This window comes from Oncorhynchus kisutch, linkage group LG2 (assembly GCF_002021735.2).
Source record: "Oncorhynchus kisutch isolate 150728-3 linkage group LG2, Okis_V2, whole genome shotgun sequence".
NCBI classification, from domain to species: Eukaryota; Metazoa; Chordata; class Actinopteri; order Salmoniformes; family Salmonidae; genus Oncorhynchus; species Oncorhynchus kisutch.
The window spans coordinates 53,644,982-53,717,070 of record NC_034175.2 but is presented as its reverse complement, the minus strand read 5'-3'; the positions used below and the strand labels follow the sequence as shown (position 1 = coordinate 53,717,070).

Here is a 72,089-nt window from a genome sequence, read left to right as displayed (position 1 = left end):
AGACTGGCCATGTTGTGAGCATGTACCAGGGTAAATAATGAATAAAAACAAGATTTAGATTTAAGATTTAAGATTCAAAGAGAGGAGAGTGGAACTACTGAGACCATAGACAGAGCATTATGACAAAGAACAGGAGAGAGAGAGAGAGAGATAAACAGAGACAAAAAGACTGCAAAAGAGGGGAACTCACAAGGCCTAATCAGAAGCACAGTAGTCTATTTGTCTCATGTAGCAGATTAAGCCGAAATCTCACATACATGATTTGCAATCTCATGTGCAGCAGTAGGCCTAAAGGCCACATGTGATGAAGTACCAACATGTGATGAATTACCAACATGTGATGAATTACCAACATGTGATGAATTACCAACATGTGATGAATTACCAACATGTGATGAATTATCAACATGTGATGAATTACCAACATGTGATGAATTACCAACATGTGATGAATTATCAACATGTGATGAATTACCAACATGTGATGAATTACCAACATGTTATGAATTACCAACATGTGATGAATTATCAACATGTGATGAATTACCAACATGTGATGAATTACCGTCCAAACAAAGAGCTGTGGACCTCGGGCTTGGATGGTGCTCATAATTCTACGAAGAAATTATCATCCTCTGCCCCTCCTTGTGCGTCTAGCGACTGCACACGCAGTATATGAGTGTATATGGGGATCCAAATATCAGCTAGGCTACTGTATGTATGTCCTCTCTCTCTCTCTTGTCAACACTTACTGTATCTAATACTGGGAAAACAACCAACAAACATTATATCTATGCCCTATCACCCCCCCCCCCCCCCCCCCCTTTATAAGCCACTTTACTCACACACACACACACACGCACACGCACATGCTTTCACTGAGGAGCCCGCTAGTCTGCTTTCACTGAGGAGCCTGCTAGACTGCTTTCACTGAGCAGCCTGCTAGTCTGCTTTCACTGAGGAGCCTGCTAGTCTGCTTTCACTGAGCAGCCTGCTAGTCTGCTTTCACTGTGGAGCCTGCTAGTCTGCTTTCACTGAGCAGCCTGCTCGTCTGCTTTCACTGAGGAGCCTGCTAGTCTGCTTTCACTGAGCAGCCTGCTAGTCTGCTTTCACTGAGGAGCCTGCTAGTCTGCTTTCACTGAGCAGCCTGCTAGTCTGCTTTCACTGAAGAGCCTGCTAGTCTGCTTTCACTGAGGAGCCCGCTAGTCTGCTTTCACTGAGCAGCCTGCTCGTCTGCTTTCACTGAGGAGCCTGCTAGTCTGCTTTCACTGAGCTATGGAGGGGATCGCCTGGGAATCAAAGCTCACTATTCTTCCAGCTGAGTGCCAGAGACACAGAGGTCACATCATCTTTATAGCCAAAGATTTTAGAGGAATGAATAAGAGGGTCTTTGTGTGACGGTGGTGTATTGCCGTGTGGGCAGAAAATGACACCATTATTTTTTGCTTTGATAGAAAGAAATGGAGGGGAACACATGTAATACAAGTGACGTAGTTGAGAGACTGTGAAAGCCACAAGCCAAATATATTCCCATTCTCTGCTGTCCAGACTCCCTGCTTGAGTCAGTCAGACCATGTAAACATTTAGATGTACTGTGAACTCAAGATTGGCGTAATAAGAAAAAACAACCAAATGTCAACCAAACAACTTGTCCTTGTCATTTCATCTACTGTCGTCTCTGTTTTTGGGGATATTCAGCGTAAAAAGGACTGCTCATATGGTTTATCAACATTGCTACTTGGTTGTAAATTGGTGATATGGTCACTATGACCCAATGTCAGAATATTGACACTATATGAACCAAAGACATCTTAATGCCAGACATTAAAACATGAAAACTTGAAATTACCTTCATGTTGTGTCCTTAATGTACATTAATTACAATGATATAGCTTTTCAAACATAGTACAACCAAAATTACCGGGGTATATAGGCCTAGGCAAACATAAAATACGAATCATGAAAAATTATCAAAACATCCAAGCATCCACTGCATTCCATTTCCCTTGATAAGGCTCCAAATTAAATGTGAGTTTTTTTGTAATTCAATAAATATTAATAGGACTCAGACTCCATACATTTTTACCTACTTTAATGGAAATGTCCCTTCTTTTAAAGCAAGCAAAAACAAACAGCATCTGAAGGGAGAAAAAAGGGCAAACACAACGTGTCTGAAATGGAAACCTAATCTATTCACTTGTCACGGAGCTGATCTCTTACAAGTAGGCCTACTATGTTGACAATAAGTCAAATATTAAAACAACTTCATGGAAATATGATTGCAACTATTTAGGCTACCTTTTCACTCATTCATTTGTTTTAAAAAAATGTATAGGCCTTTCGGTCCCCAGGACCAGGATGGAAAACCACTGGTCAATGGTATGAAGGCAAGAGCCTCCTCATAGCCTTGCAGCCTGTGATTGGTCTGTGTCAGCATGTGGTCCTGTTTGAAGACAAATGTAGTAGTTATAATGGATCACTTCAATAGCCTATCTCGATTTGTAGCAAAATAAATGATTGAAAATAATTCACCATGAGGATCGAACTTGATCATAATAAACATTTTAGAGCCCAAAACGTCCGTCTACAAGATATTTGGGCCGTTCTGGCGATCGTAATTTATATAGGCTTTTTAGGGCAGACCAGGGCTTTTGGCACTACTAGGTTGCTATGCAGTAGAGACCGTCAGAGCTTGTGACTTCACGCTCCAAACCGGATACTGCGGAAATGATTGTGACAGAAAAATGGAGGTGAGTCCCATGTTTAACTGTGTTGTGGCGCATTCCCACCTGTTTATTGGTTGATTTCCATGATGAAACGCATCATGGATAAAGGTATTTCAATCCTAACTTTTTGACACGGTCATTTGGCCTGACAGAGGACAGTCATGTTATGAGGCCTGGTCAAGTCTGTGCTTGTCAGTAACGTTGCTCTTCGTCCTGTTTGCTGTTGTGTAAATACTGTGATGAGGTTAGACCTACGTTTGGCACCTTGAAATTCCCACCTTGCAAATAAAAGCCTTCACGATGGACTACCTGCCTACCTTACATCACCATATAGCCTAAATGGGATACTTTTGACAAGAGCCCTACCTCTATAGAGTACCGTTTCGGACGCAGCCAAGCAAATCTGGAGAGTGTAACCACCCTCTGTAAAGTGTGTCATGCCAGAGGTGCAGCTGTGGGACATCGGGACACCCAGAGGCACACATGGCAAAGGTGAAGTCAAGTGCTGAGGTAAGCCTCTCCCTCTAGCCCTGTCCCTTTTGTCTGTCCCTTTTGCCTGTCGCTCTCACTTGTCCTTCCTGCCTGTCCCTCTCACCTGTCTTTCCTGACTGTCCCTCTGGCCTCTCCATCTTGCCTGTCCCTCTGGCCTCGCCATCTCGCCTGTCCCTCTGGCCTGTCCCTCTGGCCTGTCCCTCTTGCCTGTCCCTCTGGCCTCGCCATCTCGCCTGTCCCTCTGGCCTGTCCCTCTCACCTGTCTTTCCTGACTGTCCCTCTGGCCTCTCCATCTCGCCTGTCCCTCTGGCCTGTCCCTCTGGCCTCTCCCTCTGGCCTCACCATCTCACCTGTCCCTCTGGCCTGTCCCTATGGCCTGTCCCTCTGGCCTGTCCCTTTTGCCTGTCCCTCTGGCCTCGCCATCTCGCCTGTCCCTCTGGCCTGTCCCTCTGGCCTGTCCCTCTTGCCTGTCCCTTTTGCCTGTCCCTCTTGCCTGTCCCTCGCCTGTCCCTCTTGCCTGTCCCTCGCCTGTCCCTTTGCCTGTCCCTCTGGCCTGTCCCTCTGGCCTGTCCCTCTGGCCTCTCCATCTCGCCTGTCCCTCTGGCCTGTCTCTCTGGCCTCTCCATCTCGCCTGTCCCTCTGGCTTGCCCCCCCGGCCTCTCCATCCCACCTGTCCCTCTGGCCTGTCCCTCTGGCCTGTCCCTCTGGCCTCTCCATCTCACCTGTCCCTCTGGCCACTCCATCTCGCCTGTCCCTCTGGCCTGTCCCTCTGGCCTCTCCATCTCGCCTGTCTCTCTGGGCCTATCCCTCTTGCCTGTCCCTGTCCCTCTCACCTTACCTGTCCTTCCTGCCTGTCCCTCTCACCTATCTTTCCTGCCTGTCCCTCCCTCCTGTCTTTCCTGCCTGTCCCTCTGGCCTCTCCATCTCGCCTGTCCCTCGGGCCTGTCCCTCTGGCATGTCCCTCTTGCCTGTCCAACATCATACACAGGCAAGGCCTACTCCTACTGCACACACACACGCTGGACACATACGCATGCAAACTGAATAGACAATGACTCACACATAGTGAAAGTATTTTTTTAAATACACGGCCTCCAGCCTTGAGAGACAATATTTGGGTTTCATTTCTGGGATGATGATCCTGATGTTTCTCCTTCTCTGTGTCCCATCTTCTCTTTGAGGGGATTTAATCCAAAGTAAGCCGATTAACACTGATATTTGTATTCTTCCACCACCATGCAACCATTTTATGTTAACTTCTAAATGTCACAATACTGCTTGATTTAAATGCACAGCCCACTGCAACTTGACAGGATAGACATATCTTCTTTATGTCAAGCAGGATGTTGGATTTACTTGACTGAGACTGAACTGCATAAGAATAAGGCATTATGGATAACAATGCTCTCAGCAAACTGCAGCCGCTGAACCATCACATATATAGAAGCGCAATTGCCATAGGCCTACAACCTCTTTCCAATACAGAAAATATATGAATCAATCCCGAGGGCTCCCGAGTGGCGCAGCGGTCTAAGGCACTGCATCTCAGTGCTAGAGGTGTCACTACAGACATCCTGGTTTGATTCCAGGCTGTATCACAACAGGCCATGATTGGGAGTCCCATAGGGCGGTGCAGAATTGGCCCAGCGTCGATCAGGTTTGCCAGTGTAAGACTTCATTGTAAATAAGAATTTGCCTGGTAAAATAAATAGATAAAACATTATAATATATATGTATGTAATTGCCTGGCAGGCTGGAGTGGAGGCTCGCTAGACAAAATTACTACACATGTTGATTACAACATTTGATTGTTATAATAGGTCTAATGTTCTAATAATTACTAATGTGAAAGATAACATTTTAAAAGAACTAGGGCTAACCAATTAAACGGGTCTTATCAGGAATACAGCCGACGGTTTATTTCTTCCCTTCCCTGCTCCCTTCTCTTTGTTTAGTAGACAATTCAATCAACGTCTTGTCGCCCTGGGGCAGTGCGGGTGCGCTGTATTACGCCTTTAGCTCTGAACACACCGCATGCAGGTTGTGTAGAATGTGAGGCGCGCGGAACAGTGTGGTGCTGTGGTGGATTGGTTACTTAGAATATGTGATTCGATATTAAACGAGAGTTGAAAAGACCAGCTGCGGTGTATATGCTACCTACTGGACAGAGACAGAAACCCTACACCCAGTGCACATACAGAAGGGGATAAACACCTGCCAAATACTAAAAATCGTTCATAGTAGATATTGAACGGAAAAACCACTCTGAAATATCGGGGTGTGTTTGTGTTTGTGCGTGCGTCTGTGTATGCGTGTGTGTGGCGTTTGTGTGTATCAGCGCGCGCTCTCAGTCCCTTCCCTGGCGCGGAGCGGAGAGTGTTTCTCTCTGGTTCATACTATAGACTACCATCATGTGAAAAGCTGCACTGCTCCAAGCACGGCGCACCATGCGAGCGATGTGTTAAAAATCTGATTATAGTCAAATGTATACAGTATTGTACGTTTGAGACGAGTCATACCCTCGTTAGCACACCACTCAACTAGCCTACTTGCTTTACTATAGGCTTGGCTATTTTATACTATTATGCCTAAAACTAGTCTACTACTAACTGATAATAATACTAGGCTAATAATAATAATAATAAAGACTAGGCTAATATTAGTATAATAATAATAATAATAATAATAATAATAGCCGGCTATTGTTATTACCTATGAGTACAAAGTTAATAGATAGGTGAATTCAGAGAACAAATGTGCCTTTTCAAAGTGACAAAAGTACCTGCGACTTGTAAACCAAAGCCAACATAACACGATTTTTATTTACCGGAATCGAATGTTGTCTGAGAAAACAAAAACACACACACACAGACGGACGGACCAATGCCCACTATAAATGCCCACCACCCACTCTCACAGTGCGACGGACGACGCGAGACGAGAATAAAGCAGGAGCCAGGACTCTATGGTGGACTTGGTCTCAGTCTCAGTGATGTCCGCTCTTTTTCAAGCCAACGGACACGTGTGTCGGTGATTTAATGCTCCTTATTCACAAAATAATGAACAGTGCCGCTCTCTGTCTGTGCTTGTGCTCGAGGCTGAAAGCAGAAACATGTTGTCCGTTGAGATTCCTCGAATTTCGTTAGAGAGAAATACATAAGGAATTCAGAAATTTTACCAGCCAAACACAAGTCACTCTTTCATTTCGGATGGTCTGTCATTGTGACAATAGAATAACCTAGCTAATATATACTGATATTTCTCAATATGATCTCTTTAACTTAGAGGAGAAGTGTATGGGCTACTTTAGGCTACTCTTCAATGTTCTTAGATAGAGTCAGGGTGATTTTAAAGTGGATATGAACGAAAATCAACATAGTGGGTATAGATCATTTGAAGGGTAACCCAGAGAGTTTGTAAACAAAACGGCCAAATTGTGTGGGGACTGTTGGAAGAGGCATACAACACACTACTTGTTCAGTGCGCAGCGCGCAGACAGTTGTGACAAGAGTAGCCACAAACCTCTTGCGCTGTGCACCAGCCAGCCAGACACCGAACTGTCACTCACCTGCTTGTGAAGAGATCCCCCGAAACAGCGCAGAAGTGAGCAGAAAGCCCAAGCAACACAGAACCGATGCTAGTAGCTTCATTTTCAGGGGTTCGCAGTAACTCCTTTGATTCACATGTCCAGAAGCAAGATCCCTTTCGGATTGACAAATATGAAAATGTAGAAGCTTGTGTCAGTTTGCAGTTAGGTTATTGATTCGAGTTAGTAGTAGACTAATTAGTCCAACTCGGTCTTCTTCTTCTCCTTGTCTGGTTTATGCCTAGTGAATAAATGTGAATAAAAGTTCAAACCGATATTAGGTAGCGTATGTTCCAAGGTAGCGCATTGATATGGCTTGTCAAAAATAGTAAAGCAATGCTCATGCCATTCATTACTCTCGGAGTTGGATACCGTACTAAGCGACTGCGTACTGTCTAGAGACACACCCCCTTGCAATTTTGTCTCCTCCCACAGTCAACAGGATTGGTTGAAGGTTGCGCTGATTGATTTAAGCCCTCCTCCTAGAACCAGGGATTTTTAATGTTGCCAAAATCCTTGAATTTGTTGCGTAGGTCCCTTGCAACAGTCTAAATCTACAAAACAGTATTGCTTGTCAAAATGATGCGTTATATGCCTACCTGTTTTGGGAGACCTACATTTAAGCATAATAGGCTACTCTAGCATTTATTCTTACCACTTAAAATGTATTTAAATTGTGGACTATCGTTACATTTCTGGAGACATGTCTAAATGGGTCTGGAACCAACAGGACCACGAACAGTTTCTACCCCTAAGCCATATAAGACTGCTAAATAGCTAGTTAAAGATGCACTATGCAGAAATTGCTCCGCAATTTCAAGGTGGTTTAAATGATAAAAAAAATAGCCTAATTTCAGTTTATGTGACACAACAAGCAACTATAAGGGTAGAGAATCATTGTACCATTTAAACAGCTGTGAAATATATTTTACATGACCATGCTAGGTTGTTGTCTTAGGTCTCTCTTTATGTCGTTTTGCGGTGTCTCTCTTGTCATGATGTGTGTTTTGTCATATATTTCATTTTTGAATCCCAACCCCTGTCCCGGCAGGAGGTCTTTTCATTTTGGTAGGCTCATTGTAAACAAGAAGTTGTTCTTAACTGACTTGTCTAGTTAAATGAAGGTCAAATAAAACAAAATAAAGCATTTAAATATTGTATTTTCTGCTGTTTGAAGCTGGTGTATAAACCCAAAAGTAAAAGAGTCAAAAACGAAACTTAAGACCAGGAAGCATAGAAACAGCACACATATAAACTATCTACTAGACTAGCTTTCAATGAGAATGACAGATCTATAACTAACATTTCTATGTGAATTTGGTGGGGTTGCCCAAAAAGTGACATATTGCAGCTTTAAATAGCTAGCTGGACTATCTGCAATGTCCCTTTTTACACAAACTTTGTTTGACTCATCACAGACTGTACACTGCTGCTACTGTTTACCATCTGTCATCTTATTCCTAGTTATATGTACAGTATACTGTATATCTACCTCAATTACCTCTTTCCCCTGCACATGGACTCAGTAATGGTACCTGTTGTATATAGCCAGGTTATCGTTTCTCATTGTGTATCTACTTTGACTTTAATTATTACGTATGTTAATTTTCTATTATTTATCTATTTTCTTTTTCTCTGCAATTTTGGGAAGGGACGTAACTAAGCTTTTCACTGTTAGTCCACACCTGTTGTTTATGAAGCATGTGACTAATACAATATGATTTCAGTCAACAGACATTCCTGTTTTTAATGGCCTGCCCATAATTTTTATACATGACCCTGAGAATAATGGGATGGTAATTGATTAACTCAGAAACCACACCTGTGAAGCACCTGCTTTCAATATACTTCGTATCCCTCATTTAGTCAAGTGTTTCCATTATTTCGGCAGTTACCTGTATTTCCATGTTGAAGCCAATAAAAACAACTAGATCGGCTAGGCTACATGTTTGTTATAACTAGGCCTATTGTCATAGCTACTGTATACTATTCAATAAACTATCTTCAATGGATAGGACAAACATCCATGGCTCCTGCAGAAGAGCCATTAGGCCTACATTGCTTTATGCTCATGGAACGAGAGATTTATGATATCCTGCTTCTGACACTATCCTATTTAGAAATATTGTTGTTGTTAAAAAAAAACGGATTGATTGTTAGTCCACACCTGATGTTTACGAAGCATGTGATGAATACAATTTGATTTGACACATATTAACATAATGAGGGTAGGTTATAGGGCAGGTTATTATCTTAGAGTAGGTCTATGTGTTGTCTAGAATTAAACAGAATACATTATTATTAAACTTTGACTTTTGAACTTAAAAACAAACTAATTGCATCTTAAGTTGAAGTGACTGGATAAAATATAAATGTTTTCTGTCCACATCAGAACATGAGAATGACCTACCTCTCAATAACACTCCTCTCTCTCTCTCTCTCTCTCTCTCTCTCTCTCTCTCTCTCTCTCTCTCACACACCACAAGAGAGGGGAGAACACCCTCTGAGTTGCAATATGCCAAAACATCTGGTCTGAAAAGCAAATGTTCTTATGTTTGGCATACATAGGGCGTGCATGGACACACTCACACACACACACACAAGCACACACACACACTCGCAGGCACACGCACGTACATATACACATACGCTCACTTTTAAGAAGTGTTGTAGGTCTACTGTAGCCTAAAAGCTTTATGAACATTTTGTATGTTGTTTGCCCTTAATACAACTGTATTAAACATATTAATGTTAAAGCGAACTGTAGAATCAAGGTAAACAAAAAGGTAGACTGAATTTAAACTTATTTATACAAATAACATGGTGAAGAACCACGGAGAAGGAGATGAAGGACTGTGGCCTGTCATGGAAAGCCATCCTGAAAAAAAGCAGAAGATCGACAGCTAGGTCACGCTCTCATGGAAGCCTTATGATCCAAATAGGAACAAGAGGATTAAGTAATGTGTTATTGCATGATTTGTTATTGCATGAAATGTTATGTCAACTAACACTATATTATTGCTTATATTATCATGTTATAGAGAAGCATTACATTTGATGGCATATCTTTTTTAGCATTTGCCTATAATGATGAATGTCATATATACACTATAGTTCAAAAACTTGGCGTCATTTAGAAATGTCCTTATTTATGAGAGAAAAGCACATTTTTTGTCCATTAAAATAACATCAAATTGATCAGAAATACAGTGTCGACATTGTTAATGTTGTAAATAACTACTGTAGCTGGAAACGGCTGATTTTTAATGGAATATCTACATTGGCATACAGAGGCCCATTATCAGCAACCATCACTCCTGTGTTCCAATGGCATGTTGTGTTAGCTAATCCAAGTTTATAATATGAAAAGGATTATTGATCATTAGAAAACCCTTTTGCAATTATGTTGGCACAGTAGAAAACTTTTGTTCTGATAAAAGAAGCAATAAAACTGTCCTTCTTTAGACTAGTTGAGTATCTGGAGCATCAGCACTTGTGGGTTCGATTACAGGCTCAAAATGGCCAGAAACAAATAACTTTCTTCTGAAACTTGTCAGTCTATTCTTGTTCTGAGAAATGAAGGCTATTCCAGGTTAGAAATAGCCAAGAAACGGAAGATCTGGTACAACACTGGTCCTACTCCCTTCACAGAACAGCGCAAACTGACTCTAACCAGAATAGAAACAGGAGTGGGAGGCCCCGGTGCACAACTGAGCAAGAGGACAAGTACATTAGAGTGTCTAGTTTGAGAAAGAGACGCCTCACAAGTCCTCAACTGGCAGCTTCATTAAATAGTACCCACAAAACACCAGACTCGACGTCAACAGTGAAGAGGTGACTCTGGGATGGTGGCCTAGGAAAAGTTCCTCTGTCCAGTGTCTGTGTTCTTTTGCCTATCTTTTATTTTTATTGGCCAGTTATTGGCTAGTCTGAGATACGGCTTTTTCTTTGCAACTCTGCCTAGAAGGCCAGCATCCCGGAGTTGCCTCTTCACTGTGGTTCCCAATGTAGAATAATAGTGAAGGCATGAAAACTATAAACCATATGGAGTCATGTAGTAACCAATTCAAACAAATCAAAATATATTATATAATTGAGATTCTTCAAATTAGCCACTCTTTGCCTTGTTTACAGTTTTGCACACTCACTCTCAACCAGCTTTATGAGGTAGTCACATGGAATGTTAAAAGTTAATTTGTGTAATTTCTTTCCTTCACAATGCGTTTGAGCCAATCAGTTGTGCTGTGACAAGGTAGGGGTTGTATACAGAAGATAACCCTATTTGGTAAAATACCAAGTCCATATTATGGCAAGAACAGCTCAAAAAAGCAAAGAGAAACGACATTCCATCCATATTTTAAGACATGAAGATCAGTCAATCTGGATAATTTCAAGAACTTTGAAAGTTTCCTCAAGTAGAGTCGCAAAAACAGTCAAGAGCTATGATGAAACTGACTCTCATGAGGATCGCCATAGGAAAGGAAGACCCAGAGTTACCTCTGTTGCAGAGGATAAATTCAGCCTCAGAAACTAACAATTAACTTCACCTCAGATTCCAGCCCAAATAAATGCTTCACAGAGTACAAGTAACAGATACATCTCAACATCAACTGTTCAGAGGAGACTGCATGAATCCGTCCTTCATGGTCGAATTTCTACAAAGAAACCACTACTAAAGGACACCGATCATAAGAAGAGACTTCCTTGGGCCAAGACATAAGCAATGGACATTAGACCGGTGGAAATCTATCCTTCGGTCTGATGAGTCCAAATTTGAGATTTTTGGTTCCAACCACCGTGTCTTTGTGAAAGGCAGAGTAGGTGAACAGATGATCTCCGCATGTGTGGTTCCCAATTTGAAGCATGGAGGAGGAGGTGTGACGGTGTGTTTTTTTTTGCTGGTGACATTATCTGTTATTTGTTTTTAAATTCAAGGCACACTTAACCAGCATGGCTACCACAGCATTCTGCAGCGATACGCAATCCCATCTGGTTTGCTCTTAGTGGGACTATCGTTTTTTCAACAGGTCAATGACCCAAAACACACCTCCAGGCTGTGTAAGTGCTGTTTGACCAAGAAGTAGAGTGATGAAGTGCACATCAGATGACCTGGCCTCCACAAGACTGTTAGAAAAGCATTACAGGTGTCTACCTCATGAAGCTGGTTGAGGGAATGCCAATAGTGTGCAAAGCTATCATCAAGGCAAAGGGTCGCTACTTTGAAGAATATAACATATAAAATATATTTGTATGTGTTTAATTTGTTTACTAGATGATTCCATATGTGTTATTTTATAGTATTGATGCCTTCCTATTATTCTACAATATAGAAAATAGTACAATTAAAGAAAAACCCTTGAATGAGTAGGTGTGTCCAACCTTATGAGTGGTACTGTATAAATATTGGTTAATTTTAGAACAACTACGGCTGAACACATAGTCCAAATAACATTCCGAGATTCAGAGAAAACACAATGAACTCATAATTCTAGAATGATAATGCTATGAAAATATGAAACCCAGGAGAGACTTGTGCCACCTGGCATAAGTGTTACACCTTGAGCCTCAGTTTAAATCCCCTACGCTTCATCTTAAATGTTAAAGCAAATAGCCCCTTTTTACTATATATCCTTCCTCTGTCCTTTTTCAAATGTTCCTTGATTTCTTCCCCAAAATGTAGAAAATGGGAAGTCTGCCATTTTTGCTTTTCAGGGTCACAATGGACAGTTTTTTTGCTTGAGTGCAGAGTAAATAACAATGCATTGAACTGTACGACACTAACTTTTTCACCGAAACTGTAGTTCTGAACTTTCACCACAGGGGGGAGTTAGACTATAACCTAAGAGGTTACCACATCACGACACATTTAGCATAAAGCTAGCAGTGGGATGACTCAATCTGTGCTTTCCAAAGGGTAGCCTATTCACTTTATAGTGCACACATTTTTACCACAACCCCTTGGGACCTGGTGAAAAGTCATCCACTACATAGGGAATAAGGTGTCATTTGGGAGAGTACCATTTGGGACACATCAATGACTCAAGCTGGTACCAACAAGTTTACTGGCTCAGTGCCTCTTAATTTGACACATTGGAGCATCTTATCATTTAGACACATTGTTATTAAAACACGACTTAGTGTGACGAGCATTTAATATTTCTGACAACAACCTAAGTGATTAAGAAATATAATTCTTATTCCTCACTCGAAACCATTTCCAATGGCTGCCTTTTATCATTGTAATAACACCTCAAATGCAATTCAGACCGCTCTATTATGTTTGTTTGTGTGTAATGTCATTATTTTAAAGATCGCTCCTCTGACAGTATCTCCTTAATACTGTCAATTACATCATTCCTGCCATGGATTTTTATGAAACAGAAACAGAAAATTATGACGTTCTGTGTGAGACTGTGTGTGTGTGTGTGTGTGTGTGTGTGTGTGTGTGTGTGTATGTGTGTGTGTGTGTGTGTGTGTGTGTGTGTGTGTGTGTGTGTGTGTGTGTGTGTGTGTGTGTGTGTGTGTATGTGCTCTTGCCCGGGCTCCCCTGGTTCCAGTGGTGTAGCTAATCTAATACATAAGTCCCTGATTTGTTTAATGGATGAGACTTTGCTGCATGAGGCGAGCCAATAAATCCATAGCAGCCTCCAGAGGGCTAATGCCTCATAATGATTCCACACACACAATGTTCTGCAACTTATGAAGCAACTTTATCATACTCCTCCTCACACAGACACAGTGCTTATTTGTTTCACTGCTACCCTGCAACCAAGGCAATTTCTCCCCCTGCAGCAAGGTTATTCAAAAAGGACCTGCATCCAAAATATCATCATATTCCCTACATAGTGTACTACTTCAAAAGTAGTGCATTGTATAGGGAATAGAGTGCCATTTAGAACGCAAACACTGAGCCTGTGAAAAAGTTGCAGTACAGACATTTGTTATTGTCAGAGCTAAACTTTTCTTTCAATATACAGTACCAGTCAAAAGTTTGGACACACATACTCATTCAATAGTTTTTCTTTATTTTTACTATTTTCTACATGGTGGAATAATAGTGAAGACATCACAACTATGAAATAACACATATGGAATCATGTAGTATCCAAAAAAGTGTTAAACAAATCAAAATATATTCTTCAAAGTAGCCACCCTTTGCCTTGATGACAGCTTTGCACACTCTTGGCATTCTCTCAACCAGCTTCATGAGGTAGTCACCTGGAATGCATTTCAATTAACAGGTGTGCCTTGTTAAAAGTTAATTTGTGGAATTTCTTTCCTTCTCAATGCGTTTGAGCCAATCAGTTGTGTTGTGACAAGGTAGGGGTGGTAATCAGAAGATAGCCCTATTTGGTAAAACACCAAGTCCATATTATGGCAAGAACAGCTCATTACTTTAAGACATGGAGGTCAGTCAATCTGGAAAATTTAAAGAACCTTTAAAGTTTTGTCAAGTGCATTCGCAAAAACCATGAAGCGCTACGATGAAACTGGCTTTCATGAGGGCCGACAAAGGAAAGGAAGACACAGAGTACCTCTGCTGCCCTGGATAAGTTCATTAGAGTTTACCAGCCTCAGAAATTGCAGCCCAAATAAATGCTCCACATAGTTCAAGTAACAGACACATCTCAACATCAACTGTTCAGAGGAGACTGTGTGAATCAGGCCGAATATCTGCAAAGAAACCACTACTAAAGGACACCAAAAAGAATAAGAGACTTGTTTGGACCAAGAAACACCAGAAATGGACATTAGACTGGCGGAAATCTGTCCTTCGACGTGATGAGTCCAAATTTGAGATGTTTGGTCCCAACCGCCATGTCTTTGTGAGACACAGAGTAAGTGAACGAATGATCTCCGCATGTGTGTTTCCCACCATGAAGCATGGAGGAGGAGGTTTGATTATGTGGGGGTGCTTTGCTGGTGACACATTGTCTGTGATTTATTTAGAATTCAAGGCACACTTAACCAGCTTGGCTACCACAGCATTCTGCAGTGATACACCATCCCACTCTGGTTTGTGCTAAGTTGGACTGTCATTTGTTTTTCAACAGGAAAATGACCCAACACATCTCCAAGCTGTGTAAGGGCTATTTGACCAAGAAGGAGAGTGATGGAGTGCTGCATCAGATGACCTGGCCTCCACAATCCCCCGATCTCAACCCAATTGAGATGGTTTTGGATGAGTTGGACCTCAGAGTGAAGGAAAAGCAGCTATCAATTGCTCAGCATATGTGGGAACTTCAAGACTGTTGAAAAATAATTCCAGGTGAAGCTGGTTGAGAGAATGCCAAGAGTGTGCAATGCTGTCATCAAGGCAAACGTTGGCTACTTTGAAGATTCTAAAATATATCTGGATGGTTTTTGATGTTTTTTGGGGGGGTTACTACATGATTCCACATGATTTCATAGTTTTGATGTCTTCACTATTATTTGACAATGTATAAAATAGTAAAAATAAAGAGAAACCCTTGAATGAGTGTGTGTGTCCAAACTTTTGACTGGTACTGTATGAATAATGAATTCAAGGTATTACACGTCCTCTCGTAAGTGGATTTTATTTTCCCAGAAAAGCGTACACTTTCAATGACAATCTGTACTGTACAGTAGTGTACACTGGCTACATTAGAGTGTGCAGTAGATCAAGCGAACCAATGATGTAGGAGTGTTGCTGTTCACAGTATAAGCCTCAGCATTCTTTATCTAAAATTAAAAATAAATACAAATGTATGTGTGTGACTATAAGGTGCAGGAAAATGACCCCACACACACACTATAAGGTGCAGGAAAATGACAATGAAACACATAGGCATTTCATTGTACGGTACACATCCCATTGTATTCTGTGCATATGACAAATAAACATTGCTTAGAATTTTTAGGATATCCCCAGAAGCTGTAGGGTTGGAGGTGTTAAATATTCAGGTTAGGAGGAGTTAAAAACTAGTGAAGATTCCTAAATGACAGGGGTTAATAGTTCCCTCAGAGTCTGTCTCTGTCTCTATTTGCCTCAACTCTATGGCACGGCTCAGTGCTACAGCGATTCACTGAGCAATAAGCTGCATTACCACATTACACACACAGGATTACGTGGCCACTTCCTCAGCCAATGACTCTCATCAGAAGTCACTGAAGAACCCACTGACTGTGTAATTGTTTCCCATTAGGGGAAATGTTCACTCCCATCCCATCCCGTCTCACCCTAGCTGTGTGTGCTGACAGATGCAGAATGCTCAGCGGCCTGGCAGTGAGTCAAGATGATTCTGTATAAGGAAGGGGTAGCGGGTTGTGGGGTTGTGGACTCTGTGTACAATCAGTGGGTTGTGGGGTTGTGGACTCTGTGTACAATCAGTGGGTTGTGGGGTTGTGGACTCTGTGTACAATCAGTGGGTTGTGGGGTTGTGGACTCTGTGTACAATCAGTGGGTTGTGGGGTTGGGGACTCTGTGTACAATCAGTGGGTTGTGGGGTTGTGGACTCTGTGTACAATCAGTGGGTTGTGGGTTTGTGGACTCTGTGTACAATCAGTGGGTTGTGGGGTTGGGGACTCTGTGTACAATCAGTGGGTTGTGGGGTTGTGGACTCTGTGTACAATCAGTGGGTTGTGGGGTTGTGGACTCTGTGTACAATCAGTGGGTTGTGGGGTTGTGGACTCTGTGTACAATCAGTGGGTTGTGGGGTTGGGGACTCTGTGTACAATCAGTGGGTTGTGGGGTTGTGGACTCTGTGTACAATCAGTGGGTTGTGGGGTTGTGGACTCTGTGTACAATCAGTGGGTTGTGGGGTTGGGGACTCTGTGTACAATCAGTGGGTTGTGGGGTTGTGGACTCTGTGTACAATCAGTGGGTTGTGGGGTTGTGGACTCTGTGTACAATCAGTGGGTTGTGGGGTTGTGGACTCTGTGTACAATCAGTGGGTTGTGGGGTTGGGGACTCTGTGTACAATCAGTGGGTTGTGGGGTTGTGGACTCTGTGTACAATCAGTGGGTTGTGGGGTTGTGGACTCTGTGTACAATCAGTGGGTTGTGGGGTTGTGGACTCTGTGTACAATCAGTGGGTTGTGGGGTTGTGGACTCTGTGTACAATCAGTGGGTTGTGGGGTTGTGGACTCTGTGTACAATCAGTGGGTTGTGGGGTTGGGGACTCTGTGTACAATCAGTGGGTTGTGGGGTTGTGGACTCTGTGTACAATCAGTGGGTTGTGGGGTTGTGGACTCTGTGTACAATCAGTGGGTTGTGGGGTTGTGGACTCTGTGTACAATCAGTGGGTTGTGGGGTTGGGGACTCTGTGTACAATCAGTGGGTTGTGGGGTTGTGGACTCTGTGTACAATCAGTGGGTTGTGGGGTTGTGGACTCTGTGTACAATCAGTGGGTTGTAGACACTCAGTATCCAGTCAGAGGCAGGATTATTGTTTACAATATAGGGGCAGTGAGGTTGTGGGCTCCTTCTGTTTGAGGGGAAGTGGGGTTGTGAACATCATAGTTCCCAATCAGTCCAACTCCTTGGACGCCTCCTCCTTGAAGTTTGCAGTTCTATTTAAAAAACACTATTTTGCTCAAAACATATTTTTTACCCTTTAGTGTGTGTACTTTACAGTTTTTATACTTGCAATAATGCTTTTCAATACTAAATGTACAAAAAATCACTACCGGATGTATTTAATGTGAATGATATTATTGATAATTGTGAAATACGAGTTAGAGTTTGTACGATGTACACTGCTGCCATCTACTGAATAAAATAAATAATTGTATCTCTGCTGTGTTGCTGTGTTACTTCTGAAAAATACTGCCATCTATTGGTACCTATATGAACTGCATTCACAGTACAAGTATGGCAAAATATCTCATTATTATCCCAACGAGTTTCCAAAAGAGCCTAATCATTCCTATCATTACACTGCTGTAGAGTAATTCAATGACTTTATTCAGATGTTATCTTAATCACCTATCTTCTCTCTTTTTTGTGAAGCCTTTTTTCTCAATGTACTGCCACTGGAGGGCAGCACAAGCGTGAGAATAAGGTAATGGAATAATTCCCTTATTACAGGATTACTGTGGTCTTTACATGATTGTAAAAGTGCGTGTGTGTGGCAGGACTTGCCCACAGCTTGTATTGATGTCTGCCCTCAAAATTAACCATCAGTGTGGAAACAAGATTGAATTACTGGTTTTATCTGAGCAATACTGAGAGTACAATCTTAATACCACTCTGCCCTTGATGTCAGCGTGTGGGGGTAGGGACCGGAGGACTTTTACAAAGTAGGGTTAGATAATATCACATTGGTTACATTGACTCATCAATACTATCTGTCACCTGATGTGACTAAAGGAAACTTGATGATGTGAGATCATCTCAGGCAAACCACAGGCTTCCAATACTATAAACAATGACGTCCAGGAATTTAACATGATTAGTGTACACATTTTCTTTGAATACGGTTATAGAAGACATGACCAAAACTAGAGGCCTTATAAGCCTACAGATGGATCATCTTTGAGATTGTAACCCACCAATCCAGGTAAGTTTTACCAGGATCCCATCACTTATACTAGTAGCAACAGCCCCACTACACCACAAGACACCGCACTACACCAGAGAAGATCCGTGAGTGGCTAACAACTTCTCTGTCAGTTTCTAGAAGTAAATCCTTGTCCTTGCATCTCTGCCCTGTACAATGCAGTAGATCTGCTTTGTGCATGCATTGAATTGGTATACCTATAAAAAGTTCAGAGGGCTTTATGGAACATCATTTTTTACATCTTTCTCTGAGTGTTGTGTTATATTTAAGCCTTATTCACTCCTCTCTTGACCCCAGGCCCAGCAACCGCAAAACTTACAAAAGCGTTGACATTTAAAAGGGGAGAAAATCTTGCCTAAGTGCTTAGTTGCAGAAATGGCACGTTTTCTATTTTTTCTCTCTCTTTTTTTTCCAGGGGGGTGTCTCCTTTTAGCAGCCTCAAAGAGAGACGGGTAGCTAGGTACAGTGAAGTCACAGACAGTCTATCTATTGTGGTATTTACATATATTTCCTGTTTTCACTTCAACTCTTGGCAGCTGTGCATCCATTTCTGTCAGACAACGGCCATCTGTATCCCTGCATCCCCAAACCTACCTCCCAGCTTAAACCCACAGCTCTCTCCAACATCACAGCCTCTCTCTCTATCAATTCATTTCAATTCAATTCAATGGGCTTTATTGGCATGGGAAACATGGGAAACATATGTTAACATTGCCAAAGAAAGCATCTCTCTCTCTCTCTCTCTCTCTCTCTCTCTCTCTCTCTCTCTCTCTCTCTCTCTCACTTCCCAATAATACAGTAACAAACCTAGCAACCCTGCAGCTGTACTTTGCTCCGCCATTTTCTCCTCTTATCAGGTGCACTAATTGATCTCCTTTCTCATATCTCTCCTTTATCTCTGTCTGTCTGTCTGTCACTCACTCACTCACTCACTCACTCACTCACTCACTCACTCACTCACTCACTCACTCACTCACTCACTCACTCACTCACTCACTCACTCACTCACTCACTCACTCACTCACTCACTCACTCACACACACACACACACACACACACACACACACACACACACACACACACACACACACACACACACACACACACACACACACACACACACACACACACACACACACACACACACACACACACACACACTCCCTCTCTCTGCAAGTTGTTGGGCCCAAAGCAGAGGAAGGAAGGTGGAAGTTCCCCCACAGTCCAACATCCTCCCCACATGTAGCTCTCCACCCGCTCTTTGAGCTGCCTGACCACAAACCAGCCCAACATTACACAGAGGCCTTTGCACTGACACCAGGTCTTTGCATTGTTGCTTTATCATATCCCTAACCCTAGACACACAAACTCTCCCACGAAGAGGTTGGAGCACAGGGTGAGTCGCAGACTAGTGCAGCGCCCCTGGAGCAGTTTAGGGTTCGGGTTTAGCCCTTTGCTAAAGGGCACAATGGCAGGAGCTGGTGGCTTGGACACTATGAGTAGTTCAATACCCAGGTTAAATGTAAACATTCCACTGTCACTCTGTGATGGGTTCATTTTTAAACAATGACAGTCCTGTGAGAACAGACAACTGTTTCCTGTTTAATCCAGTGTAGCGCCAGATGAATTCCTACACCTGTGGATTCCCCTAACAACGCTCCAACACTCCCCAGTCCTTACAACTCCTGTCTGGAGGCCCCTCCCCGAACTAATCCTATCCTTACTGACATGGCTCTAACACTGTGATGTGCTGTGACATCACCTCAGTTTGTGCCCAGTGGGTTGTCTTATGAGTTTGATGTTACAGTAGGAGGTTCCAGATATCTTAAGCCCAGATATACTCAGTGGTTGTGCAATTTCTACCTGGTGACTCCTATTCCTGTTTTTCCTGCCTGGCTGTGGGGATGTTAGGGCTGGTCTGCTACACCATCTCACTTCTCTCTCTCTCTCTCTCTCTCTCTCTCTCTCTCTCTCTCTCTCTCTCTCTCGCTCCAAGACACACCCAGCACACATTACAAGACAATGTAGCAACAGGCTGTACACTACTAGAGAAATGGTGCGAGAACCAAAAATGGTTCTACGGCTAACCCAGGTTACTGTACCTCTCTCTCTGTGAGTGTGAGTGTGTGTGTTTGTGTGTGTGCGTGTGTGTGTGTGTGTGGTGATTGACTGATGTGATGTCACAGCACATCACAATGTCAGAGCCATGTCAGTAAGGATAGGGAGTAGTTCGGGGAGGGGCCTCCAGACAGGAGCTGTAAGGACTGGGGAGTGTTGGAGCGTTGTTAGGGGAATCCACAGGTGTAGGAATTCATCTGGCGCGACACTGGATTAAACAGGAAACAGTTGTCTGTTCTCACAGGACTGTCATTGTTTAAAAATGAACCCATCACAGAGTGACAGTGGAATGTTTACATTTAACCTGGGTATTGAACTACTCATAGTGTCCAAGCCACAAGCTCCTGCCATTGTGCCCTTTAGCAAGGGGCTAAACCCGAACCCTAAACTGCTCCAGGGGCGCTGCACTAGTCTGCGACTCACCCTGTGCTCCAACCTCTTTGTGGGAGAGTTTGTGTGTCTAGGGTTAGGGATATGATAAAGCAACCATGCAAAGACCTGGTGTTTAATCAACGTTGTTTCAACGTAATTTGTCAACGTATTGTGAAATGGAATTTCCACTATCAGAAAAAAAAGAATAGTCATGCAGCACCTCCAACTGGAAGTTGATCTATCTACAGCTACCTTTTGGTCTCCCATCCAGGGTTTTAACTAAGCCCGGCTTAGCTATGATATTTGTCGCTGACTATAACCAATGAGCTATCGTGAGTATTATTGTTGACTTCCACTTAAAAACAAAATCATTCCAAAGGATAGGTTTAAAACAGAGAAAATGAAATGTGACCATACTTTAACACTCCTACCATCAATAATGCATGTTATTTATGCCTATATACCATTTGCAAAGTCATCAACAGCTATTGTTTAAATTCAACCTAGGATTCAACTAAACAAAGACAATAGTTTCAAATTCTGGTTGATTTCAAATGTAATGACATTTGGTGATATCGAATTGTGTTTGGTTGTCAACGCAACCAAATATCAACATTTGAAGGAGATGTATTGTCTGCTCGGATAGTTCCATCTCTGCCACTAAGTCTGACTTTAATTCGAGCTGGTCTACAAATTGGATGTACTGCAAAATTATAAAAAAATACATTGTATGTGGCTAATGGTAGAGAAATTAACATTCAATTCGCTGGCAACAGCTCTGGTGGACATTCCTGCAGTCAGCATGTCAATTGCATGCTCCCTCAAAACTTGAGGCATCTGTGGCATTGTGTTGTGTGACAAAACTGCACATTTTAGAGTGGATTTTTATTGTACCCAGCACAAGGTGTACCTGTGTAATGATCATGCTGTTTAATCAGCTTCTTGATATGCCACACCTGTCAGGTGGATGGATGATCTTGGCAAAGGAGAAATGCTCACTAACAGGGATGTAAACAAATTTGTGAACAACATTTTAGAGAAATCAGTTTTTTGTGCATATGGACAATTTTTCGGATCTTTTATTTCAGCTCATGAAACATGGGACCAACTATTTATATGTTGTGTTTACATTTTTGTTCAGTGCACATTATTAATTTGTAGACAAAGTGGAATTAAAGCCAGACTAAATCCGTGGCACAGACGAAACTCTCCAAGCAGAAGATCTCCTTCAAATGTTGATATTTGGTTGCATTGAGAACCAAACACAATTCAATATCAGTTTTGAAATACAATAAATAGTATACTAACTTGTCGACAAGTTAACATGTTATATGTTGGATTCACATCTCCAACTCAAACAACAATGTAAGTTATAAAATGGGATTAAACCAGTGGCTCTAATCAAACTATCCAAGCAGTTTATAGGCCTACATCTCCATAAAATTGTGATATTTGGTTGAGTTGTAAACTAAACACAATTCAATATTACTTTTGTAATACAGTTCATAGACTAAAGTTAACGCTATCTTACAAACTGATGTAACATTCAAACTTAAAAAAAAACACATTTTGAATTACTGTAACTATATATTCTTTGTAATTATTTAAAGTGTGCAAGTTCCAAAATGCATAGGTCATCGCAGGTCTGTGGAGATCTTCACAATTGCTGTAATTACCTTTGCAGAATCTCGACCGGTCTTGATAATTTGCACCATGTACTTTTAATGTCATTTTAACTGAACTGCAATTTAGGTCATTTGGTTATGCTATTAGATTAAGCACAGGGATAACACAGTAATCTATTACATGAAAATAAAACATATCTGATATTGTATTTCCATTTGAACGTTACTGTGGTTTAAAATGGTTGAAAGCGCAGCGATAGAAATTTAGTTGACATCTGAACCAAAAATCTGACATTGTTTTTCCATTGGAAATTGGTTGTGCTTTTAGATGGTTGAAAGCATAGTGATAACATTGGAAAATCAACTAACTTTTGGCTTTCTTTTTGGGTGGGTGAATATACTGTAGGTTATAATCTCAATGATCAACATCTCAACCAAATATTACCCAATTATCCATGTTGAAACTATGTGTTGTGCCCAGTGTGAATGACCTGCCATCCATCCAAACAAACTGCTGGTTATCTTCCAAGCTTAGACAAAGCCAACCTGCAGTAACCTTTCTGGGATGAGATGAATCAACAGGGTCACATCTTAGATCTGCTCAGTTTATTTGGACATTTCAGGATAATTCAGGATTGTGGAGGAGGTCTTCAGTAGTGTTACTGAGCTACCTGACTTGATGAACTGTCATGGGGTTGATTCTGTCTGATCTTGGCCGAGCCTGACCACAGCACAAATGTGTGTGAATAGCTGCTGTGTCCCCAACACCTCTGAACATCGCTTACTGTACAGTATCTTCACACTGGATCTGTAGCACATGAAGTAGGCCACATGTTGCCCAAATGCCAGAGAAACGTCACAGAGGAAGTCTCTCTCAAACCCATGGTTCATCTTAGCACAGGGAGGCCAGGGGCCACTTAGTATTTTCTCGCCCACGGGAGTCTGGCTGTATGGCCCCCTACACACTTGAGTTGTACCGCATATTTGGAACATGTGCGGCACAACACATTTGGAACAACAGTTGAGATACAACTGAGGATTTTTATGCACAACATAAATACTCAAGGGTTGTGGGGAGACACCACACCTTGATTGTATAAAAAAAGAAATGTGCAGACTCTTCGTTGTCACATAAATAACCATCGTGTCGAATGTGATGAACATCAGTTGTGCAACCTGAGTGGGAACAGGGTGTGAGAGAGACAGGGTCACAAGTGAGGACCAAGAATGGGTCACATCTTTTTACAATCCTGTGTCTTCATTTACTGTATATGCAGAATTGCAGGTATTAAAATACATAGATTGTATGTGTATATAGTGCATTTTAACATATAGACAGGTAATGCCTTGCTTCATGATATTCAACTAGTACATATTGTAAACATCTTGACATCCATATCAGTAAAATCAATAGTTTAAAATTGGGAAGCCCATGCCTTATTAACATATATTTAACTATTTCCAGCCCTATATCTTCTTCTCATGTCAAGGATATTAGCAGCATTGGTTTTGGTAATACCTCAATATTCTCTAGAGGTATTTTAATTTTGTAACATTGTAATATCACATAATCCATCAAATTCAGAGATTGGCCTATTAATTAAAGCAATTAATAAGCAAAATTGTGAATTAAAGGAGCAAGAGTCCTTAAGAGATGTATTTCAGCTTTCAATTAACATAATTTGAAGCTGTAAACATGTGTGTATGCTAGCAGAGTGGCTGGTTTTTCTATCGGCAACGTAAACGTGCAAGTTAAATGATTGTGATACAATTACATTTTTTATTTTAATACCCCAAATTATGATTTTGAGATTTTGTTGATAAAGAAATGATGTATTCCAAGATGTACTGGAAGAAATACAACAGTGTATAGAAGTACATAGAATACAAATACCTGAGACCCCCACATGATAATAATTTCAACATCAGTGCGTATCTGTGCACATTACGAACCCATTTTAATATAATGCCAGAATATTCACCATTCATACCATGTATACAAAAGTACACAGCAACCCTCTCTTTTACCAGTATTGTTCATTAGCACTTGTTATATAATAATAATAAAAAACATAATTTTTACAAAACAATTCCAATTTTACATTGAAATCCAGTGCAGTTTTTAGTACATATAAAATGCACCACAATCGAGAGTGTCACTAATTCCGCTTCAAGTATGCTCTTCTTCCAAGAGTGTGGAGTCTGTCAATAAGATCACTTCTTCTTTGTGTTCATCTAAGCTCATATAAATTCATATATAGGTTGTAGCCTCCAGATATATTTACACACAATGCTTCAACGTGATATTTATCAGTCTTTAACAAGGTTGTACAGTACTTACAGAGGTAAGACGGATCATACAGCTCCAACAACAACCCACTGGGCACACACTGGATGAATCAACGTCGTTTCCACGTCATTTCAATCAATCAACGTGGAATAGATGTTGAATTGACGCCTGTGCACAGTGGGAAAGCACTTTATGAGCTAAGGCCTTTACATACACACATATAGATGTAGGATCTTAATTTGAGCCAGTTTGCTAAAGCAGGAAAATAATCCTGCAGCAACAGGAAATGTGAATTATTATGTGGAGCATAATTAAATGGAAAAGGGAAAAACAAGTCTGAAATTTCGAAGTGGAAATGACTAACTTCAGAAGCCTTTTTAAACCTCAAATGCATTTCAGGAAAGTTCTCTTGCAACAGGGTGAACAATTTAAGATCCTACATCTGTAGTAAAACAATCTGAAAAATAAAATGTAACTGTACAATATCGATCTCACTTTCACAGACAATAATCCATTATTTTTCTTCCCGGTGCGGTAGTCTGACTTTTTGTTACGTAGTAAATTATTAAAAAATCTAATCTTGGTGCTCACATTGTCTCCCTCAATTGATGTACACATGGGACAAATCAGAATACAGTAAGATGATCTACAATGACAAGTAAAACATATAATGCCGCTACGGCAATTATTTCATAACAGATAGTAAAGCAATAGTGTGCACTTTGCTACAGGTGGGCTGACATATGTTTTTCAAATATTCTAAAACTATTTGTTAGCATCCATGCTTGCTTCATAAAGAATAGTAATGATTCTGGATTTGTTTAGTAAAACAATAGGCGGACATACAGAAGATTGAAGACAACTATACTGCATCAGAACATCTATAGAAATATGAATGGTCAAAGATAAAGGTGTGAGTAAATACAAAACAGGGGCTTTCATTTAAAAAGAATAATGCACTGAGGGAATGCAGAATGCATGTAATAGCTACTACAATAGCTAAAAGATGTAAACAAATACCATTGCCAATACTTTACAGTAACAATAAGCTGTACAGTATGGGTTTTGAAATATAAAGAGAAATAAGCTGCCACTTTGATTGGGGAGGTTACATACCGTACCACATAACATACAGAAGGAGTGAAGAAGTTTGAAGTGAACAGTGAACTGAGCCTGGCCATATACACATAGGGCCATTCCTATGGCCAAAGACCATCAGGACAAAAGACTGTGGCAATTCAAAACATGGTATATACTGCATAATAAAGAGAACAACAGCGACATTACATATTTTGCCAGCAAAATATTTGTTATCAACAGAGCAACATGTACATTGTCTTAAGCATTTGTCCAAGTGCACATAGATTCTTTTATTTGATCCACATACATACCATCACCCTTCACTGGCATTATACTTCTAAAAAAACTAAACCACACTGCTATCTATCTACTAAACAGTACCAGTGCATCAGCTTAATTGTACTGGGCACAATCTTTTCCACATCACATTCACATGCAATATACAGCAGGGTTGGTATCAATGCCATTCCAATTCTATCAATGTAAGAAATAAACTGAAAATCCAAATTCCAATTTTCCTCATAGATTTGTTTTTATTGACTGAATTGAAATGGCATTGATCCCAACCCAGGAGTAGAGCGCAAGCACTGACATGGCGCTTGCAGAAAGCAGCCTGTCTACTATAAGACACATGAGTGGGTTAAAGGCAACTTGCGAGCTGGAGATTTGAAGTTACTATTGAACCATCATAACAGGGCCTGGCTTCAAAACAGGGAATCCCTTCCCGTCCTCCCCATCCGTCAAGGCATCAGTCTGCTAGATAAAGAACAGGTTCAGGGAGGAGGCGGGTTGCAGTGCAGTGCTTTTCCTTTCCTCTGTGAAGTTCTGTGAAACTGAGAAGGTTACAGGAACTGTTCCACAGAAAGCAGATATTTAGCTAGGGTAATGAACGAAACAATAACAAATCTGTAGACAATGTCTGAAAAGGTAAATCATGAGTAAGTTTCTCCGTCTCCATCTCTGTTTCTCGCTATCTCTCTCTCTCTCTCTCTCTCACACACACACTCTCTCTCTCTCTCTCTCTCTCTCTCTCTCACACACACTCTCTGTCTCGCTCTCTCTCTCTCTCTCTGTCTCTCTCTCTCACACACACTCTGTCTAGCTCTCTCTCTGTGTCTCTCTCTCATCTCTTTCTCCCTCTCCCTCACTTTCTTCCATATTTCTCATTTTTTTTGTCTCTCTCCTTTTCTTTCTCGCCCTCTCTCTTTCTCTCTCACTACTCTCTTTCCCTCTGCAGAAAATGTAATTCTTTAATGTGGCTAGTGTGACAACACGCCTGTGCAGTTAGCAGTTAGAAAGACAGAGAAGATATACAGTCTGTTGCAAGAAAGAATATTATATTCTAAAGTATGGTTCAGTTGGTGGGGTCAGGGAAAGCCCCCTTGATAAGTTGAGACCTTACATGGCAGTCTATGTGGCAACGAACAAGTCCAACAGTACATTATTCAGAAAGAAAGGAACAGGGATAAACTATAATAGAACTACTCACAGTATTAGCTGCTCTGTGACAATCTGAGACACACCATGACAAAACTGTCTAGGTGTACTACTTCTTTGTGATCTTCTTCACTCCCCCAAAAAATCCCTCACTTGAGATACATATCTCAACCTCAAATTCTTCAAAACACCTTGCACAATTCAAATGTGTATTTGGCCCAGACCTTCATATATTTGTTCGGAATGATATATAGCTAGTATCATTATGCTGCAGCAAATGTTGGTTAGTTCTCTCTCTCCTAGTTGGTTGCATTGACCACACACAGTTAGTTCAACATCACTGTCCTGAGGTGGGATGGGGCGGGGACCAGTGGTGGCTACTGTCCAGTCCACCCCTCTAGTTGAAGGTGTGTTCCCCACGGATGATGTGAGATGAGAATTCATAGCGGTCCTTGCTGCGGTGGCCACAGATGTTGCACTCCAGCGGGTCCCTGTAACCATGACAACCCATGTGGATGGTGTACATGACGTGGTCCAGGAAGAGAATGCGGCAGTGTTCACACTGGAACACCCTCATCTTCCGCCCCTCTCGCCCAAACACACGCACCCCTTCCCGACTTATAGGCCTCTCAGCTGCCACTCCCTGGGCCACCTCAGCCACGCCTCGCCCCTCCTCTCTGCCGCCATATGCTGGGCTGGATCTGGGACGGTGGTGGGGGTTGTTCCAGTGGTAACCCAGCCTATCCTGTGGGCTGCTCCGGGCAGAGTCGGCCGAGTCCAGCCCACTGTTGCTAGGAGACTCTTTTTCCTCTCTGGTACCCTGTGGGTGGTGCTGCTTGGGTCTGGAGAGGGCGATGGGCCCGTTGGAGGAAGGATGGAAGTCAGGGGGAGGAGGGGGCAGAGGTGAAGGATGAGGTGGGCCGTCGCGGCCACCTGGTCGGTCCATACGCAGCCCTGACCCCAGAGGGTAGACGTGGTGGAAGAGGGGGTTGACCATGGGTACCACCTCGGCCATAGAAAGAGAAGGCTGTGGACCGTGGGGACCATGGGGGTGGGGATGGTGGACCAGGGGTCTCAGGGAGTCAGAGCCCAGGTAAGAGATGGCGTTGTTGATAGCCTGGTCCATCATGTGAGCCTGCATCAGCTCTGCCTCCTTCTCATACTTCAGACCCATCTCAAAGCTCAGCTCCGGGTAACTGTAACGCATCATCTTCTCACCTGCAGAGCACAGCTTACATATTACCACAATGAAACTCACATATGCATAAGCTCCCCGTAAGAGAAACTGTCCGGTCGAATGACACCATTGGACAGTACCGAATACATACAACTCTAACTCTATAGAATATGAAAGAGTGCCTTAATGTTGTGTGCATGTCTAACCTTTCCAGTTTTTAACAAGCTAAACACAAAGTTCTCTTGTTTTTGTCTTATTGTATTTTCTCTTGTGTTGTTTAATAGTGGAAAGCCCCATCCATCTGAATGCACTGTTTAACCCCTCCAGAACAGGGATGCGGTGAGCTGTTTTGCTCTTCTCTCGATAAGAGCTATTGCAGAGATACAGGTGTAACAAACCACAGAGTGAAAACATGTCCTCGTCTCTGTCATCCGCTCTCTGTGTCTCGCTCGATCTTTTCCTCTATCTAATAGAGCAGTAAATAATACAAACTAAATCATTGTCTTCCGCGCTAATATGCAAAAAATTGGCGGTTATATGCCAACAAAATGTTTGCAACACCGAAACAATTGTTTCTTAATACAAAACGAATATATTTTTCAAATGTATGTATTAAAAAATTATCAAAATGTTATAAGTAAAAATGAAAAATATTGAGAAATATTAAGAGTGGAACAACCTGATCTGAAATGTGAAATCTACATTAATAAAACTAAAGTGTGCAGTATGTGAATAGTGTCTTCATTTCTGCCATTAAGTCAAGGTCATCTGTTAAATGCAAAACAACAGTATCATGTTTCAATGTACCGCTGCCCAGGCACGCAATTCAATTCCTTTTTGCATGTATACACTCATTCTGTTGCAGTGACTGTATGTTGAACTGAACAAAACAAATAAACATTTAAAACTGTAAACTGAATTTAATCCAACAGAACAGGTCAAATTCAATCCCAAAATGGGATTAAATAAATATCCTACTGATACCCTTAATACCATAATTATGAAAATTACAAATGAGTAATTTGTAATAATAATTATCTAAGCTACAAATAATAATTGTGAGTTAGTGATCCTTATGGTGAACACATTATGGTGCTCCCAGACAGGAAGTGATGCAATGATGCTTACCCACAAACTTCTGTGGAGTGGTACTCTTCCTCTTCCCTACATTACTCTGCAGTTTCTCAATGACAGGTGGCCGGTCTAATGTTGCCATGGCAGCGGCCTCAGCCAGGGGCCTCTGCTCTTTAGGGACCTCACCTGGGGGTCAGGGGTCAGAGCATGAGAGTGTGTGAGAGGTCTGCACCAAGGCTTGTAGGTATACTGTAGTACTGTAGTTGGCAGGTGTGTAAAAGTAACATAAGTAGAGTTCACAGGATTCTCACACAAACCATAAAAAGGAAGGAGGAAGAGAAACTAAAATTATCTTTAATTTAACTTCATACCTAAATTATAAATGATTAAAGGTTAAAGTGCAAGGTGTAAAAAAGGTTCCAAAGAGAAAGCAAATGTTTCTGAGTCCATGCCATCAACAGAGATACCATAAAGCAGGTCTCTGTACCAGAGCAGGACATTCACACTCACCTGGATAAGGCCCAGTGACGGAGGTGGGATCCATGCCAGCACTCTCAAGGTAGTTATGGCAGCGCTCTTTATGCTCCTCCAATGATGTCCTCTGTTTGTAGCTCCGCCCACAGTAGTCACACTTGTGTGGTTTACCCACTAAATTAGAGAAATGACATCAAAGGAAAACAACTATTAATTTCATTCATTCATCAACTCACATAAACAGACCGGTAACGCAATTCTATGTGAACTCTCTAGGAGGTTTTAGTAAACACATAGAACCCGTGCAGAACACAGAAACTAGAGCAGGGCTATGAGCTCATGGAGTGATCATTTTCCATTAGTGGGATCCCACACACCATCATTGCCAACCAGACAGAGAAGGTGTGGGCAGGCGAGATATACCAAAATACTCGAATACACACATTTGCCTTTCATACGCCCTGGAACAACTGGTAAAGCCTACAACTCTTCCGGGAGCCCATCACTACTACTATGGTGCACAACTCAATTGGCTGCTGTACACAGACACAGATCCCGTAGAAGAAGGAAAATAACTAACGTCAGACCTAAACAACGTCTGTGTTTCTCCTCAGCAGCTGGAGGTGGGGAGTGATTCATGCTGCCAGTTTCATTCTGATGGAGTCTATGCTGGTGAGATTGTGCAAAACCTCCTCTAGCTTTCCCCTAGAGAAGATCCATCCATTGATCCTTCCTTCCGTCCTCCCTTCCTTCCGTCCTCCCTTCCTTCCGTCCTCCCTTCCTTCCGTCCTCCCTTCCTTCCGTCCTCCCTTCCTTCCGTCCTCCCTTCCTTCCGTCCTCCCTTCCTTCCTTCCTCCCTTCCTTCCGTCCTCCCTTCCTTCCAATCTTCCGCCATTCATTTATTAACTGTACTTCAATCATTCACTCATTCACTGGCAACTAAAGTCTGAAACTACTGAAAAGTACTACTCAATGTCTTCTGTAGTAGAAACAAGGCTCTGAAAGTCTTCGGGATGAGTCATCAAGGGGGAACTGTTGTCCAGACGACACCAAGCAGTGGCCCAGACACTGGCCCAAAATAGGTGTCGTTCACATGAGAAAATGTTCTCGTACCAGAGGTGACCCCAGTTACTAGAAACTACCTGACCTGTTACTGTGGGAATAACATGTTTCAGTCTGACAAGTACTTTGAAAGTAAGACACAGATAGGCTTAGGTAACATTTCATTAAGTCTATGGGAATTGATTGGAAATATTGGTGAGTATGTGAACGTTTGGCTTACGTTTTTTCAAGCTGATATCAAATGACTGTATAGGTTACTTGTCTTGTGTGTAATTTTGTGGCCTGTGAATGCCAATTGGTTTAGCGCATTTTAAACTGTGGTCCATGAGTAAGCTTTATACTAGCAATGGCATTATCATGTAATTTATTTGACTTATGAGTCTCTCCATATGTAGCCTAATACAATGTCCGTGTAATTGAAAAACACCCTGAACTGTCTGTCTGCTCCAATGATATTGGCCACAGCACCAGCTAACTGTAGCCAGCCGGATGGGCAGTCACACTTTCATATTGGAATAGGCCACACACATATTTTATGCTATTACTCATATACAAAACCTCCAGCCATTTGCAGATGGAGGATGTATCACAAAAATCCCACTTTCAGCAGATATTCTTGAACATGCAAATAGCCTTAACTCTCTCTGCCTTCAGATACAGTCGGCTGCATCCAGTTGGGTGAGAAACAGGAACCTCTCTCAGAAACGTATTGTTGTCTCATGTAATGTCATTAGTGAGTGAGCCCATCACTCTAAGTGAGGCGTCTAAAACATCTTCAGGATGAACAATTTGCAAATATTTGAACAGCAATTCAAAGAATAACTTGATATTCATATTTAACAATGTGTTTGGGAGGGGTTCAGATACAACACAGTCCATGTAGTGCCACTCTGTGTCTTGACAGGGGAAAGTATACTCTTGTCTTGCCCCTCGGATTGCACAATACATCAAAGCATTCACCTGTCGCTGTCTCTCTCAGTGTTTCTCTGTCTCTCTCCCCACACCTAACCTCCCTCTCTCGTCACTCCACCTGTTTCCTGGCAGTGTGCCAGGGGGCAGGGAGAGAGAGGAGAAAGGAGAAGAGGCCTTTCATCTAGAGAACGCCATTCCAACCAACTCCCTACGCCACAGAAGAGTTCCTAACATTCCTTTCAACCGTCAGGTAGTGTAGTATAGGCAGGCTGAGGGGATTCATACAGCACTACTACCTACTATAGGACTGCATAAGGAACTACGGTACACCTAAATGTGCCGTCTACATTGACTGGAGGAGGGTAAAGAATTCATTTAGCCTTACAAAACAGGAAGTGAAAATTAGAAAAAGGTCAAAAGAGAAAAAAAAAGACACATGGAAAGAGTGTCTGAAAGCATTGACAGAAAAAGAGAGAGAGATACAAAGGACTCTATTTTAACAAACTTAACGCAATGGTAAATGAGAGACAATAAGGCCTCATTACCATAAAGCTGTTTATACAACAAGTAAATCTTTGAGTAAAGATGATACTATTTGTGAAATGACAGATGCTATGTAATGATGTTGATGTGAGAGAATTGTATTTCTGTTTAAAGTTTCACTAAGTCATTGGCACACCACCAGGGGCACAGACAGGACCTGGCGTCATGAGAACACCCCCAGGGGCACAGACAGGACCTGGCGTCATGAGAACACCCCCAGGGGCACAGACAGGACCTGGCGTCATGAGAACACCCCCAGGGGCACAGACAGGACCTGGCATCATGAGAACACCCCCAGGGGCACAGACAGGACCTGGCGTCATGAGAACACCCCCAGGGGCACAGACAGGACCTGGCGTCATGAGAACACCCCCAGGGGCACAGACAGGACCTGGCGTCATGAGAACACCCCTAGGGGCACGGACAGGACCTGGCGTCATGAGAACACCCCCAGGGGCACAGACAGGACCTGGCGTCATGAGAACACCCCCAGGGGCACAGACAGGACCTGGTGTCATGAGAACACCCCCAGGGGCACAGACAGGACCTGGCGTCATGAGAACACCCCCAGGGGCACAGACAGGACCTGGCGTCATGAGAACACCCCCAGGGGCACAGACAGGACCTGGCGTCATGAGAACACCCCCAGGGGCACAGACAGGACCTGGCGTCATGAGACAGCCCTTTTCCATGTTCCCAATAAAACCCCCACCTGGGTTTTCTATCACCAGACCGAGCTTACCTCAATTATGAGAGGGCTAAGGGTGGAGACGAGACCAGTACCTCTATCATAGAGGAAATAAGGTTTAAGTAGATTGCTGAAGCTTTGAACTATACCATGTGATTAAACTCTTAGACTATCGATACCGACAGAATAAGAACAAGTCTTTGATATTAATTACTAGTCTGCAGCCAGGAATTCAGTATCATTGACGCGAAGACCGAAACATCTATTCATAACGACATGAATGAATGTCACTCTGAACCACCCGTTCTAACCACGACAGAGAGAGGGCGGACAAGCCCTCCAACAGAAACAAACTTTTCAACAGAGATCCCGACGACACACAGAGCGTAAATATATATATTGATTGCAATTATTCCCGAATGAGTGAGCGTTCATGTGCAAAGGATTAGCATTTCAATTGTTATAATTATCAACTCTGTCATGTCTCCTCAGCTGACCCCCACTCCCCTCTGTCTAACAAGCCGCCATGCCGGTTTAGCCCACTAGGGCACATTCTCCAATTATTTCTTTGTAACCATATCTACTTTGCTTGTTTGTTATGCATTTCTGTGAGTACTTAGTTAGTAAATAAATGATTTTAAGACAATTGATGTATGAATGACTCATAGTGAAGACTGGGTTCGTGCAGATAACAAACAATTTACGATGTTTGGAATGAGACTAACGTGAGGTAAAGAATCATTCATTAATCAGAAGACTAAGTGATGAGATATTAAAATATCTGAATGTTATATTAGGAAAATTATAACTTTGTAATTTGAATATTTTCCTTGGTGTCCCGACATCCTAGTCAATTACAGTTCCATGATTAAGTAGTTTAATCACGTAATAATAATTACAGAGAATTTTTTATAAAGATAAGTCTTCAGTTTTAATGACGCAAAAGACACAACAGCACCTAAAGGACTCTCAGACCATGGGAAACAATATTCTCTGGTCTGATGAAACCAAGATTGAACTCTTTGGCCTGAATGCCAAGCATCACATCTGGAAGAAACCTGGCACCATCCCTACAGTGAAGCACGGTGGTGGCAGCATCATGCTGTGGTGATGTTTTTCAACGGCAGGGACTGGGAGACTAGTCAGGATTGAGGGAAAGATGAACGGAGCAAAGTATAGAGACATCCTTGATGAAACCCTGCTCCAGAGCACTCAGGACCTCAGACTGGGGAGAAGGTTCAACTTCCAACAGGACATTGACCCTAAGCCCACAGCCAAGACAAGGCATGGGTGGCTTTGGGACAAGTCTGTGAATGTTCTTGAGTGGTCAAGCCAGAGCCTGGACTTGAACACGATCGAACAACTCTGGAGAGACCTGAAAATAGCTGTGTAGTGTCACTCCCCATCCAACCTGAGAGAGCTTGAGAGGATCTGCAGAGAAGAATGGGAGAAACTCCCCAAATACAGGTGTGCTAAACTTGTAGAGTCAAGGGGTCAAGGGGTCTGAATACTTTCCGAATGCACTGTACATGTGAGTACTTCAAAGAGGACAACACTAGAGATGAGGTTATACTGTCGTCTGTCCCGGATCTCAAAGAAGAGGCAGGAGAGAACACAGAAACAGAGGCCTATGACGCAGAGATAGGAAAGTGGGTTACAGTGTTTCTCTGGTCTCCCCATACTGTATCTCTACAGATAACAGAGAGAGTTCCTCTCTGAGGAGACGTGAGCTGAGCAGGTTATAGGAACAGCATGTCCTGGGTGCCTAACCACAGCCCTTGTCTGTCTGCACAAAAATCCCTAGGGAAATCCCTACAATACGAAACCCTGTCAGGATTAGATATTTGTGGGTCTGTTGCTAATCTGTCACAAAAACTTAGACACAGGTCAGACCAGATCATGCTTTAAGTTACATCGAGACAGGCCGGTTCTATAGCATCAACATATAGCATCGACTATTTTAGAAGTTATTGAAACCAGGATTAATACTAAGGAGTATCCACAGTAATAAAAAAGTTAAAGGAAGCATGGACCCAAGACAAAGAGAATAGGAAGACAAGGAGAAAAAGGAGGAAGAGGATAAGAACATAGAGGAAGAAACAAAAATAGAGAGGAGGTAGAGGGGCTGACCTGAGTGTGTGCGTAGGTGGCCTGTGAGTGCGTCACGACGGCGGCAGGCGTAGCTGCAGAAGGGGCATTTGAAGGGCTTCTCCCCCGTGTGCAGTTTGATGTGTCTCAACAGATTGCCCTTCTGAGTGAACGACACACCACACTGGTTACACTGGAACGGCCTATCACCTGAGAGGGGCACAGGAAGTGTTACACTGGAACGACCTATCACTTGAAGGGGCACAGGAAGTGCAGGCTCTCATCTCTCACTCCCCCTTTTACATATAGCCAGAAAAGCAACACACAATACCCACAAACCACCAGCCACCTAGTCATGAGTTTTCACTCGGCTAGTGGACCGAACAAACTTGAGAAAGACGGAAATGGAGGTTCACAGCTACTCAACAGCAATCAACACATTGCGATGGTAAAACGTGGTTTGATTGGTAAAAAGGCAAGCAACACGCCTTAGCTGAGAACATTGTAACATCTCAAATAATGCAGAGAATATATTTCTAGAAGGATTGTCAGTGGGTGGAAAAACACTAGCGTGTGGTGCCTGATGTATTCTGTGTACAATTGATTCATTTGAACTACAGCCTACTGCTACTACAGTAATAGTGTCTGGAGTGTGGTGAGATGAGGTGTTAGATCTCCACCCTAATAGCTCTGCTCTGGGTCTCTTCTACAGCTCCCTCTCGAACCACAAAGTAGGTGTAGAAATACAGTGAGTTTTCATCCTTCACCAGGCGCCCGGTAGGGCTGTATGTGTTCTACACACAGATACACAAACACCACCAACACCACTAAGTTGGTATAAGTTAATAAGGTTTAGTGTGGCCATCAAAGTCTCTTCAGATAGTAAATGGTTAAGACTTAAGGAGTCTTACAGTGTGTCTTATAATCTTCCATTGTGTTAAAGTGCTGTACATCTTTAATACCAGCTTTACCATGGAAGTATGTTTGTCTGTATCTACGCAAAAAGTTTGCCCGGTTCACCAGTAAACTACAGTAGTCTCGATGATCATCTCTTGATCTGCGGCCAAACGTTTGGAAAAGTGAAATGTGATCCTAAATCTGCGAAGACCAAGGCACAGTAATGGCGTCAGTTAAGGGCTCGGGAACAGGTTGTGGAGGATTCCTGGGATGTTATCCATGAAAATCATTCCAAGGCTAAACTATTGTATTCTACAAAACAGCAAAGCTCTCTAGCTCCACACCCGTAGAAACAATTTCTGACTCACAGAATAAAATAAAAAAATCATAGGATGAGTGACGTACAATTGCTTGAGTCTGTAAAATTCATATCTCATAGGGAGCTACAACGTGAAATATAATTTATTCATAATTTACTAACGTATAACTAATGTTTTTTTGCAGTTTGCTAGATGTTAATGGTAAAACATTGACAATCCTTAGATACATTAGAGAGTATTGAGTCATTGTTGTTCAATATAAAGTACATTAGGTTTGGGCAATATACTGTGAAAGGGACATAAGGGGTAGCAACTTTAGAGAAACATTTACCATTGGGCAGCCGAGTTCCTGGGTCACATGACCCATCTGACCCAGGGACCCCATCCTGTAGGTTGTTTGGGCTGTCAATTATGGGCTCTTCCAATCCCGATTCCTCTTCCCCACTTCGTCCCATATCCTCAGCTGTGGTCCTCCTGTCCCTTTCATCTTCTGTCTCTTCTTCTTGTTTGATGGTGTGTTCTGGAAGAGACAGGTATGACCAATCCAATTACAGTTTTTCAGACAATCACATGACAATCACATGACATGGCTTTAGTGGATGATCCTCGTTCTTCCAGTAAGAGGTGCAGTGGCTCTAGGTTACGAGTCTAAACCTTGTAAATTTGTTTCTCTTTGAATGTAAACATCCACTGATTGGAACATGTTCATCAAATCTGCATGTTATTTCCCCTGGAGAAATAAGTAATATAATGATGCTCAACATAAATTGCCAAAGTTAATGCTAACCTCTAGAGGCAGGGACTCATCAAATCTGACAAAAAAAATGGTTAGTTATTGTTAATTATATGCAATTATTTTGTATTTAACCAGGCAAGTCAGTTAAGAACAAATTCTTATTTACAGTGACGGCCTTCCCCGGCCAAACCCTAACCTGGACGACGCTGTGCCAATTGTGCCCTGCCCTATGGGACTCCCAATCACGGCTGGGTGTGATACAGCCTGGAATCGAACCAGGGTCTGTAGTGACACCTCTAGCACTGAGATGCAGTGCCTTGTACCACTGTGCCACTCAGGGGCGCAATTATTTCTGTTATCTATTTTAAACCTGAGACTTCTGGAATGTACACAGTAAAGTAGTTATGTGGAGAAAAACGGGGTTAGTCCCAGAAGTGGACGGGCGATACGTGACTTGGTCTGAACATTAGAGAATTGTGGAGGGAGAGCTGAGAAACAGAATGGTCTAGTTCCACTCAGTCCTTGGCAAGGCTGGGGTCAATTCTAATTGAAGGCAGTCAAGTAAACTTAAATAACAATTCAAAATTGAATAGAAAAATGTTATCTATTTTCAATGACTTCTCAATAAACTGAGAAGTAGAAGATATTTTTTCTACTCCATTTTATTTAAATTTAAAATCACTTCCTGAATTGACTGCCTTTAATTGAAATTGACCCCAGCCCTGGTCCCTGGGGAGGAGGAGGAGGAGGTGCTTAGCCCCTGTGGGTTTCGATTTGACTGGCACTGGGAGACTGGCTGGATGGCTTGATGGAGGGGGGGGGGGGGATTCTGGCTGACTAAAGGCACAAAGGCCTCAACTCTACTGGGTTGGCCACTAGACTCTCAGTATCCCTCATCCGACATTATAGGGAGACTGACACACAGACACTTAAATATGGCCCAGATACATACTCCTCCAGTCTGGCTTTAGTAACTTTTGACTCTTGAGTCACAAGGGACACACACACATAGCCACAGAATAATTAGAGATCGTCCTCTCCCACACAACTTTTGAAGGTACAATATACAGAAATTGTCCCGCCATTTCCTGGTTGCTTAAATTCAAATAGTTTTCCTAATTTCAGTTTGTTTCACAAAACAAGCAATCTATTGTGTAGAGAATCGTTGTACCATCTGAAGTATATTTTCAATAACCAAAATGATTGTATTTTCAGCAGTTTAAAGCTGGTGTATAAAACTGAAAGTAAAAGACACAAAAATAAATCTTAAGAACGGGACGCATAGAAACAGCACACATAGAACATATCTACCGCATCTTAGACTTACGTTCAATGGAAATGACAGATCTATCTCACGTTTCTATGTGAATTTGACCAGTTTACCCAAAAAGTGCTTAGCATATACGTTGGGACCTTAATCTTGAACATTTGGAATTTGTTTTTTTATTAGGATCCCCATTAAGTGTTGCAGAAGCAGCAGCTACTGTACTTTTCGTGGGGTCCACACAAAACATAAAGTATGACAAAATACATAATTCTATTAGACAAGAACAGAAACACACATTTGAAATAAGAACAATAGAACACATTGTTTTCCTGTACTGCATATATATACAACATATTCATATACAGCATATACAGTACATACACGTTTTTAGGTCATACAAAGTCAGAGGCATCATACTGTGAGAAGGAGACTTTTTGCATTCCTCTACAGTAGTCTGAAGGAAAACCTGATACGGACGTTAATCATAACCATCCAGTCAAGCCTGTTTGTGATTTGTGACTGAAACCATAATCATAGTGTAGGTACGGAAGGAGCCAGAGCAATAACCCCAACCTCACATCCATATAATCCATCCCCTGACCGTCCCTTCAGTCTCCTAGGCTCCGTTAAAGGGGATTTTGGCAATAAGCCCACTTACAGTTTCTACGTCCCGAGAGTCAGATGAAGTCGTGAGTACCATGTTTATGTTTAGCATCCAGTATGAAGGAAGTTAAAGGTTGTTTTGTGAGCCAATGCTAACTAGCTTAGCGAAAAAAACTTGAAGTCTTCCTTCATACTAGACCAGGCACTTGCACAGATGGAGCCCTAGGTGTGCTGGAGCACCTGCCCCTTTGCCGAACAGTTTGGGCAACACATTAATATGACCCCTCTATGGAAAGATGAGACTCTCACGAACACCTACATGTTTTTCTCTAGGACACCCACAAGTTTCCCAAGACTTGTCTGAAGGTAGCCTGATACCAGTTCAAATGTTGGTGCCTAAAATAAGTTGTTGGATATGTTTAAAAAATATATATAAATAAGTTCATTTCCTATATCTCTCAGACACAAACTTCCTTTCGATTTTTTTCCTGTTTTTCCATGTATGAATCTGTTATTCAACGCGTTTCTATGAGCAAATTGCAATAAGACCAAACTCAATATTTCATCCAATATTTATTTTATATTCAAGTGGAGTGTGGCGATAGCTAGGGTTGACAACAACTTTTACTATGGTGATTGCTATAGGGTTGACAACAACTTTTACTATGGTGATTGCTATAGGGTTGACACTAAGTCATGGTGATTGCTATAGGGTTGACAACAACTTTTACTATGGTGATTGCTATAGGGTTGACACTAGGTCATGGTGATTGCTATAGGGTTGACACTAAGTCATGCTGATTGCTATAGGGTTGACAACAACATTTACTATGGTGATTGCTATAGGGTTGACACTAAGTCATGGTGATTGCTATAGAGTTGACACTAAGTCATGGTGATTGCTATAGGGTTGACACTAAGTCATGGTGATTGTTATAGGGTTGACACTAAGTCATGGTGATTGCTATAGGGTTGACACTAAGTCATGGTGATTGCTATAGGGTTGACACTAAGTCATGCTGATTGCTATAGGGTTGACAACAACATTTACTATGGTGATTGCTATAGGGTTGACACTAAGTCATGGTGATTGCTATAGAGTTGACACTAAGTCAGGTTTATTAATATAGGGTTGACACTAAGTCATGGTGATTGCTAAAGGGTTGACATTAAGTCATGGTGATTGCTATAGGGTTGACACTAAGTCATAGTGATTGCTATAGGGTTGACACTAAGTCATGGGGATTGCTATAGGGTTGACACTAAGTCATGGTGATTGCTATAGGGTTGACACTAAGTCATGGGGATTGCTATAGGGTTGACACTTAGTCATGGGGATTGCTATAGGATTGACACTAAGTCATGGTGATTGCTATAGGGTTGACACTAAGTCATGGGGATTGATATAGGGTTGACACTAAGTCATGGTGATTGCTATAGGGTTGACAACAACATTTACTATGGTGATTGCTATAGGGTTGACACTAAGTCATGGGGATTGCTATAGGGTTGACACTAAGTCAGGTTTATTAATATAGGGTTGACACTAAGTCATGGTGATTGCTAAAGGGTTGACATTAAGTCATGGTGATTGCTATAGGGTTGACACTAAGTCATAGTGATTGCTATAGGGTTGACACTAAGTCATGGGGATTGCTATAGGGTTGACACTAAGTCATGGTGATTGCTATAGGGTTGACACTAAGTCATGGGGATTGCTATAGGGTTGACACTAAGTCATGGGGATTGATATAGGGTTGACACTAAGTCATGGTGATTGCTATAGGGTTGACAACAACATTTACTATGGTGATTGCTATAGGGTTGACACTAAGTCATGGGGATTGCTATAGGGTTGACACTAAGTCATGGTGATTGCTATAGGATTGACACTAAGTCATGGGGATTGCTATAGGGTTGACACCTAGTCATGGGGATTGCTATAGGGTTGACACTAAGTCATGGGGATTGCTATAGGGTTGACACTAAGTCATGGGGATTGCTATAGGGTTGACACTAAGTCATGGGGATTGCTATAGGGTTGACACTAAGTCATGGGGATTGCTATAGGGTTGACACTAAGTCATGGGGATTACTATAGGGTTGACACTAAATCATGGGGATTACTATAAGGGTTGACACTAAGTAATGGTGACTGTTATAGGGTTGACACTAAGTCATGGGGATTACTATAAGGGTTGACACTAAGTAATGGTGACTGTTATAGGGTTGACACTAAGTCATGGGGATTACTATAAGGGTTGACACTAAGTAATGGTGACTGTTATAGGGTTGACACTAAGTCACACTACCCACTCCACTGAGGTGATATGACTGACAACTTCCATCTATCTTCCAACACAGACCAAATAGAATTCTGGAGTCCTGCTATTGTCAGCAATGACATGGCAATCTCTGTAACAACATGGCAGTATTTTCTTAAGCAATATTTACCCTTTTATCTCTTAGCCTTGTGTGAACTGAAAGAGCTCCTCTTTTACTAACAGCATGACATTGAATTTATCCTCCAGAGCTGTATCCTGGCAACACAGATCTAGCAGATCTAGGGGTATTGTAGGTGGGGTATACAGATGAAGAGCTCGCCACTCTCTGTCGAAGCTGGCTGAACTTGAGATGGTTGCTGCGACAACAGCATTTTATAGAACCCAGATAAATAAAATATAAAGAAACTCCCGAAGCATGACGGGTCATGTTACCAAGGAGGAGAAACTACAGTAGGTATCCAAGCTAAGTGAAAAGTGCTATCATAAGCTAATCTGAGTAAGGATACCTGTCCCATACCTGGCTGTGTATTGAACACCTCGTAGTTTACATTACTCAAGGGTCAGAGATCAAGAAGATCAAGAAGAGCCACCCATAAGGTATTTTGCTAGTGGAACTGTAGAGGTATTTTGCTGAAGTAAATGAAAAAATAATTTTAAATGCTATACCATATGAATAGCTTGATTCTAAACACAGGTGTATAGGCAAACATGTTTTGTAGTTTTGTACACACTGACACAACTGATTAATTTCAGTGTTGTGTTACAACAGAGGTGTCATGGCGTAGTGGTGTTAGGCAACCTCTGGGTCGGGATGACACAAGCTGTATCTGTGAGAGTCTCTCTCCCTCTGACACAGATCTAGGACCAGGCTACTAATACTGGGGGATGCTGTGGGAAACAACTTCCCTTTTCTGGTTCAGCCACCTCATGGTGACATGTCTGAAGACAATGAGAAGAATGGCACCATGTCTCAGCTCTTCCTATTTCTGTTAATTTAAGGGAAGGGAACTACGCAAGACCCTTCAGATAACACATACATTTCTGATGAAAAGAAAATAAACTGTTTCTTGACGTGTGTGTGTGTGTTAGTGTGTGCGTGTGTGTGTGTGTGTGTGTGTGTGTGTGTGTGTGTGTGTGTGTGTGTGTGTGTGTGTGTGTGTGTGTGTGTGTGTGTGTGTGTGTGTGTGTGTGTGTGTGTGCGTGTGTGTGTATCCACTCACCAGTCGGTGAATAAGGACCCTGGGGCTGCTGTGCATTGGGTGTGTTTGCCGACAGGTCCACCAACATTCTAGAGTTCTCTGTCTTCCTGGGAGAGCAGTCTCCATTACCTGGGTGACAGACAACAAGAGAGCTGGGAACGTCGCATTGTGCAGCATTGCACTGCACTGAACAGCATACAGATACAGTACATACTGTACATACAAACTTCATCTATCCAAATGTCATGGCATCCTCACATAAATGCTTTGAGAGGTGTCAATTGTAGGAATCCCACCATCTAAAAAAAAAGTGTAAAAATGTCTGATGATACCCGGAGATACTTAGCCAGGGGATAATTTAATGCTGTATTTCACACGTCTAATTCATAACAGGAAATCATTCTGAACCACTTTCAGTAGCAAACAGATTTTCTGTGGATGATCTGCCAACCAGACCCAGCACTTGCTTAGCTTCTAGGTGCTAGCCAGTACAGTACCAGAGTGCAAGGTGGTATGGCTGCTGTCTGCTGGCTACTTTTTCTGTCAGCCTCGTGTCCTCTCCATACAGATCAGATCAGATTGCGGCCTGTCAGCACCCTCCCTGACACAGGCAGTGCTATGGGATAGCTATAGCTGTGTGTCCTGTCCTGTCCTGTCCACTCAGAAGGAGAGCTGTACAATCCCTTATCCCGTTACAGCCTGGCCCCAGCACAGCCTCTCAGACAATACAGCAGCAGCAGCAGCAACACCACAGCACCCCCACTGACCCAGGTGTCAAATCCCACAGGAGCCAGACCACAGCATAGACAACACTGTACCAGCTAGCACCTGGGAGTATTTAGTTAATATAGGTTTACAGGAAAGTACCTGAAAATAACAGTCTAACAGTAAATCTTCGCCAAAGCTTCTCTCATGGAAGCTAAAATAAAATGCTTGTATTTTATGTGGTGTTACATTGTTGTGATTGGCTGCTGCTGAGTGAGACACACTGGGAGTTGTGGTCCATGACCATGATGACACAATCCCTGGGTCTGGTCTCCGATTGCAAGCCACGCTGGGGTTGGATGAAATCTCAGGTGACTGATGGGTGGCTATCCAATGGCAGTGGTGTCTGTTGTAGAGATAGGGGTGGCCCAGATTTGTTATGAAGGATTTTCCATTACTGTGCTAAGTGTTGATGCCATGACGGCTGCCTAGCAGCTCTGTAGGGCCTCTCAGGTCAGGTAAAGGCTCAGTGTGTCTCAAAGGTGGTGTGTACTCGTAGCACCTGAATGTTGATGTTCATATGTTTTATGTACTTGTAATTATTACTGAAACCCTTAAAGGCATTTAGCTGAAACTGGTTTCAAAGACGAGCTTGCTAACCCTATTAAAGTCTTTTACACCTTCTCCTCCCTCCTTAATCCTCCCCCTCCCTCCTTCCTCTCTGTGGACAACTTTGTCAACCACTTTAAAAAGAAGATTGACGACATCCGCTCTTCATTCACTCAGCTTATTGAGTCCACTGGTCGCACAGAACTACCCTACGCTTTGACCTCTTTCTCCCCTCTCTCTCCCCTCTCACAGATGAAATCCAGTTACTAGTGAGGTCAGGCCACCCAACAACCTGCCCGCTTGATCCTATTCCCTCCTCCCTTATCCAGACAATCTCTGGAAACCTTCTCCCATTCCTCACTTCCCTCATCAACACATCCTTGACCACTGTCGCACCCCTCCTCAAGAAACCAACACTTGATCCCTCTATCGTCAAAAACTACAGACTGGTATTACTTCTTTATTTTCTTTCCAAAACACTTGAGCGTGCTGTCTCTGACCAACTCTCTCCCTATCGCTCTCAGAACGATCTTCTTAACCCTAACCAGTCAGTCTTCAAGACGGGTCACTCAACCAAAACTGATCTTCTCTGTCACGGAGGCTCTCCACACAGCCAAAGCTGAATCTCTCTCCTCTGTTCTCAGTTTCCTAGATGTATCCGCTGCCTTCGAAACCGTGAACCATCAGATCCTTGGCAGTCTACTCCTACCAGGTGATGTGGAGAGGATCTGTATCTCTCACTACTCTCTACTCTCACTACTGGTGTCCCCCAGGGCTCGCTTCCAAGCCCTCTCCTCTTCTCTCTATAAACTAAGTCACTTGGCTCCGTCATATCCTCACATGTTCTCTCCTATCATTGCTATGCGGATGGCACTCAACTTATTTTCTCCTTCCCCTTCTGACATCCAGGTGGTGATAAGCATCTCTGCACCACCTCAATCGCAATCTCAACAAGACGGAACTGATCTTCCTCCTGGGGAAGGCCTGCCCTCTCCACGACCTTGCCATCGCGGTTGACAACTCTACGCTGTCCCTCTTCCAGAGTGCAAAGAACCTTGGCATGACCCTGGACTACACCCTGTCGTTCTCTGCAAACATAAAAAAAGCTCACGTTTACTACAATACCATGGTACTTGCCTATGGAGCAGCAAGATGAACTGCCACTCCATACCTTCAGGCTCTGCTCAAGGGAGGGCAACTCCAACAGTCCAGTCCAAACTTTTCTCTGTCTTGGGACCCCAAGGACATCAGATACCCTGCCCTTCTTCTGAAAACTTCTGAAACCCTACATCTTCAAAGAGTATCTTAAATAATCCCACAGCACCCCCCATCGCACCCCTTCCTCACACCTCCCCCACCAAAAATACTTAAATAAATAATACTAATAAATAAAGTATTTAGTGAACTAACACTCACTTAGCTCTGAAATGGTTTTTTTGTGCGTACTTTTACCCCCTTTTCTCCCCAATTTTGTGATGTCCAATTGCTAGTTACAGTCTTGTCCCATCGCTGCAACTCCCCTACGGACTCGGGAGAGATGAAGGTCGAGAGCCATGCGTCAGCCAAACCACGACCCTGACAAGCCGCACTGCTTCTTGACACACTGCTGCCTTAACCCGGAAGCCAGCTGCACCCAATGTGTCGGAGGAAACATTGTCCAACTGGCGACCAAAGTCAGTTTGCAGGCACCCGGCCCGCCACAAGAAGTCCCTAGAGTGTGATGGAACAAGGAAATCACGGCCGGCCAAACCCTCCCCTAACCCGGACAATGCTGGGCCAATTGTGCCCCGCCTCATGGGTCTCCCGGTCACGATCCCGGTTCTGTAGTGACGACTAAAGCACAACGATGCAGTTCCTTACACCACTGCGTGACTCGGGAGGCAGATATCTACATTATTGACAAAAAATGTACTTACTATGACTGTGATATGTGGTTGTCCCACCTAGCTATCATAAGATGAATGCACTAACTGTAAGTTGCTCTGGATAGGAGCGTCTGCTAAATGACTCGAATGTATTGTAATGGTTTGATACAGTCATATGTGTTCACTCAAACACACTCACTTGTTTATCATCTGCCATTCCTCATACAATAGTTAAAATTGCAGCTCGCTGCCCCCAAAGTGATGCATGCTGGAACCCGTGGGCCAGGTTGAGGAGGCAGAGTATGGCCACATCAGTGACTGGGGCCAACAGCACACACACACACACGCACACACACACAGTCTGCTAAGTCAGAATCAGAGCTTTGATTCACACCACTTGTTAGCTGACTCAATACTGTATTTACCACCACACCATGGCCCAGATGACTTGTATAGACAGTGGAGGCTTCACTGGAAGAAGACAATGTATGTAACGCATCAGATATGGATTGTTCCATGTGTTGGCGTTGCCAAAAGGAAAATAAAATGTATGAAAATGACAAAGAGAGAACAAGAAATCATGATATAGGCTACTGAGTATATGATTTATCTTATCAGACATGTTAGTTTACTGCAGGTTGTCTCATGAAGTGAGATTGAGAACATGTGGTAAACTATCAGCAACAAGTGGTTGGCTGGTTATAAAAATGCCATATTTTCTGAGTGGGAGGACTATAATGAGCCAAAGAAATAGGAATGACACAAAGTAAGAACGATCAAGGGTTGGAACTGTGCAGGATTTCTCCCCCCGGATGACAGATTAACTATGTTGTGGCTTGTTGGAAACACACAGGCTGGAGCAAGGATCTGGTTTTTCCTGTCAAACTCTCAACCTCCGGACCTTCCCTCTAGACTGTGAGAGATCTCATTCACCAACTTGCCTATGAACATGTTAGTGGACATATGGCAGTATACTTCCAACATTAACCAAAATAGATGTGTATCAGCGATGTGAATGAAAGCAGAAGTCACTATATCCTACTTCATCCAACTTTTTTCCTTCACACTATAACGTTCATGTTTTTGACCACTCATCCCAAACCTATTACCAATAAACACAAGAAGGAGTTGTCAAACTCCAGATTGTCAGTATGTTCTATCAGTGGGAATCTGTGAAGGGGAATGTAAAGAGGAGGGAAGTACCACTGTGTTCCTGGTACAGAACCACCCTACTGATGATAAGACATCTCTAGGAGAGTGAAGTTGGCAGGATCGTTTTACAGGATCAGAACACATGTGGCTTGTGAAGGAGAAGGAGGGTGGGAGAGGAGAGGGGATACATCCTTCTCCTAGCAGGACTGTCCGCCCCTGCTCCTACACCTGGTCCATCTGCCCAGTATCCCTGTAGGCCTCTCTTCAGGAAACCAGAACAATTAAAAATGTACCATTTCTATGGATACGGACGGATACGCTACAAACTTGATTAGAAAGACCAGCTTGTATAAAAGCATAAAATGACAATTGAGAGACACATTCAGCATCTGCAATGTGGAACAGGATCTCGCTAACACAACTTTTCAAAAGTTTTAAGAATCAGAATAGGTCAGGAGGCTTCAGGTTAGAGAGTGATTGAAGAGTTGACTTACTTGCAGAATATCCATCAGTTGCTTCTGTTTCCATAGTTGGTGGAGAGCTTTGGGTATCAAAAGAAACAATAAATTAGAAGAGCACCTGAGCTGAACCACGATGCTTACTCACTGGGCACACAGAGGTGGAATCAACTTTGTTTCCACATCATTTCAATTCAATTAAGTTGAACCAACTTGGAATAGATGTAGATTTGACATCTGTGCCCAGTGGGCACACTCTTCCAAACCTCTTCTAAATCCTTATGAAATTAGCCATATTATACTGTTTGGTTGGAGTGATTTGTTTTTTACGTGATCATTGTACGTTTAGGCAACACTTCATAATACATTTAATTAACAAGCCATTATGAATGATAATAAATATTTATAAATGCTAAAATAGCCAAATTAGAGGATATTTTGATTTTGAAAAAGGCAATGATTAATTTGAGATATTTCACTAATATATTACAATAAAGGTTGAGTGAAAATACATGAAACTTATTATTACTGATGCAATTATATGATGTATAAAAATGATACAGTGTTCAAATAAAGCTGAAGCCGAAAAGTTCACACACCCAGTTTATTGTCTCGCAACATAAAACTCTATTGTTCAACTTCCCAAAAAGCTGCTGAAGGGCTGGTGGGTTGTAAAATATAGCCTTTGAATTGAATGAAGTGGCTCATTGAAAGTTGCACTGTTAGAGAAGTAACACATATATTCAGCTAAAACGATAATATGGGCTATACATGTACATGGAGTGAGAACACACATTGCAGTTCTAGTAGTTTCACGTCCTCTAACAAAGGCCTTAAGCTAAAAATAAATGTGTCTGAGAGAACAGTAGTGAGGTGCAAACAAACCCCCACTGGCCAACCTAATGTCTGCTATCAGTATCAACGGAAATGTTGTAGACATGTATTATCTGTTGGTGGTTCAGATGAAATTGTGTAGTATTGATGTTTGATGCACAAGATAATTATGACCCACAAGAGGAGTACAGCTTCATAGTATGACCCACAAGAGGAGTTTGTCCTCATAGTATAACCCACAAGGGGGCTAAGCCCTCATAGTTCAGTAAAAAAACAAAAAACAGAATCCCAATCTTGAGGACAGACCAAGCAAAACATTTTCTACTAGGAACTAGAATACAGATGTCAACATTTTGGCAAATGTCTTGTAAATGATTACCACTTCTTTCTACATACAATACAATAAAAATCTCTCAAGACATATTCATAATCAGTCAATAAATAATTGCATGCACTTAGATTTTCCCTAATAATTGACTCTTCAATCATTTGGATATCTATTAGCCTACAATGCAAACGATTCATACATAAGACTAAGAGCCGTGATATGTTTATATTTTTAAGAGGATTTCCTCTCGAATTTATATTCAGTCATACATGGGTAGACTAGGCTATTCAAATAAAGAAATACAAAACAGTTATTTTAGTGATAAGCAACCTAAGTTATTTGATTAATTCAATCAATATACTTTACCTTTATATTTTTGACAATTGAAATTAGAAGTGTTTCATTTGCAATAAACGGAAAGCCCATAAGAAGTATTTTGACCAGCTTTCCGCGCCTCGGTGGTGGACACCTGTCTCTACAAACGCTCCGCCGTGCACGTGTGTAGGCTAACTGACAGCCAACGATCTCCCTTCAGTTTAAGCAAAACTATATGGCTAGATTTTTCTCTCTCATTTATATGATATGAATCAAGGCATTAGATTGACACAATCGGCCGTCCCCTGATATTGTATGACATGAGCAATCAAATGGGATATACTGTTAATGTATCTATCAATCGCTCCTAAACAGTACGCAGAAGGAGCATCGTCGAAGTTGATATATTGCGTCCAGATAAAACAATTATGAAAATTTATTATAAACGTATTACAAAGTTACATAACGTTGTCTTGTAAGGATGGTAGCCTAATCGTTTTCAGTGCATTATAATGTGTAGGATGCGTGTAACTTGATAAATTGACAAAATGTTTGATTGGACATTACCTTTTGTGTCTCCCCTGTTCAAGTGATAATCAGTGATCTTCGTCAGCGGAAGCTGCACCTCTTAAAATTCAAATGCAAATGCTCAGTAGCCTAATATGTTTTTGATAGACAATAACAAACAAAAAAATGAAGGGAAACTCTCCTCCAAAAAAAGTGGGATGCCCTCCCAAAAAACTTCAGTTGAGTATAACACTGTCCTGTCCCGCATACAACCTGAATAAAGTTTAGGAACAGAGCAGCGCACTCCTCAATAAGTAGCTTTGGTGGTTACTTCCTCTGTGCCGAACTAAACCGTCAACTTTTCCACCTCAAACGTGACCCCCGCACACACCTTCCCTGTATCCTACAGTGTTCTATGAAGTACACCTTCATAAGCCTAAATATGGACACGTCAACATTTATAGACTGTGTATCGCTGGATGTTGTTTTTACTACATCAGCAATAAGGTCGAAGACTCAACTTGTTTTTAGACTAAATTAAATAAAGAACGAGGGGTTAGAACTGGATCCACCGGTTCCTAAGGAATTAGCCATAGAACAAGGAGTAAGGAGACGCCTATTTTAAACCGAGGGGGGCTAAAGAATCAGAAAAGCATACGTAGAATATTCAAAATGTATTGGATGAAATCAAGAGTGAGTGAGTAGGCAGTCCCTGAGAGATATGCCAGATAACATGCTGTCTCATACTAACCTGTCAAAATATTCACAGGTGCAGCTGGAAATACATTTCAGTAGAGACAGAACGTCTCATCAACTATAGTGCCCATTCAGCCTAATTCAAAAAGGTTACATAAGATGATAGAGTGTCTCTTTTGGCATTGCTGTTTGGGGAAAAAAAACCATTTCGAATGGTGTCATAGAGACTTCTGGAACCCCCCACTCCTGCATCAACAGGTATCGGATCACGGTTGAGTCGCGAGCCGTCTGGCTTTCTTACGTTAGACCCACCTGTCTCGCTGGATGTCGTGGAGACAGCAGCACGCATCGCATTGTCTGGATGAATCAATGGTCGGATGTTGAGCGTTTATCCACGGGCATATGTCATTATAGCAGAGTAACCGTTATCCTTGTAGGCTAAATATCATCACTGAGTTGCATTGGTTTTCTTTCTTTCTTTACTTTATAAACGCAGGAGATTGAATAATCCAATCACCTATGCTCGGAAATTAGGACTAGCCTACACATTTCACCCATTGGAATATCTTTCTTGGATCACACTGTAATATATTACAGTAGTGGTGCAGGCAGCAACAGTTAATCCGCCGATACTTCCTCCATATTAGAAAGCAAAACAGACGAGTCGGCGAGTGTCTATTCTGGGAACTTGGTCTAACACAGAGAAACGGATCTCTCTCTCTCTGACTGCCTGTCTGTGTTCGGCAATCGATTACAGGACTTCACAGCCTGTTTCTTTGCCATATAACATATTGACATTACATTTAGCTAAAATAACACTAATACATTTAGATTCGGAGGAAATGGTGAAAACAATGATATAATAGGATACAATAGGATGATAATAATAATAATAGAAGGATAATAAAGTGATACTGCTAATTAATAATTACAGTAGATACAATTCTCATAATAATATGAACTGTATTAGCCTATTAAACTGTTACTAAAAAGTGCATATCAACTAAGCCGATGGGCTATAAAGTAGGCTGTGACTTAAAATCAATATTTTGATACAACATGAACATATATTAATAACACTTAATTATTGTCATCATTATTATTATTATTGTTATTATTATTGTTGTTATTATTATTTTTATAGGGGGGATTCGAGTTATCTTCAGATGTTTGACAGCACATTTGCCTGCATATTGCCTAAGAGTTCTAAATAATAAAAAACAACTAAAAAGCTAAAATACATTATATACAGTGCCTTCAGAAAGTGTTCAGACCTCTTGACTTTTTCCACATTGTGTTACTTTACAGCCTTATTCTAGAATTTACTAAATTGGATCTCTCTGTACTTTGCTCCGTTCGTCTTTGCCTCGATCCTGACTTGTCTCCCAGTCTCTGCTACCACGTGCTTCACCGTAGGGATGGTGCCAGGTTTTCTCCAGAAGTGAAGTTTGGAATTCAAGCCAAGGAGTTCAATCTTGGTTTCATCAGACAAGAGAATTGTGTTTCTCATGGTCTGTCATGTGCCTTTTACTGAGGAGTGGCTTCAGTCTGGCCACTCTTCCATGAAGGCCTGATTGGTGGAATGCTGCAGAGATGGTAGTCCTTCTGGGAGGTTCTCCCATCTCCAAAGAGGAACAGGAGAGCTCTGCCAGAGTGACCATCGGGTTCTTGGTCACCTCCCTGACCAAGGCCCTTTCCCCCCGATTGATCGGTTTGGCTGCAAGGCCAGCTCTAGGAAAAGCCTTGGTGGTTCCAAACTTCTTCCATTTAAGAATGATGGAGCCCACTGTGTTCTTGGGGACCTTCAATGCTGCAGAATCTTTGTTGGTACCCTTCTCCTGATCTGTGCCTCAACACAATCCTGTCTCGGAGCGCTACGGACAATACCTTTGACCTCATGGCTTGGTTTTTGATCTGACATGCACTGTCAAATGTGGGACTTTATATAGACAGGACTCCAATCAAGTTGTAGAAACATCTCAAGGATGATCATTGGAAACAGTAAGGATCGACACTGGAGACCTTAGAAAGCAGGTACAGGGAGAACATTTAAAGAACAACAGACATGAAACAGGATAGGAACAGTGTTTCAACAGGGGAAAAATAACGACTTCAATGCTGTCACAAGGAATAATGAGAGGAGCAGACAGATAAAGAGGGGGTAATCAACAGATGGAGTCCATGTGAGTCCAATATCGCGCAGCAGCGCGTAATGATGGTTACAGGTGTACGTAATGAAGGGCATCCTGGTGCCCGCGAGCGCCAGAGTGGGAGCGTGACAGAAACAGGATGCACCTCAGCTCAATTTCGAGTCTCATAGCAAAGGGGCTGAATACCTATGTAAATAAGTTATTTATTTGTAATGAATTTGCAAAAATTTCTAAAAACCTGTTTTTGCTGTCATTATAGGGTATTGTGTGTAACTTTCTTAGGAATTTGTTTAAATTAATCAATTTTAGAATAAGGCTGTAATGTAACAACAGTCAAAAGTTTGGACACACCTACTCATTCAAGGGTTTTTCTTTATTTGTACTATTTTCTACATTGTAGAATAATAGTGAAGACATCAAATCAAAACTATGAAATAACACATATTGAATCTTGAATTAACCACAAAAGTGTTCAACAAATCAAAATATAGTTTCTCTATTATATTCTTCAAAGTAGCCACCATTTTCCTTGATGACAGCTTTGCACACTATTGGAATTCTCTCAACCAGCTTCATGAGGTAGTCACCTGGAATGTATTTCAATTAACAGGTGTGCCTTGTTAAAAGTTAAATAGTGGAATTTCATTCCTTCTTAATGTGTTTGAGCCAATCAGTTGTGTTGTGACAAGGTAGGGGTGGTATACAGACGATAGACCTATTTGGTAAAACACCAAGTCCATAATGGCAAGAACAGTTCAAATAAGCAAAGAGAAACAACAGTCCATCATTACCTTTGAGACATGAAGGTCAGTCAATTTCAAAAACCATCAAGCGCTATGATGAAACTGGCTTTCATGAGGACAGCCACAGGAATGGAGGACCCAGAGTTACCTCTGCTGCAGAGGATAAGTTAATTAGAGTTAACTGCTCCTCAGATTGCAGCCCAAATAAATGCTTCACAGAGTTCAGGTAACATACACATCTCAACTGTTCAGAGGATACTGAGCGATTCAGGCCTTCGTGGTCGAATTGCTGCAAAGAACCCACTACTAAAGGAGACTAATAAGAAGAAGAGACTTGCTTGGGCCAAGAAATATGAGCAATGGACCTTCGAACGGTGGAAATCTGTCCTTTGGTCTGATGATTTGAGTTGGTGAACGGATGATCTCAGCATGTGTGGTTCCCACAATGAAGCATGGAGGAGGAGGTGTGGTGGTGCTTTGCTGGTGACACTGTCAGTGATTTATTTAGAATCCAAGGCACACTTAACCAGCATGGCAACCCAGACTGAAAAACAGCTTCTATCTCAAGGCCATCAGACTGTTAAACAGCCACCACTAATATTGAGTGGCTGCTGCCAACACACTGTCAATGACACTGACTCAACTCCAGCCACTTGAATCATGGGAATTGATGGGAAATGATGTAAATATATCACTAGCCACTTTAAACAATGCTACCTTATATAATGTTACTTACCCTACATTATTCATCTCATATGCATACGTATATACTGTACTCTATATCATCGACTGCATCCTTATGTAATACATGTATCACTAGCCACTTTAACTATGCCACTTTGTTTACATACTCATCTCATATGTTATACTGTACTCGATATCATCTACTGTATCTTGCCTATGCTGCTCTGTACCATCACTCATTCATATATCCTTATGTACATATTCTTTATCCCCTTACACTGTGTATAAGACAGTAGTTTTTTGGAATTGTTAGTTAGATTACTTGTTCATTATTACTGCACTGTCGGAACTAGAAGCACAAGCATTTCGCTACACTCGCATTAACATCTGCTAACCATGTGTATGTGACAAATAACATTTGATTTGATTTGATGATTTGATTTGATCCCATCTGATTTGCGCTTAGTGGGACTATCATTTGTTTTGTCGACAGGAAAATGACCCAACACACCTCCAGGCTGTGTAAGGGGTATTTGACCAAAAAGGAGAGTGATGGAGTACTGCGTCAGATGACCTGACCTTCACAATCACCCAACCTCAACCCAATTGAGATGGACCGCAGAGTGAAGGAAAATCAGTCAACAAGTGCTCAGAATATGTGGGAACTCCTTCAAGACTGTTGGAAAAGCATTCCAGGTGAAGCTGGTTGGGAGAATGCCAAGATTGTGCAAAGCTGTCATCAAGGCAAAGGGTCGCTACTTTGAAGAATCATAAATGTAAAATATTTTTGATTTGTTTAACACTTTTTTGGTTCCTACATGATTCCATATGTTTTATAGTTTTGTTGTCTTCACCCTTATTCTGCAATGTAGAAAATAGTAAAAGAAAAGAAAAACCCTCGAGTGAGTAGGTGTGCCCAAACTTTTGACTGGTACTGCATATATATTATTGTTGATTTATTTTAATGTTTTCTTGTGAGACGTGGAATAAGCAGTAAGCTCTGTTCTGTACTGTAGATTCATTATTTGCCTCTGCTGCTCCCTCCTGTGGTAAAGACCAGACTTGTCTGAAATGACCTAGCACACTTTTGTCAATGTTGGTTCTAAAAGTTGCTGTACACTCAGAATGAAAATAAACAAAAAAATGTAATTGAGAGAGGTTTGACATTCTATGTTTTCATGTGATGCGTTGTTCCTATGTCACGCATGTGAACTTCTGGTCATGTTAGTCACTTCCAACAAGTGGTTAGATGTTTCACTCTTTGGATTTGAATACCAAAAAGACTGCTGATGTGATATGACACTTTACTTACTGGTAATAAAAACAAGATAATGTGAAGCACCTTTAGCCAACATGATACACTTCTGTCACATCAAAGACACATAACCAAATAAAATACATGTTCAACATTTCATTTCTATTATACAGAACCATATAAAGAAATTGATATAAAGAAATGAGTCACACTCTATTTGGATAGTCCGCATAGTTCATCTGTAGATGCTCTAAAGATGATCATGCTATCAACAGAATAACTGTTGATAAGCAAATGCTTGCTGAGGTTACGGTTTGGTTTAGAGTAAGGGTTAAGATAAGGGTTAGGGTTATCCCTTAGGGTAAGGCTAAGGGTTAAGACTTACAGTAGGTTTAAGACTTAGGGTTAAGATAAGGGTTAGGGTTAAGGCTAGGAATGAATCCCCAAATACATATACATTTTAATGTATAAATTATAAGGATTATTATAATGCATAACATGAATAAAAGTAGTATATTACTCATTTATCAATAGTATATATAGTTTGTAATGCAGAATAAGTGTGGTATTTATCAATTGTGTCCTGAACATTTTTATTCAGTGTAAGATCAATTGGAGTGTTATTTGAGTGTTATTGGAGTGTTATTGCACTGTCAGAAAAATAAATAAAATGTGTAAACAAATCATCAAAATTAGAACTTAAAAGTTTTTCAGAGCAGAGAAGAGTATGATAAATCGAAAAATTCACACTTTTTCAGTTTGAGTTTATTTTTTTCCTGCATGATCACATTTGCACTCTTGGAAAGTGTTTACCTCAGCGTTAATCTTTTACAGTAGCAGCTCCTGGATTTAAAGGAGTTTGACAGTAGACACCCACCCTGAGAGTGAGCGTAAGGGAAGTTTCCACTGCAGGCTGGCGTTTGAAGTGGAGGGAAAACCGTTACAAGCCCCCAACCACACCTTTCTCTATTGCTCTCTCTGTCTCTGTCTCTGTCTCTATCTCTCTCTAACTCTCTCTCACACACACACGCACACACACACACACACACACACACACACACACACACACACACACACACACACACACACACACACACACACACACACACACACACACACACACACACACACACACACACACACACACACACACACACACACACAAATGAAGACATCTTACTGTGGGTTCTCCAAGACAAGGATATGTTTGTGTAACAGCAGTGGTTTGGTGAACTATGCTTGAATAACTCTCAATGGTTGAAGGGATAGTTACCTACTGCACACAGCATCTACACTCTTAGAAAAAAGGGTCAAAAGGATCTTCGGCTGTCCCCATAGGAGAACTGTTTTATGGTTTCAGATAGAACCCTTTTTGATTCAAGGTATAACTATTTTGGATTCCATGTATAACTCTCTGTGGAAAGGGTTTTACATGGAACCCTAAAGGGTTCTAGCTGGAACCAAAAAGGGTTCTTCAAATGGTTCTCCCATGGGGACAGACAAAGAACCCGTATTGGTTCTAGATAGCACCTTTTTTCCAAGTGTACAGTACGAGTCTGGGAGGATATGACTTCACACTGGTATAGGAAATACTGTCCCTGAAAACCATATAAAATCAAAAACATAGAGAATTGTGTCACAAAACCACTAATTAGAAAAACAGCCAGGGCCCTAAACCACAAGGCCATCTCTCTTCCTTGTGTTTAGAGCCTAGTCCTCTATCTCTAACTCCCTTTTTGCACTTTCCTCCACAACATCAAACTAAAATAATTTGCCACACGAATGGTTGTCATTAACCTTATAGGCTAGACTCTCTTTCAGAAGAGAGAAAAGTGAGAAGGCATAACCTCAGGGTGGAGCGAGTGCCTCTTCACACCCACGTTAAGGTCACAGATGATGTTGTGGCTTGATATTCTGCATGCTCCTGCAATGGATATAAGGACAGCAAAGGTGTGAAACTACCTTCAATACAGCCTCATAACAGCTTTGCACTTTTAAACAGGAAATGTTGATCTATAGAAGGTAATTAGCACGATAAAGAGAGAGTTCAGTGAGTTAAGACTTACAGCAGTGTACCTCAATGCTGCCATCCACTGTTCAAAACAGTGCCTGTGTACTGGGGGAGCACATCTGTTTGATCATGCTGTTGATATACATTCATGAATGTAACACACATTGTTATTCATTATTTATCTATATCCAGTGGCACACAGTGTGGCAATTACACATCCAGTAACCATTACATGAATAAATATCTACTTTAGGTATTATTAGGCTCAAAATAACAATAGGATAATCAGGCGATGGTAGAAGGCTCTCCTAAAGGCTTTGTCTGGATACATCCCAGATGGAAAGAGAAAGTATTGTTATTGACTCATAGTTAGTGATCTACATCACAGTTCATATGTCCACAAGGCAATCAAACAAGCTAAGCGTCAGTATAGAGACAAAGTAGAGTCGCAATTCAACGGCTCAGACACGAGAGGTATGTGGCAGGGTCTACAGTCAATCACGGACTACAAAAGGAAAACCAGCCCCATTGCGGACCACAATGTCTTGCTCCCAGACAAACTAAACAACTTCTTTGCTCGCTTTGAGGACAACACAGCGCCACTGGCACGGCCCGCTACCAAAACCTGCGGGTTCTCCTTCACTGCAGCCAACGTGAGTAAAACATTTAAACGTGTTAACCCTCGCAAGGCTGCCGGCCCAGACGGCATCCCCAGCCATGTCCTCAGAGTATGCGCAGACCAGCTAGCTGGTGTGTTTACGGACATATTCAATCAATCCTTATCCGTCTGCTGTTCCCACATGCTTCAAGAGGGCCACCATTGTTCCTGTTCCCAAGAAAGCAAAGGTAACTGAGCTAAATTACTATCGCCCCGTAGCACTCACTTCCGTCATCATGAAGTGCTTTGAGAGACTAGTCAAGGACCATATCACCTCCACCCACTCCAATTTGTTACCGCCCCAATAGGTTCACAGACGACGCAATCGCAATCACACTGCACACTGCCCTAACACATCTGGACAAGAGGAATACCTATGTAAGAATGCTGTTCATCGACTACAGCTTAGCATTTAACACCATAGTACCCTCCAAACTCGTCATCAAGCTCGAGACCCTGGGTCTCGACCACGCCATGTGCAACTGGGTCCTGGACTTTCTGACGGGCCGCCCCCAGGTGGTGAGGGTAGGTAACAACATCTCCACCCCGCTGATCCTCAACACTGGGGCCCCACAAGGGTGGGTTCTCAGCCCTCTCCTGTACTCCCTGTTCAACTATGACTGCATGGCCATGCACACCTCCAACTCAATCATCAAGTTTGCAGACGACACTACAGTGGTAGGCTTGATTACCAACAACGGCCTACAGGGAGGAGGTGAGGGCCCTCGGAGTGTGGAGGAAGGAAAATAACCTCACACTCAATGTCAACAAAACAAAGGAGATGATCGTGGACTTCAGGAAACAGCAGAGGGAGCAGCCCCTTATCCACATCGACGGGACAGTAGTGGAGAAGGTAGAAAGTTTTAAGTTCCTCGGTGTACACATCACGGACAAACTGAAATGGTCCACCCACACAGACAGCGTGGTGAAGAAGGCACAGTAGCGCCTCTTCAACATCAGGAGGCTGAAGAAATACGGCATGTCACCAAACTTTTACAGATGCACAATCGAGAGCATCCTGTCGGGCTGCAATCACCGCCTGGTACGGCAACTGCTCCGCCCACAACCGCAAGGCTCTCCAGAGGGTAGTGAGGTCTGCACAACGCATCACCGGGGGCAAACTACCTGCCCTCCAGGACACCTACACCACCCGATGTCACAGGAAGGCCATAAAGATCATCAAGGACAACAACCACCCGAGCCACTGCCTGTTCACCCCGTTATCATCCAGAAGGCGAGGTCCGTACAGGTGCATCAAAGCGGGGACCGAGAGACTGAAAAACAGCTTCTATCTCAAGGCCATCAGACTGTTTAACAGCCATCACTAACATTGAGTGGCTGTTGCCAACATGCTGACTCATCTCTAGCCACATTAATCATTAAAAATTGATGTAATAAATGTATCACTAGCCACTTTAAACAATGCCACTTTATATAATGTTTACATACCCTACATTACTCATCTCATATGTACATACTGTACTCTACACCATCTACTGTATCTTGCCTATGCCGTTCGGCCAACGCTCATTCATATATTTTTATGTACATTTTCTTGTTCATTACTTTACACTTGTGTGTATAAGGTAGTTGTTGTGAAATTGATAGGTTAGATTACTTGTTCGATATTACTGCATGGTCGGAACTAGAAGCACAAGCATTTCGCTACACTCGCATTAACATCTGCTAACCATGTGTATGTGACAAATACAATTTGATTTGATTTGATTTGATAAGGATTATGATGACCATAACACCCATACATCCATGAAATAAATATTTATTTTCAGCACCCTCAGTATCAAATGGTACCCTATTCCCTATATAGTTCGCTACTTTCCTCCATAGCCCCTAGGGTCCACTGTAAAGGGAATAGGGTGCCATTTAGGACTCAGGCACAGACTTGGACGTGAAGGATGAATATCATCAGCTCCACTGAGGTTGGAGAGACTTGCTCTTCATGCATTGTGATAAGAATACCCTGGTCTTACTGCAAGCTCATCGGTGCACAGATGGGTGTGTAGAGTAGAGAGAGAGGAAGAGAGAGAAAGGAATAGCGCTCGATGAAGAGAGAGAGAGAGAGGCAAGGTGAGAGAGCGAGAGAGGGGGGGGGGGGGGCGAGAGTTATTAGAGTAGGCCCGGGCGAAAGTCTTCACGCCACGGCTGCATATCTTACACAGACAGCGGAGGGGATTGCATCGTATTTCACAACCAGGCGGCTATCGAGGGAGAGCAGCATGCCATGTAAACCTAACATAAGTTCGTCAAATGGAACATCCTCTTCCCCGCTGGGCATACACTGGTTGACTTAACGTTGTTTCCAAGTCATTTCAACTAAATTACATTGAACCAGCATGGAATAGATATTGAATTGACGTCTGTGCCCAGTTGAACTCTTCTTGTCATGAAAACTGTTTTGACATGCTTTCAAAGCTGACTGTAAATTCATTTTGCAGAAACTTTCATTTCTAGACAACATGGCATCCTGATACTGGTATCTTTGTTGTAGTTGCGCTCTAGTCTCATTCAAGTCATCCTGACACACTCTGCAGTGTACATCCCCTGTGAGACAACACCTCAGATCAAACCATAAGTCTCTCTCACCAATCTGTATATGATTGTTTTTTTTACCCAATGTATGGGCAGAACAGGGTTGGGTAGGTCACTTTCGAAATGTAATCCATTACAGTTACTTGTTACCTGTCCCAAATTTTCATCAGTAACGTAACGTAATTACCCAAACTCAGTAACGTAATGTGATTATGTTCAGTTACTTTTGGAACACTTTCCCCTTAAGAGGCATTAGAAGAAGACTAAAAGGATCTACCAATCATATTTGTGGTCATCATAGTTGTCTCTAAGTTGTGGGCATACTCAAAGAACAAATTTAAACTTGTGTCTTTTTTCAATGTCACGCCCTGGCCTTAGTTATCTTTGTTTTCTTTATTATTTTGGTTAGGTCAGGGTGTGATGAGGGTGGATTGTGTAGTTTTTGTATTGTCTAGGTTTTGTTTGTATGTCTAGCGGTTGTTGTATATCTAGGTGTTTATATGTCTATGGTTGCCTGGATTGGTTCCCAATCAGAGGCAGCTGTTTATCGTTGTCTCTGATTGGGCACGATATTTAGGTAGCCATATTCCTTGGGTATTTCGTGGGTTATTGTCTATGTGTATTTGCCTGTCAGTACTCGTGGCGCATAGCTTGTTCAGTGTTGATTCTTCATTAAAAGAAGTATGTATTCTTATCACGCTGCGTCTTGGTCTCCTCGTTATGACGAGGATGCAAAATCAAATGTTACTGAGAAAACAGAAAGGTGTCAATGTATATATTTTTTCTCTCAAACATCCTTTCTACAATTAAAAGTAATCTAAGTAATCATCCAGTTTTTCAAAAGTATATGGAATCTGATTACAATATTGTTGCAGGTCATGTAAATTATTACAATTAATAATCAGATTACAAGTAATCAGTTACTCCCCAACCCTGGGGTAGAAGATAGTGCTGTCTGACAAATGTTCTCATGTTAGTATCTGAAGATTCACAGAAACCTATCCGTGATCCACTTGGATAAGTTATTTGTGAGATGCACATTTGCTATTTGCAAGATATTGAACATGTTGGCTTGATCTATGTTGTAAATTCCTAGTCAGTTGCATAACTGAATGGATTCAACCGCAATGTTTCTTCCAAAATTAACCAAACCCCTCTGAATCAAAGAGGTGCGTGGGGCTGCCTTAATCGACATCATTGGTGCCCAGGGAGAAGTTGTTGTAGGGGTTAACTGGTCTCAACTTGCTCAAGAGCAGAACTTGCCGGCTTGGGGATTCATTCAAGCAACCTTTCGGTTACTGTCCCAACACTCAAACAGCTAGGCTACCTGGGTTGGCTGACTGAATGGTCCCATTTACCTGAATCCCAATACACACACACACACACACACACACACACACACACACACACACACACACACACACACACACACACACACACACACACACACACACACACACACACACACACACACACACACACACACAGATACGCTGATCTCTGCGCTGTCTGATCCACTCAGGCTTGTCTAACACACACTGTGGAGCCACAGCGAATCACAGCATGTCACTCAAAGCCTGACTGGGTTTCCTTTCAAATATATTTCTGAGAAACGAGACGAAACAAGATATCAATAGAATGTCCAACAGAGCAGGAACACACTATGGGCCCTGGTCAAAAGTAGTGCACTATGTTGGGCAGGGGTCTCCAACCCTGTTACTGGAGAGCTATCCTCCTGTAGGTTTTTGCTCCAAACCCAGTGGTAACTAACCTGATTCAGTTTATCAACCAACCTATTACTAGAATTAGGTGAACTAGATTAAGGTTGGAGCGAAAACCTACAGGATGGTAGCTCGCCAGGAAGAGGGTTGGAGAGCGCTGATGTAGAGAATAGGTACTAATTGGGAAGCAGTCATAGCCGCACCCCCCTGAAAATCTTTATAAAAAAATATAAAAAATGAATACAAAAGTAGTGCACTGGGCCTTTAATAGTCCCGTATTAGCGGGACTGTAACGCTCGTCGTCGATGGAAGGAAGAGTGGACCAAAGCGCAGCGTGGAAAGTGTTCATGATATTTATTTACAAGAAACACTCAAACAAAAATAACAAATTCAAAAAACGAAAGCGAACAGTTCCGTCAGGCACAGACACTAAACAGAAAATAACACCCCACACAACCCAAACGGAAAATCACAACTTATATCTGATCCCCCCCCTATCTGATCCCCCCGATAGACAGCTGCCTCTGATTGGGAACCACACTCGGCAAAACAACAAAATAGAAAACAGATTTTCCTACCCTAACCAAACATAGAGAATAAATAAGGATCTCTAAGGTCAGGGCGTGACAGGGACTATTAAAAGTAATCAAAATAATAATCTAGTTTTTCAAAAGTATACTCAATCTGATTACAATATTCTTAGCAGGTAATGTAACTGATTACAATGAATAACCAGATGACCAGTAATCAGTTACTCCCCAATCCTGGAGCAGAAGAAAGTGCTGTCTGACAAAGGTTCCCATATTAGTATCTGAAGATTCACAGAAACCTATCCGTGATTCACTTTGTTAAGTTATTTGTGAGATGTACATTTGCTGTTTGAAAGATATTGAACATGTTGGCTTGATCTATGTTGTAAATGCCTTTAACAGTCCCGTATTAGTAGACCGATATTTCCGTCTGCAGCGAGGGCAAAAAACCCATCTACCACCCCCCACCCTCCACCCCCCAAACTACTTCCCTCGGCTCTGGAAGCAGTCAATGACAACTCCAACTAAATTCTATTTTTACCAACGTACTGCATAGCCTATTTATTATGATAGAGATTTGTGTTTCTTATTATATCTGATTTAGCTGGAGTTAGATAACCGGTCAGGCTTTTAACCCTGAAGTAAACACATTAGTCGTTTTCTATTGCAGCGGGTCAGCAGTATGTCCAATGATCGGGTTCATTAATTATTAATAGAAAAAACCTGCAGCTAAAGATAAAGCTTTGTTACTAGCATCTGACATTCAGTAGAGCTGGAGAGAGCTCTTGTTGTTTTCAAGTAATTTATCATTTAAACGTAATAAGCTTCTTACGATAGAGTTAATCTATGTCTGCTCTTTCCCAAGCTGGTTCAAAATACTTTATTACAATTGGTTTATAACTTAGTTCAAAGTTGGTAACATTTGGTTCATTTTCATTTAGTTAAAGTGATTTTCAGATATGCAGACAAAGAGAGTGTCATTCCCTGGCCATAGGCTTTTATTCTCTATTCATTCTCAGTCATGCAATCTCCATAGACAAGCATTGACAGTAGAATGACCTTACTGAAGAGCTCAGTGACTTTCAACGTGGCACAGTCATAGGATGTCACCTTTCCAACAAGTCAGTTCGTCAAATGTCTGCCCTGCTACAGCTGCACGCTCACCTGTGCTGTTATTATGAAATGGAAACATTTAAGATCAACAACGGCTCAGCCGTGAAGTGGTAGGTCACTTAAAGTCACCAAACAGGACCGCCGAGTGCCAAAGTATGCAGCGCGTAAAAATTGTCTGTCAAAGGTTTGCAACACTCACTACTGTGTTCCAAACTGCCTATAGATGCAACGTCAGCACAAGAACTGTTTGTTGGAAGCTTCATGAAATGGGTTTCCATAGCCAAGCAGCCACCCATAAGCCTAAGATCCTCATGCATAATGCCAAGCGTTGGATGGAGTGGTGTAAAGTTCGCCGACATTGGACTCTTGAGCAGTCGAAACGCGTTCTCTGGAGTGATAAATCATGCTTCACCATGTGGCAGTCAGACGGACTAATCTGGGTTTGGCAGATGCCAGGAGAACATTACCTGCCCAAACAAGGAATAATGGTCTGGGGCTGTTTTTCATGGCTCGGGCTAGGCCCCTTAGTTCCAGTGAAGAAAAATCTTAATGCTACAGCATACAATGACATTCAAGACAATTGTGCGCTTCCAACTTTGTGGCAACAGAAATGGTTTGTCGGGATCAGTGTGGAATAACTTGACTGGCCTGCACAGAGCCCTGACCTCAACCCCATCAAACACCTTTGGGATGATTTGGAACGCCGACTGCGAGCTAGGCTAATCAGTCACCCGACCTCACTAATGATCTTGTGGCTGAATGGAAGCAAGTCCCCTAAGCAATGTTTCAACATATAGTGGAAAACCTTCCCAGAACAGTGGAGGTTGATATAGCAGCAAACGGGGGACAAACTCCATATTATGGATTTTGGAATGAGTTGTTTGATGAGGAGGTGTACACATACTTTTGGTCAAGTAGTTTAACACCGTATTCCTCATATAATGTACTACTTTTGACCAGAGTCTTATCGGCCCTGGTCAAAAGTAGTGAACTATGTAGGCTTGGGGAAAGGCTGATATTTGGGATGCAGATCAAATCACCATGTGTCTGAGATATTTTGTCTGACTAAATTTAGTCTTCCTATAAAGTCATTCATTGAAAACAGGAGACATAACTCTCTCTCTCTGGCTGTCCCTCTGGCCTCCAGGGCTTAAGTAACCATAAAATAAACATGGTCAAGTGCTTCAATCAATACTGGAAAAGAAGAGACACTGTCAGTGGTTTGTACCTTCACATTTGTTGTAATGACTGTTTTCAAACTGCATGTACCCCATGAGGCTCAGTCCTGGTGGACTAGCTCATCGTGTGTGTGTGTGTGTGTGTGTGTGTGTGTGTGTGTGTGTGTGTGTGTGTGTGTGTGTGTGTGTGTGTGTGTGTGTGTGTGTGTGTGTGTGTGTGTGTGTGTGTGCATGCCACAAAGGTTTTGAAGTTTGGTAATGGTGGACTAGCTCATCTCATCACCTCCGTGTCCGGTGTGTTTGGGTGTCTGGTAGCAGCAGTGTAGCTCCTACAGAGCTGTTCATTTGACCATCCTCTAGATCTATGTCTAGGTGACTGGGTGGCCATTTTGTTTTGGTTGTGTTGATCACTAGTTGTTTCACTTCAGGGAGTTGGGGTTGGGGGTGTGATTGCTCTTGAGCCTGCAAAATCACAGGGGATCAACTCAACTGTATTGCTTTCCACTGATGGCTATCTACATTTATAGGAAACTGGAACTGTTGTCTGTTACAATGCCACAACTCCAGGAAATCGGAAAACAGTAAGCGAATGATTGAGACTTTTGGGATGTTACAGTATATGTTTACTGTAATTAAAACAATATCATCCCATTTGCTATGCCAAGCTGACAATAAAAGCAACCCAGTTCCAAGGACATTGGATGAACTATGCATAGCCAATCATATTGGTCACAGCTTGTGTGTTGTAAAGTGACTTCAACATTCTATACATGCTTATACTAGGTAGGAGGACATCAATCCATTCTCCTCTATAGCCTTAGAGAGAATAGCTGGCATCACTCTATTGGACATGCTAGGGAGGTTTTTATCATAGGGGTATTTTGTTGTCATGACAACCAGTGGAACATTTCTAGTTGTTACATATTCTGTTTTTCATGTTGACCAGATGTGTCATACTTACTCTTTCCTTTCTGAACTCTGGGTGAAGTTTAGTTGGGTATGAAAGAACAGTTTGTAGCCAGCTTACGGGAAATACTCAAAACAAGATGGACAAAGGTCTATGAATGCAAATCTTTTCAGAGAAGCCAACAGAATTATAGTAACTTTGGTTCTTAGTGGGTGAGCCACAATATATCTCCAGTGGTCTATACCTACAGTAGCATGGATACTACAGTAGCATGGAGACTGTGGGCTGGGTAGACTGTTTAGTGGTTTGGGATTGAGTCATCTGCCTCCTACACACTCTCTGAGTAAGTCTGGCTTCAACTCTCTCAACCTGGAGTAATTCCATTTACTGCAATCCATTCACTGTTACACAGCTGCACATAGTAATTTTGATTTACGTAAACATGGGTTGCAGTAATTCTGAAAGATTTTTTATTTTTATTAAATAAATCATCTGTCAAATAAAGTCAATTGTCTGGAATTGTATGGCTCCATAAAGCCCCAACATTTATTTGCTGTAGAGACAACATTTAATAGGTTCATGATTGTGTGAAGGAGTTAAAATGGAATATGTTGGCTTTGAAGTAGAAAGACATAAAAGCATTTGGTCGAAAGATGTTAGAGGAAAGTGTTGGTTGAGGTTACCAGGTAAAGTGGCTTGCGAAATTATTCACCCCATTGGCATTTTTCCTATTTTGTTGCCTTACAACCTGTAATTAAAATGTATTTTGGGGGGGTTTGTATCATTTGATGTATATAACATGCATACCACTTTGAAGATGCAAAATATTTTTTATTGTGAAACAAACAAGAAATAAGACAAAAAAACTTGAACATGCATAACTATTCACCCCCCCAAAGTCAATACTTTGTAGAGCCATCTTTTTGCAGCAATTACAGCTGCAAGTCTCTTGGGGTATGTCTTTATAAGCTTGGCACATCTAGCCACTGTGATTTTTGCCCATTCTTCAAGGCAAAACTTCTCCAGCTCCTTCAAGTTGGATTGGTTCCGCTGGTGTACAGCAATCTTTAAGTCATACCACAGATTGTCAATTGGATTGAGGTCTGGGCTTTGACTAGGCCATTCCAAGACATTTAAATGTTTCCCCTTAAACCACTTGAGTGTTGCTTTAGCAGTATGCTTAGGGTCTTTGTTCTGCAGGAGGTGAACCTCTGTCCCAGTCTCAAATCTCTGGAAGACTAAAACCGGTTTCCCTCAAGAATTTCCCTGTATTTAGCACCATCCATCATTCCTTCAATTCTGACCAGTTTCCCAGTCCCTGCAGATGAAAAACATCACACAGCATGATGCTGCCACCATCACACTTCACTGTGGAGATTATGTTGATGATGAGGGGTGTTGGTTTTGCACCAGACATAGCGTTTTCCTTGATGGACAAAAATATACATTTTAGTCTCATCTGACCAGAGTACCTTCTTCCATATAATTGGGGAGTCTCCCACATGCCCTTTGGACAGATACTCCAACCTCCGCTGTGGAGCTTTTAATTTGTCAATTTTCAATTTTATTTTGGTGGGCAGCCCTCTCTTGGCAGGTTTTCTGTGGTGCCATATTCTTTAAATCTTTTTTAAACGGATTCTATGGTGCTCCGTGGGATGTTCAAAGTTTTGGATATTTTTTTATAACCCAACCCTGATCTGTAATTCTCCACAACTTGATATGATATGCAGCTTAAAACCATTTTGTTCTTGTATGCTCATTATTTAGAGCCAGTGAGGCAGCAGCCAGGTGCAGAGCCTCTAGCATAGGTAAAGGTCAATGTTTTCTGCCCACACTTTTTCCTATAACTACATCTTACAGCGTCTTACTGTGTAACTGACTCCAATCAGGTGGGTGGGGGAGGATCTCTCCATCTCTCCACTGGAAACCGTTGAGTTGAGGGAGAAGATCACACTAGAGAGGAAGGTATGGTGTAGCTAGCTACTAGAACCACAGAATAACTGGAGTAATATAGAGCTATGAAAAGGAAGATGCATAATATAGAGCTGAGAAGGATTATTACCACAGCAAGCAAGGTACTTGGAGTCAAACAGACAGGCCTGGATGAGATCTCTAAGGTCAAGGCCCTCCATAAGGCTCACAAAATCATTTTAGACCCAAGTCACCCCCTGTACCTGGACTTTGAATTACTCCCCTCTGGGCGCAGGTATAGGGCACCCCTCAGCAGGAAAAACAGAACGAGACAATCATTTGTGCCAGGTGTGATATCCCTCCTAAATAGCTCGGGCGAATGTTCCCATTGACACCGTAAGGCCAGCAGGCTAGTCTTTTCTTATTTCTTATTTCATGTTTTATTGCTTATTTCTTATTATTACTATTTTCATTGGTGCGTAACTGTTATGAAAGTTGCATTGTCAATTTTGTTTTGTATTTAAACGCCACTTTAAATGTGTACACGACACTGCAACAAAATTTCCCCATGGGGACAATAAAGTCAGTAAGTAAGTAAGAGCTATGAAAAGGAAGATGCATAAGTCCACTTAGGTCTCTGACTTTCTTCAAGTCTGAACAAGATTCATGTGAAATGCAGGATATTAACCAGCCAGTTACCCACCACAATGACACACAGGTAGCAAAGACAGAGAGGAAATTATATGTTTACTGTTAGGATGGCACATTTGTGCATTCTGATGTGGTCTGCAGCGTGCACAGCTCCAACCAGACCACCTCAGCCATTCTGAGCAGTGTAGTGTGGTACCCATAACTCTTACTGTAACTACCCTTCCTGCATATGTGTCTTCCTTCATAGGATCGAAGACTCTGATTCAATGATAAACTTACCAACCTCACCACAATATGCAAAACAGAAGCTTTTGGAAGGAAACCGCTGGGTTTGGCAGTTAGTTTGAGGAAATCGTGATAATATCGCATTCGTCTGAATTTGTGAGAGAGTCTGAAATGTATGGGTCTTTTATGGTTAGACTTGAATCACATGTTTTACTCAGATGCTCTGAATAAAGCACTTGGTGGATGGTGCACTTAAGGAAGCAACTTTAAAACGTATTGGCTTGCTGTAGAGGCAATGAAAGTAGTTTTATGACGCCTCTCTTACATCTGGGGCCACAGTACCATCTGCCGTCTGCGATCCGTTAAAACAGACAGCGGTTTGGTTTTAGGTCAGCAGTGGTGGAAAAAGTGCCCAATTGTCATACTTGAGTAAAAGTAAAGATACCCTAATAGAAAATGACTCAAGTAAAAGTGAGTAAAATACAGTAAAATACTACTTGATTAAAAGTCAAAGTATTTGGTTTAAAATATACTTAGGTATCAAAAGTAAATGTACTTGCTAAAATATACTTACTTTTATGCTTCATTTTCATTTAAAAAAAATGTATGGACAGCCAGGGGAATGCTCCAAAACTCCAAGACATAATTTACAAACGAACCATGTGTTTAGTGAGTCTGCCAGATCAGAGGCAGTATGGATGACCAGGGATGTTCTCTTGATAAGTGTGTGAATTAGACAACTTTCCTGTCCTGCTAAGCATTCAAAATGTAACTAGTACTTTTGGGTGTTAGGGGAAATGTATGTAGTAAAAAGTACATACTTATCTTTAGGAATGTAGCGAAGTACAAACAGTAAAGTACAGATACCCCAACAAACGACATAAGTAGTACTTTACACCACTGGTCCTCAGACAACCGTCTGACCATCCTGTTGAGACTAGTAGGTGACAGGTCACCTGGCAGCAGGTGTGTGTGTGCTACAGATTAAAGATTTTAATTTGAGACAGTTTGCTATAGCAGGAAAATAACCCTCCTGTCTCAGCCTCCAGTATTTATGCTGCAGTAGTTTATGTGTCGGGGGGCTAGGGTCAGTCTGTTATATCTGGAGTATTTCTCCTGTCTTATCCGGTGTCCTGTGTGAATTTAAATCCCTCCCTCCCTCCCTCCCTCCCTCCCTCCCTCCCTCCCTCCCTCCCTCCCTCCCTCCCTCCCTCCCTCCCTCCCTCCCTCCCTCCCTCCCTCCCTCCCTCCCTCCCTCCCTCCCTCCCTCCCTCCCTCCCTCCCTAACTCCCTCCCTCCCTCCCACCCACCCACCCACCCACCTGGCGACTCCTTGCTGTCCACCTGGCTGTGCTGCTGCTCCAGTTTCAACTCTTCTGCCTGCGGCTATGGAACCCTGACCTGTTCACTGGATGGACGAGCTACCTGTCCCAAACCTGCTGTTTTCAACTCTCTAGAGACAGCAGGAGTGGTAGAGATGCTCTGAATGATCGGCTTTGAAAAGCCAACTGACATTTACTCCTGAGGTGCTGACCTGTTGCACCCTCGACAACCACTGTGAACATTTGAACATCTTGGCCATGTTCTGTTATAATCTCCACCCGGCAAAGCCAGATGAGGACTGGCCACCCCTCATAGCCTGTTTCCTCTCTAGGTTTCTTCCTAGGTTCTGGCCTTTCTATGGAGTTTTTCCTAGCCACCGTGCTTCTACACCTGCATTGCTTGCTGTTTGGGGTTTTAGGCTGGATTTCTGTACAGATGTATGAAGTTCTTTATAAATACATTTGATTGATTGACACATTTTGTATAATGGAAAATCACATCTGAAATTTCAAAATGGAAATTACAAACTTCAGACCCCTTTTTAAACCTCAAAACCACTACAAGTTTTACATTTCCTGCATTTAAGGAAATGTTTTAAGTTCTCCTGCAACTGGGTGATCAAATGAAGATCCTGTATCTGTACCTACAGATGATCTTCACCTGGGCCAGATGGGTATGACGGGGGACACAGGGCTCAGCATTGTTTAATCATTTACATTCAGCCTAAAGCTTCTATCCCCTTAACCCTGATTCATCCAATCATCTTTGAGAATAATAGAAATAATACAAAATTACTTATAGCCTGTTTTATTTTGATTACCACCATAGCAACACCTCAATGATCTAGTAAATAGTATAAAACACTTATACACTTTCTGGAAAGCTATCGTGAAAGCTATTGAGAATAATGAGGCCAATCCTTGAGTTTTCTATCCACCTTTTTTTGTTTGGATGGATACCTCCTCTCCTCTGGTGATCACGTTGCTATCTGCATTGTAGAAGGAGGAAGTTGAATAATTACTTATAGGTGAATCTGGCATGGAACCTAGTCTGGGTAGAAAGAAAGGCCAATATTCATGTGGTTAATGCTAATGAGTGCATTTGTAAGCAGAGCGATGTTCCTGAAAAATTGCTTTAATAAGGAAGATGCAACATTTTTGCGCTGGTTCACCTCTCCGATCTGAATGAATGAATATGCTCAATGAGTTCCCCTCGTTCTGTCTGAACTTTAGGCCTCGCGTCCCAAATGGCACCCTATTCCCTTTATAGTGCACTACTCTTGATGAGGGCCCATAGGGCTCTATGTAGGGAATATGGTGCCAATTGGAACGCAACACCAGGCCCTATTACCGTAAGGACTGACTGACTGGAGTTCATTATGTCTCTGAATTAGCAGTAGATTTAGTATCTGTAGGTCAGTGTGAGAGCAGTCTAGCATCTGCTCATTTCAATGGACGCATTTGAGAGGATCATTTTCGATGGTCACCGCCTTTCAAAGTCTTTTGCTTTTATGGAGATAAAAATTGTCCGACATGCGACTGTATGTTGACTGCATAAACTTTGCGAAAATAATGTCATTAATTTCTGACAGCAGTCAACTGCAACTGTTCTTCATTAACTTTGTCTTGAAGCCTTCGCCTGCATTATGGGAGGCTCTATTATCAACCAGTCATTAGGGTGTTATTGTTTGACCCACACGAACATGACCAAAGATATGACTGAAACAGGAACCAATTTGCTGTGATTTATGAAATATGATATTTTTGGCTCTGTCACTAAATGATTGTACAATGTGTATATGCAACAATTGGGATATGAACCCGGGTGTATCGTGGGAGAAACCACCGTCTTGACCATTAGACCAAAAGGAAATTCCCTTTCGGCCCGAATGCCTACACTGACTTTGTAGTCGCAGGCTGGGCTACCCATCACATGACCATGACGACTCATGTCTGCTACATACAGTACACACATAATATTATATTATGATTTCAGTTTGTGAGTGTGTGATATGGGGGTTAGATACATGTTTATTTCAACATTTTAAAGAAAACCTTTCATTAACAGCACTGCCATGTTGATCTGAGCCTTGCTGTTGGAAAACCACATTAGTGTCTGACTTTCGGCTGTTGCAGATGCACCTCCCCTGACTTCAATCCTTGACTTTTATCTACAGTCGGTTGCTTTTGCCTTACCACTCAAACTTGCCCAATATCTGCGGTGCTGCTCGTGACTCTTACAAAGTCTCACTCATTGTGACCTGCCAAATTCAGAAGCTTAAAAATACACATGAGAAAAAATGCTTCAAAACCCAATTGAAAACCCCATTCGATTTTTGCACAAAATATGTTTTTTACTTAACATAATTCATAATGGTTGTGTTTTATTTTATTTTGGAGTCAAAGATATTCGTTTTCATTTTAGTTTCAGTTTTAGTGT

At 42.0% G+C, this 72,089-nt stretch overlaps 2 protein-coding genes across 6 annotated transcripts in view; both read right to left on the bottom strand.

Annotated features, from left to right (window-relative positions):
- Window positions 1–7,164, bottom strand: part of erbb4b (erb-b2 receptor tyrosine kinase 4b) — a 518,904-nt gene extending 511,740 nt beyond the window's left edge. For both annotated transcript variants that reach the window (XM_031797546.1, XM_031797551.1), the window contains exon 1: window positions 6,787–7,164. In XM_031797546.1, coding sequence (XP_031653406.1) covers window positions 6,787–6,868 — 82 coding nt within the window. In that variant the 5' untranslated portion in view covers window positions 6,869–7,164. The remainder of the gene's footprint in view (window positions 1–6,786) is intronic.
- A 17,032-nt stretch (window positions 7,165–24,196) lies between these two features.
- ikzf2 (IKAROS family zinc finger 2) lies at window positions 24,197–50,674 on the bottom strand. Of its 4 annotated transcripts, none has more exons than XM_020457678.2 (8): window positions 50,353–50,674; window positions 47,397–47,443; window positions 42,593–42,700; window positions 36,813–37,001; window positions 35,307–35,474; window positions 30,008–30,145; window positions 29,552–29,683; window positions 24,197–28,464 (listed from the first exon to the last, which is right to left on the bottom strand). In XM_020457678.2, exons 2-8 carry the CDS (start codon window positions 47,428–47,430, stop codon window positions 27,644–27,646), a joined length of 1,590 nt encoding a protein of 529 aa, XP_020313267.1. In that variant the 5' UTR covers window positions 47,431–47,443; window positions 50,353–50,674; the 3' UTR covers window positions 24,197–27,643. The 4 variants fall into 4 exon arrangements, with proteins under 4 accessions (XP_020313267.1, XP_020313260.1, XP_031653392.1 ...); XM_020457671.2 differs by lacking the exon at window positions 50,353–50,674 and adding an exon at window positions 49,405–49,888; XM_031797532.1 differs by lacking the exon at window positions 42,593–42,700.
- Between the last annotated feature and the right edge of the window lie 21,415 nt (window positions 50,675–72,089).

Excerpts from the sequence above, each read along its gene's own strand:
- ikzf2 (XM_020457678.2), bottom strand. The coding sequence starts at position 47,430 with ATGGAAACAGAAGCAACTGATGGATATTCTGCAA. Across the intron at positions 35,475-36,812 it reads AGGAACTCGGCTGCCCAATG|GTGATAGGCCGTTCCAGTGT; the intron begins GTAAATGTTTCT and ends TGCCCCTCTCAG. Across the intron at positions 28,465-29,551 it reads CACTCCACAGAAGTTTGTGG|GTGAGAAGATGATGCGTTAC; the intron begins GTAAGCATCATT and ends TGTGCTCTGCAG.